Genomic DNA, 72,089 nt, shown 5'->3' with positions numbered 1-72,089 from the left:
CTGAGCTTGGGGATGGTTGGAGTGGTTGCAGGGCGCCGTGGGTAACTTCCAGGTTCCTGGCTGGAACAACAGGAAGGGTGGCAGTGTGACTGCATCAGGTGGGGAGCCTGGAGAGCAGGGGGTTTGCAGGGAAAGACCCCGAGGGTTTAGGAGACCCGTGGAGCCTGAGATGCCTGTCAGGGCTCCGTGGAGAGATGGTGAGTAGGGAATCGGATCTTGCAGGCTGGAGCTTGGGGACAGGTCCTTGGCAGAGGTCAATTTGAGTATCACTGAAAGACATAGGGATTGATGCAATCACCCTGGAGAGGAAGTGTAGCGGGAATGGGGAGTTTCAGAACCAGACTCATGAGGACTCCAATACTGGCTTGGGAAACTGAAAAGGGAAGTGAATTCAAAATGGTAAAAAGTAATAATGGGTAATATTTATTAGCAACTCATTTGTGCTGAGCCCTGTTCCCCGAGCCCTGTTCTAAAGGCTTTACTCTTTTAACTTGACACACAACAACCTTATGGTCATTGGAAATGAAGCCTCTAACCACTTTTTGATTTTGGGCAGCTGAGAGCTTTCAAGCCCCATCCCTCCTTTTTTCCTTTCTGCCCCATATCTGCACCAGTCAGGTGCTCTGTCCTTGGGCATCACCGGGAATTTCCAACCATGAACGGCCCCGCTTCCATGCATGAACCCCCACTCCATCTCCACCCCTCATGACAACAAGCACGCAATGCTGTTGTTCCCCACAAAAGGGAACCTGAGCCCTTCTCCTTGGGGAATCTTTGTGCAGGTTATCATGTGAGTAATCAACTGTACTAGTTTCCTGCAGCTGCTCTAAGAAAGTACCAGAAATTCAGTGATGTAAACAACAGAAATGTCTGTCCTCACAGTTCTGGAGTCTGGAGTCCAGAGTCAGTTTCACTTGTCTGAAATTGTCTGAAATTAAGGTGTCAGCAGGACCACACTGCCTCTGGAGCCTCCAGAGAGCAATCTGTTCTTAGCCCCTTTCCGTCTCTAGCAGTTGCTGGCATTCCTTGGCTGGTGGCCACCTCTCCAATCCTCAAAAATAGCACCTTCAAATCTCTCTCTGGTCCATCTTCATATCACCTCCTCTCTGTGTCCCTCTTATAAGGATACATGTGACAGCAATGAGAGCCCACCTAGATAATCCAGGATAATGTCCTCATCTCAAGATCCTTCACTTCCTCACATCTCTAAAGACATTTTCTTCCAATAAGGCAACACAGGTTCCAGGGATTATGGAGGACCCGATGTCTCAAGGAGCTGTTTTTTCACCCTACCACAACACATGTGAGCGCCTATGTGTCTTTTGTCCCAATGTCCAAAAATTCTTGCATGAGTAAGGACTCCCCAGTATCCAGCAAGGGATGGTAGGCACCCGAAAAACCAGAAATATTATTCCCAACTCACAGATGATGGGACTGAGAGAACCCCTCAGGCTGGGAAAGTGGGGCAAGATATGTTTGGTTATATTTTCTTTCCATGGGACCCCTCCCTCATTTACCTGAAAAATCTCGCAGGTCCTTAACAGAAAACAGGCAGTTAGTGAAAAGGCCATCTGCAGGGCAATGAACTGGTCAGGACATGTTGGAGGAGAAGAAAAAAAAAAGTTGAGGCCCAAAGGAGCCCACGGATCCCTAGGTATAGAATGAGCTGATTGTACTGTTGAAAAGAGCGAATGCCCTGAATGCACACCCTTTGGAGCTAGCCAGTGGCTCCAAAAGCTGTAGTGGATTTTCAGCTCTATTTATATGGAATTAAAGCTACAGTTGTGTTACATCATCCAACGTTCGGTAAGCAGCAGATATTCAATTTACATTAGTAGTGGCCTTGACGGTAGTTACTCTGACCTATTCTTTTCCATAATGATCAGGCTTACTTTGACGTTTTGTTCTCCCCAGTTCCTTATCAGGTCCTCCTCCGGTTTCCCCTGACAGTTTATCTAGCACATATGATTAGCTGCATCCTTCAACATTCCTCAGTGAGGTCTGATTCCCTTCAGTTTTCCCACCAAAGTGAGGAGATCTGGGTTCAAGTCCCAGTTCTACCACTAACAAATCCCTTCTATGTGGATTTCGGATTTCACATCTGAAAAGCACGGGAGGTGTATGGCCCTGTCCAAAAGCACACAGTTCTTTATGGTGGCTGGAGCACCCTGGACCATCCCCAGACAGAACTGAGCTAAAAGGAAACTCTTAAGCCACAGCGTCGCTGCCCCCCACCGGCAGCTGGGGACTCTGCAACGGCTCAAGCTGGCCCTAAATCGACTACGTGGCGTTAGGCAAAGAAAGGCAATCATTCTTCTCTGGAATGACTGTAACAGATTTCATTCTTGGCAATTACTGTAGGTGGGAACGAGAAAATTCTTTCATGATGAACAAAAGCTTTTGTGTCTTTTCCAAGCAGTGGAAAACTGCCTAGACGGATACACCAAACCGCCCTGATGGAAGACTTTGGAATGTCTAATTTGAAAACCAGGCACGTGGCAATACAGTGAAGGCCTCTGCCTGCTTTCTCCTCCATCTCTTTTCCTCTGCCTCGCTGGCACCAAATGTAAACAATCTCTCCTCTGGAAACTCTAAAATTTCACCACAATCATTTTGTATTGGTTTTAAGCAAGTACCAAATTAATTAGCAAAATAGCACAGCCAAATAAGCAGCTTAATGTGTTCCCGGGGTAGACAGCCTTTAAAGAGTCTCTGTATTCCATACTGGCTAAACCATCTCCCTCTAGCATAGGACGCTGGGGAAAGCATGGGCTTTGAGCCTGATAAAGTCAGGCTGGAATCCCAGCGCTAGGATTTCTGAACTGTATGACTTGGGGCAAGTTGTTTGTTAACCTTTCTGGGCCTCCACTTCCTCATCTATAAAATTAGCCTCGTAATAGCTACTCACTATAGCAAGTGCTAGGTACTGTGGAGGTACTCGCCAAACATACGTTGAGCACGTGCCATGTATTTCTTTTAAAAAGTGGAGCAGGCATGGTCAAAGAAGGTACATGACTCAGTTTCTCCATCTTGACTGGTTCTCTTCTGTTTGGAAGGATTTAAGGTGGGTTGAATTAAATTCCCATTCCAGCCAGATGAGCCTCCAGGAGTCATAGGTTTCTCTCCTACATTTCCTTGTTGTCTCCTATAGTCTCCTGAGCTCAAGGCTATAAACTGGGACATAACCTTCTGGGGTGAGGGGGAAGTGTCACCAGCACTGCTAACAAGGCTGGATGTAGACCACCCCAAAGGCAGAAAAGATTTAGAACATTCAATTGGTCTCTGCAAGAGAGGGCAGGGGCTTATACTCCCCTCCTGCAAATCCTTCACAGAATGGCCACCCCCCAAGTTGGCCTTGATCCACTGACTACCCCTCCCATTTCCTCCTCTGTCACACATGCTCCTTGCAGAGCTTGCCAAACTCCCACTCTTTGATCTTCTTGGCATTCATCAGGTTATTCCCTAGGTCTGGCAGAAGACTTATATGCCCACTGAAATGCAACTCATCTTACAAGTTCGAATGGCCCCTCTGGGGACAGTATCAGGACTGAAAGTTGAGGTGCCTTTCTATGGCATATAGTGAAAATAGCAGCTCTTTAAAATGATGAGAGCTGATTAGAGCAGTTTAATCCCTATTAAAGCCATCACAAATGTAAGGTTAATTTTTTAAACAAAAATGAGAGTGATATTTATGTAGTATGCATAAGCCAATTATGAACATAAATCAATTAATAAAAAGTTAGTACTACACACCAGATGTCAGCTTATTGCCAGATGCCAATATTTATAACCGTATCTATCTATATCACAAACATACCCTGCTGCATAGATGAACATATAAACACTTTTGAATTATATGATTACATGTGATTTATAGATTTATATATGACAAAACACAATTAGCCAAGGGAAAAACCATAAAGATGGTTGAGGCACTCAACAGCCTAAACAATAAAGGAATACCAAAAACTAGAATATGGTACCCAAGCAACAATGATTTAAAGTCAGAAATGTAGTATGTAAAGACCTCACGCTCAGGTTTGAGGTTACCATGACTGAAAGGAAACTCTGGTTCTAAACTGTAAACAATAAAATAAAATAAAATAAAATAAAAGTTTTATCCACTTAATTTGACTGAGCCACTCTAGTGGGTTAAATAATGCCCTCCCCCCCCCCACTTATGTCCACCTGGAACCTCAGTCTGTGATCTTATTTGGAAGTAGAGTTTTTGCAGTTGTAATTAGTTAAGGATCTCAAGATGGAATCATTCTGGATTTAGGATAAGTCCTAAATCCAATGACTGGTGTCCTTATGAGGAGAGGAGAGGACACGGAGAGATACACAGGAGAAGGCCATGTGAAGACGGGGGCAGAGCTTGGAGTGATGCAGCTACAAGTCAAGAAATAACAAGCACGAGAAGCCAGGAGAGAGGCAGGGAACAGATTCTCCCTCAGAGCCGCCAGAAGGAACCAACCATACCTATGCCTTCATTTCAGACTTCTGGTCTTCTGAACTGCAAAAGAATACATTCCTGTTGTTTCAAGCACCCAGGTTGGGATTACTTGATACAGCAGCCTCAGGAAACTAATACAGCCACCTCAACTCTGATATCCAAACCTGAAAAAGCACAAAACTGAGAACTAAAAACCCTATCTAATTTGTGAATATAGAAGCATAAATTCTAAATAAAATATTAGCAAAGCAATTCCTGAAGAATAATACATACTAGTTCACTATGACTGGGCACGTTTTTTTGTACGCATACATAGGTGTTTGATTATTAGAAAAAACCTATGAATAGTATTCACATCAGAATAAAAGCTATATGACCATCTTGATAGGTGTTGGGAAGGCAACTTCTAAAATCCACATACATGAGTGCCTAATAACTTTTCTTTTTTCCTTTAAAGATGTTATTTTTTAAGTAATCTCCTCACTCAACGTGGGGCTCAAACTCATGACCCCGACATGAAGAGTTGGCACTCTCCACCAACTGAGCCAGCCAGGTACCCCCTAATAAGTATTCTTAATACAGTATGATTATAAAGATATTTCCTTAGCAAGCAATACAATATACATCTGAATGCATATATGTGTGTATAGATACACACATATACTTCCTAGCTCTAGCCATTGAGAGGCAATGAGCACACCTAGTGCCTAGATCTTGATTTCTAAGTACTATTATCTTTGGAGAAATGGACTGGGGCAGCAAATGTACAAGATGAGCCTAGAGCACCTTATAGTAGCAGAAAGTAGGAAATGCTCAAAGGATAAAAGGATGGGGACGTGCCAACGGGATTCAGGAGGCAACCTGAAAGAGCACTTAATGGCTAAAGTTGAAATGACTTGAGCAACAAAATAAAGTCGTATCAGAGTATAACCCAAAGTATAAAATAAATATCCATGAGTCCGCACCGAGATAAATACATGATTGAATAAATAAATGAGAGGGAAAGGAAAGCTCTTTCAATTCATAACTAGAAGGGATGATGAACATAGAAAATTACCATTTGGCAAACACCACAGTAATAATTACTTCAAGAAAAATCAGCAGATGCTAAAATTAGTGGGTAAAATATGATGAGAAACAGGATATTTACATAGTCTCAAAATATATTACCATAAGATATTTATAATTACTGAGGGAAAAATAGTAACTCCACAATGAAGAAACCTGGCAAACAATGATGAGCAGCATTACCATCATTGGTATTGGGACATAACATCAGGCACCTCTTGACATGGTGCCCTAAGAAGGGTTCTTGCCAAAAATGCAAAATCTGAATTTCACCAAGGAAACCTCAGACAACAAAATTGAGTAATGTTCCACAAAATAATTGGCCAGTTCTCTTCAAAATTTTCAGAATCAGTAAAAGTAAAGCCTAAGAACTGTCCCAATTCATAAAAGACAAAGGAGACATGACAACTACATGCCATGTGTGCTCCAGATTGGATGCTGGAGCAAAAAAAAAAAAAAAATATGTTAGTGGAACAATTAATAAAATTGTTTTTATCAGTTTGGTTTTTAACAATCTGTAGATCTTGGTTTAATAATATTGCATCATTTTAATTTTCTGGTTTTGATATTTGTACTATGATTATATAAGATGTTAACATTTAAGGAAGCTGGATGAAGGCTATATGAGAATTCTTTGGACTATTTTGCAAATTTTTGCAAATCTGGAATCATTTCAAAATCAAGAGTTAAATTAAGAAATAAATTTAAAGAAACTAAAACTTTTTAAATTATAGTGTATCTCATACAGTGGAATTTTATGCAAATATTAAACTTAGGTTTCTCTTAAAGTAATAGGGTGTCAGTGAGGAAACACTCACACTATTTTAAATGGAGATATATATGAAAATTTTCTGTTTTGTATGATCCCAATTTTGTATAAGTATCCATAGCTATATGCATAGCAGAGCAAGAAAAATAAAGGAAATATGTCATCACAGTCTCCTTCTACTTAGGAATGCAAGAGATAAACTCTAAGAACTACCAGGATAATTCAGTTAGGTGGTTGTAAAATAAATGTACAGGATTTATGGTATTCTGTATGCCAGCAATAACAAGCTAGAAAATACAATGTTAAAAGAAAATCCCATTCACAATAAAACCTTTAGAATACTGGGAAGAAGCTTCCACTTTAGTAAAAAGGTTGTGAAATCCAAGTAAGTAAGGAGAGCTGGTAGAATTGGTTAAATGTGAGGGGAAAAAAAGAGTGAATCAGTATCTTGCACTATATGTTATTGAGGGTAGCAGAGTATACCACCCCCAAATATGCCACTTTGGCATAAGGATTATTTTGAGCTAATTATTTTAAGACACTGCAGGCACAGAAGGGGCTCTGAAGACAGAGTAGAAGTGACCCTGTTGTAAAGGAAATTTACATTAGAAAGATGGCCTGTACCAGGAAGAGAGTTATTACCAGAGATCCCTTTTTCATCTTAGAGACTTATCTGCAGGAGACAGGGCAAATTTGGTTTACTAAACATCTTCTCTTCTCACCTTCCTGTGAGTTGCCTCTGCCTCACCCTTTTGAAGCCACAGGCCCCTATCCCCTTCCATAGCTCAGGATGGTTTACTAATCTCAATAGTCTGCCCACCTTTTGGGTCTCATATCTTTGTGGGGCTCCCATATGTGCATGCATGTAATTAAAATTGTTTATTTTCTTCTGTGAATCTGTCTTTTAATATAAGGGGTTCTCAGCCAAGAAGCTAGAAGGGTAGAGGGAAAATTGTTTTTCTTCCTCTACATCATTATAAATACCCCATAACTATGAATTAAACAGTTAAATGTGAAATATTTAACCACTGGGGTAAAATAAGCTGGGCATCATTAAGGTGAATACTTAATCTTAGAGGAAGGAATAATTCTTTAAGCATAAGTAGGTAGAAGCTGTAAAGAAAAAGACTCCTAATTTTGACTACACAAACACTTTAAATTTATTTATTTCAACATGACCATAAATAAGAATAAAATAGAAATGACAAATTTGAGGGGGAAATGTGATATGTGACAGACAAGGGTCAATAACCTTAATATATAAAGAGCTCTTACAAATAAGCAGGAAAAAAAAGACCCCAACACAAGAAAAAAAATTGGCAAGAGACATGGACAGAAAAACTACAAATGGCAAAAGAAAGAGTGGGAGAGAGAGACAGCAGGAGAAAGAGAGGGAGAGGGTGGGAGCGGGGAGAGAAAGGGAGGGAAGGTTGGAGGAAAGAACAGAGGGAAGGAAAGCAGAGAAAGAATGTATGACTTCACTAGTAAACAAAGAAATGTAAACAAAATATATTTTCACCTACAAAATTGGCAAAAAGTAAAAAGACTTACGTGAGTTTGGTGAGGATGCAGAGATAAGTACACTCCCATAATGTAGTGTGAATGATGATATAAATTAGTGCAACTTTTCTGAAGTGCACTTTGGCAATATAACAAGAGCCTTAAAAGAAATTCATTCACTTTGATCTAGAACATCCAAGTATTCAATGGATATATCAGAACTGTTCCCAAGAAAGTATGCATAATACACAGCGGTATTTATAGGAGCAAAATATTGAACACAGTATAAATAGGCAACACTAAGGACATGGTAAAGGAATCTTGGTCCACTTATCTTTAAGAAAAAATAGCACGCAGCCATCAAAAATTATCTGACAAAAATATGAGAATTATAAGAGAAATACTTTTGAAATACAATATATTGTTAAGTAAGATACAATATAGGGTGAAGTGAGAAAAAGCATGCTACAAAATAGTACTAAAATATAATCTCAATTTAAATATATATATATATATATGTTTAAAATATATAAACACCTCCACCATTTGGCTTATTTCAAATGTAACAAGAAAGTCTGTTTTGAATATATTGGGAAATTCTAAAAGCAAAAAATTTTAAAACATAGTTGAAATTGAAATGCTGTGATATTTTAATAGAAGAAAGTTCAATTATATGATTTGAAATCATATATGCATATATATATATAATTCATTTCTTCAATAAATATTTATCAGGCACTGATTATGTGGCAAGTACTCTAGTAAGCTCTGGGGACACAACTGTGAGCAAGAACACAAACCTGTGCTCCTGGCATTTACATTCTGGTGCAGCAGTTGTATTCAACATATAAACACACAAATAAATATATATCTATGGATTTCAATAAGTGCCTTGAAGAAATATTACAAGTTTCTGCCACCACACATAAAGGGGGCCGATTTGTTAGGAGGGTGAGCATGGTGTGCAGAGCATACCAAAAGAACTATAAGTTGTTTTCTGTAATGCTGAAGTGATTCTTATTTTAATGGGCTCATTAGCAATTATTAGTGATTTTGCCTTTTTATCACTTTTGCTATATTTTCCTAAATTTCAGCAATGAATATGTATTACTTTTATAATAAAAAATAGTAAAATACTTAGCAATACACTTAACCAAGGAGGTAAAAGACTTGTACACTAAAAACTATAAGACACTGATGACAAAAATTAAAACAGACACAAAGAAATGGAAAGACATCTCCTGTTCATTGAGTAGAAGAATTAATATTGTTATAATGGCCATACTACCCAAAGCAATGTACAAATTCAGTGTAAGCCCTATCAAGATCCCAGTGACATCTTTTACAGAAACAGGAAAAACAACCCTAAAATATATTTGGAACTACAGAACACTCCACACAGCCGAAACAATTTTGAGCAAGAACAAAGCTGGAAGCATCACACTTCCTGATTTCATAATATATTACAAGCTACAGTAATCAACACAGTACGATACTGGCACAAAAACAGACACATAAACCAATGGAACAGAACAGAGAGCCCAGAAATAAACCCACACACATACAGTCAACTGATGTTCCACAGGGTGCCAAGAATGCGCAATGGGGAACTCATAGTGTCTTTGATAAATGGCATTGGGAAAACTCGATATCCACGTGCAAAAGAGTAAAAGTAGATCCTTATCTTACACCACATGCAGAAGTAAAATCAAAATGGTTTAAAGCCTTAAAACGTAAGACCTGAAACTGTGAAACTCATAGAAGAAAACTGAGGGCAAGAGCTTCTTGACATTGGTTTCAGCACTGATTTCTTGGATGTGATAACCAAACTCACAGGCAACAAAAGCAAAACTAAACAAGTGGGAGCACATCAAACTAAAAAGCTTCAGCACACAAAGGAAACAATCAACGAAATTAAAGGACATTTTCGACCTACAGAATGGGAGAAAATATTTGTAATCCATATATTTGATAAAGAGTTAATACCCAAAATATGTAAGGAACCCTTAAAACTCAATAGCAAAAAAGCAAATAATTAAAAAACTGGGCAAAGGACTTAAATAGACATTTCTTCAAAGAAGACATACAAATGGTCAACAGGTATATGAAGAGGTGCTCAATGTCACTGATCATAGAGAAACACAAATCAAAAATCACAGTGAGATATGTCACTTCAGACCTATTAGGATGGCTACTATTTAAAAAAAACACAAAAGATAGCAACTCTTTTTGAGGATATGGAGAAAAGGGAACCATTGTATACTGTTGGTGGGAATGTAAGTTGGCGCGGCCACTCTGGAAAACAGTATGGAGGGTCCTCAGTAAGTTAAATAGAACTATCAGCTATATACCCAACTACCAGCTATCCCATTTCTAGGTATATATCCAAAGGAATTGAAATCAGGATCTCAAAGAGATACCTGTGTTCCCATGTTCATTGCAGCATTATTCTCAAGAGCCAAGGTATGGAAACAACCTAAATGTCCATCATTGGATGAATGGATAAAGAAAATACGGTTGTCTTCGTTAATTGGGAATGCTCTGACAAAGTACCACAGACTGGGGGGCTTAAACAATTTATTTCTCACAGTCCTGGGGGCTGGAAGTCTGCGATCAGGGTGCCAGTGTAGTTGAATTCTGGTGTGGGCCCTCTTCCAGGTCACAGTCAACTCCTATCCTCACATGTCAAAAAGAGAGCAAGAGAACTCCCTGGGGTCCCTTTTATAAGGGCACAGACCCCATTCATGAGGGCTCTGCCCTCATGACCTGATTAGCTCCCCAAGGCCTCACCTTCTAACACCATCACATTAGGAGTTAAGATTTCAAAGTATGAATTTGGGGGGAGACACAAACTTTCAGTTCATAACAGTGATATATACATAGGGTGGAATATTATTCAGCCCCCAAAAAGAAAAAAAATCCTGCCATTTGTAACAACATGGATGAACCTGGAGGATATTATGCTAAGTGAAAGAAGCCAGGCACAAAAAGACAAACACTATAGGATATCACTTGTAATGAGGAATCTAAAATATCAAACTCATAGGAGCAAAGGGTAGATGGTGGTTGCCAGGGGCCGAGGGGAGGGGAAACAGGGAGTTATTAGTTAAAGGGTATAAAGTTTTAGTTCTGCAAGATGAATAGGTCCTAGAGATCTGCTGTACAGCATAGGGCCTATAGTTAACAATACTGGATTACATACTTAAAAATTTGTGAAGAGAGTAGATCTTGGGCTCCCTGCTCGGTGGGAAGCCTGCTTCTTCCTCTCCCACTCCCCCTGCTTGTGTTCCCTCTCTCGCTGTCTCTCTCTGTCAAATAAATAAATAAAATCTTTTAAAAAAAAAAAAAGACTGAAGAGAGTAGATCTTGTATTAAGTGTTCGTGTCATAAAAAATAATAAACAAAGAGATAGTGGAAAACTTTTGGAGGTAATGGATATGTCCGTGGTATAGATTATGGTGATGGTTTCACTGGTGTATACTTGTCTCCAAACTCATCAAGCTTTTTACATTTAATGAGTACAGCTTTTTTGTATGTCAATTAGAACTCAAAATAAAGTGGTTTTTTTAAGAAGTAAACAGTAAGTGTAAAAGAAAAACATACCAAAAATAGAATAAAATAGTTTAAATATTACTCCTTAGTTTGCCAATCCTCCAAAAGTCATATTGTCTAACAAAGGCAAGCTGACTTGTCTAAGAAGGGTCCCTGTATATGCCTCATTCCTGTGTCCTGATGAACACATAGCCTGTCCAAAGTGCCTCTCAAGTCATCTTTTAAACTTTGTCATGATGTAAATACCCCTACCGTCAGCTTACCACAAATACAAAAAGGAAGTCTACTTTGAATATACTGGAAACATCCTAACAGCAAAAATTTTAACATACTTGAAATTGAAAGTTGCATTGAGTGGGCTACAATAGGATACTAACAAAAGAAAAAGGAAATTCAATTACAGTTGACCCTTGCAAAACACGGGTTTGAACTTGAACTACGCCATTCACTTATTTGTGGATTTTTTTTATGAGTACAGTACTGTAAATGTATTTTCTCTTCCCTATGATTTTCTTAATAACATTTTCTTTTCTCCAGCTTACTTTATTGTAAGAATATAATGTATAATACATGTAACATACAAAATATGTGTTAATCGACCATTTATGTTATTGGTAAGGCTTCCAGTCAACAGTAGGCTATTAGTAGTTAAGTTTTGCAGGAATCAAAAGTTACATGGATTTTTGACTGCTCAGGGGCAGGGGGTGCTGTCGGCACCCCAATCCCTTGCATTGTTCAAGGGTCAACTGTATATGATTCAAAATCATCTTTGGAGTAAATCCAAATTATACAAAAAAGATACTGGGATGGTTTGTGTATAGCAGTATCCTCTGACATTTATAGAATGTAGATGCAGAAGATAAATCTGATAGTGAATAGAAAAGAGGCTGGTTCAGACAAGGTGTGATTCTAAAGAACAATTAATTACATCAGAACAGCAACAACAAGGCAATGGGAATATATTGCAGCCCACTCAATGCAAAGGTATGTTTTAGGACCATTTATTGTAATCTCAAACAGAATGGGAGAAAATATTTGTAATCCATATGTTTGATAGAGTTAATACCCAAAATATGTAAGGAACCCTTAAAACTCAATAGCAAAAAAGCAAATAATTAAAAACTGGGCAAAGGACTTAAACAGACATTTCTCCAGCAATGCTCACTGAGCAAAGGGCCAGAAATCAGTAGGCTTTCAATCAACTACTGTAAGTTGCTTCAGTGGTTAACTAGAGCTAGTTCCAAATATTTCGGCGTTCCTCCTTCTGGTCACACACGTGGTAGGATTGAAATTCCTCAACCCATTTGGAGAATTTAACTTGTATCTTCCCGTTTGGGCTGGCTAAGTTCTTGCCTGAGCCAATGAAATGTGCAAGGAAGTAAGGAGGGGCTGGTGCCATTGTGGTCATTGAAGTCTGTATCGGAATGGAAGCTCCAGCAGTGCAAGTGATTATAATGAGCAGAATTCCTGTGAGCTGTCAGGCATGTAGCATGGACAATAAATATGTTTCTCTGCTAAGCCACTGAGATTTGAGGGTTATTTGTAACTATATCAAAACCTAACCCATGCTGACCCATACTGTTATTAATCCAGACCATCAGCTGTCCTGGATCAAATTTATCTAAACCTTTACTTCTAGTAATAGAAAGTTTAGTTGTTGGTATCCAGCTGGTAAAAAAAAAAAAAAAAGGGATATTGGTCTAACTTGCACAGGACAGTGAGAGAGAATAGCTCATAAATAGCTATTGTACAGGCTTTGGGGTCTAAAAAAATTAAGAACAGTCTGCTCAAGTTCTGGCTGCTATGAGCTCTGTGCCATGGGCCAGTCATTGACCTCTCTGAGCACGAATTCTTTTTTTTTTAAGATTTATTTATTTATCTGGGTGGGGGGAGAGAGAGAAAGTGTGCATGCACACTCAAGTGGGGGGAGGGGCAGGGTGGGAGAATCTCAAGCAGACTCCTGCCTGAGCACAGAGCCCAGTGTGGGGCTCCATCTCACGACCCTGAGATCATGACCTGAGCCAATACCAAGAGTCGGATGGATGCTCAACCAACTGAGCCACCCAGGCACTCCAGAGTACCAATTCTTTTTAATCTGTAAATCACACAGTAACTATTCCTCAGAGTTATTGTAAGGAGAAAATAAGACAATGGATGTAAAGCACTTGGCACAATGGCCAGAAGACAGCAAGTGTTCAGTAAATGACCATCAACATCATCATCATTATTATTACTTCTCAGTATGTCTTTACAATCTTCCTTTTGAAATACCATAAGAAAAATAACTTGTCAACCTCTGGCTCCCCACATATCAGAGATAAGCATTTTTTTTGCATGCAAATATGCCATATTTATTGATTCCTCTGTCTCTGCTCAACGGAAGAAAGTACTGTTGGTAGAAATAAAATATCAACCTCAACTTGTACATATAACCAAGATCTTGTAAGTCATTACAATGTGTTTTTGAGAGTTGCCACTTCACTGCTCTATAAAAAGCTTCCTGGAAAAAGTATTAACAGATGGCCTCTTACTCTCTGAGACTGTTAGTAGCACACCAGATGGCAACCCAAATGAGAAGATTCAACTTAAATTCTCCAAACTGAAGGAAATGTGACACTAGCTTTTTAATAGGTGTGCAGCCTTAGAGGTAGCAAAGAAATGATCAGTTAAGATAAAAACTCATTTTCTCTCCGTATTTCAATGTGGAATATAGTCCCCATTGTTTCGCCAGCTTGCCAGATAGTTCATATAAAATGCTGGAAATGGTTTGCCCAACACAAACAGAAATTTTATTTGAAATGACTGACAGATTTATGAGGTGTAAGGCCAGTCCAAAGAATGAAAATACAAGGCAGTGCCCCAGGGACGAGCGCTCTGTGCCACGGACACTCCTTTCTCTCCAGGATCAGTCATTAGTTTGCAACATTTTGCTCTTATTGTTAGAAATATTAGGCTTTTGACAGGGCGGTAATAACTATTCCAAGAAACTTATCATCTTTCCAGATGCCCAGGCATCACTACTATCCAAATTCTCCCAGGTGCCTTTGCATTCCAAAACAACCCTGTCCCATGAAGGTTCAGGAAAAGCCAACAGAGTCTTCATATTGGCTTAGGAAGGTGTCCTTCTACTATCTTAGGTTACATGAATCAATGAGGATGTCTTTCGATATCAGAGAATCCCCAAATATCAATGTTTGAAGAGGCCATGGACCCCAGCCCTAAAGTTGGTACTCAACTATACCATTCTGCAGGCCACTGTGGATCTTCACATATGGAAGTCAGTTAGGCACATTGTACAGATGGATTTTCAGCAGAGTACCTGAAAATATGGTCTGCAGCATGAACACACAACATTAAAACATGCATATATACTCTCTGAATCAGTCATTTGGGGGAATTGGTAAATCACAGCCTCCCTGACTACACAAGGTCCTCAAGGGGTTAAACCTGGAGATGGTTTAGCCTTGACCACTGCAGCTGTCGTGCAGGGCTGGGGTAGACACAAAGGAAACATGACTTCCACAAACCGCATCAAATTTCCAGGAGCTCCTTCCAGTTTTCTTGTGAACTCTTAGGCCTTCTGGAGATGGTGAAACCCAAGGATTGGATCCACCCCCTGCTCTCATGGACCCTCCATACCTGTGAACTACAAGCTAAGGCTATGGGCACCCTACAATTGGCAGAGACCACATGGCTCCTGGGCTCTAGGGAACAGGAACAATCTAAAGAAAGAGTGTGTCCAGCAAGGGAACTGACCAGCATAGGAAACCAAGTTCAAAGAAGTACAAATTGTCATGTATACTCAGCACCATCTAAGAGAGAGAAATCCTGAATCTGGGGTCATTAAAGAGGCGATCTTTGCTGGGAGACAGAGACAGATCACTGAGCTCCCTCAGTGCTGGAGTAAAAAACCTACCCCCTGGCCACCTACCTCTCCGAGTGATATTTGGATCCATGATTCTGCTTCCCAGGTCTGTGGATACAGAGAAGGAGACACGAAAGCATTGTGGCTCCTGGAAAGAAGGAAGGCCAGTTATAAACCCTTTCACTTTTTGCTTTCTACATCACTGTCTGGTGTTTCAGTTACCTGACCGTATGCGCATTTCTGATACCCTGACGCAGTTCAAGACTGAGAACCAGACTGTAGAACTGGAATTCTTAACCTGGGGGCCATGATCTTTTAGAATAGGTCTGTAGGAGTTCAATGAACTCCATGGAACCGTATGTATAAATGTATACATATGTGCACATAAGCATGCGAGGATATGAAGTAAACCATAGGTTCTTGAGATTCCCAAAGTGGTCCATGACTCAAAAAAGGTTAAAAGCCACTTTGCTACCTCCCTCATTGGTGAACTGGGAGGGTGGCATGCCTGGAGCAGGCCTGGGAGCTCCGTGCTGCCCCCCACTCCTGTCATACCTTGCCCTGTGCCTCTCTTCCGTCTGCCTGCTCCTGAGTTGTATCCTTTATAATAAACCAGTAATAAGGGGTGCCTGAGTGGCTCAGATGGTTAAGCGTCTGCCTTCAGCTCAGGGCGTGATCTCAGGGTCCTGGGATCAAGCCCCATATCAGGCTCCTGGCTCAGCGAGGAGTCTGCTTCTCCCTCTCCCTCCGCCTCTCTCCCCTGCTCATATTCCCTCTCTCTCTCTCTGTCACATGAATGAATGAATGAATGAATGAATGAATAAATAAACAAACCAGTAATAAGTGTTTTAAAAACACTTCTCTAGAATATGGTGACCCAACCAAGAAGCTGCTCTTGAGAAGCCCCGCCCGCCACTCTCCATCCCGCTTAAATGGCACCCAGGTACCTAGAGGGCACCATCATACCCCCCTAAATGACAACAGCACAATGCCTAAACCACAGCAGGAGTGCTGTTTCTGCTCTACTCCTACAGATTGGCAGCAGAGCTTTTGCCACCTCTCTCAGTTATAATCCACACAACTGTCCTCAAAGTAAAATAACTCTTCTATTGTTTGCTAACCAATTCCTTGCCCCACAGATCAGTTTGTCTTTTCCGTCCTGCTAAGTCAGTCTAATTGGCTCATCTTCCAGGAATTAGAAGAGAGAGCCCGTAGAAGGCTAGTTTTTCTCGATCCTAAAAACGTCTGGATTTTCTTTACCATGTGATGTGTTAGGGCTCAAAAAGAGGCTACATTAATCTCATAATTAAATGAAAACATGATTGCCAATTAATGGCAGAGGACAATGCATAAACCTGCAAACCACACAGCTCTCCTCTCAGACAAAGAAAGCATTGATATACAAGCAAATATACTGATAATAACCTCGCATATTTATCATGGTGGTGGATATAGGCAAATCCCACAGAGAAAGCCTTCCTTTTGGCTTTGGCGTTGGCCGCCATCCAAAATTCACAGACTATAAACAATGAAAGCCTTTCCATGAAGAAAGTTCAGAGTGGAACTCACTTGGGGTCCCCAACTTTCTGAGGAAGTGCTCAAGCCATAAGTCAAAGGACCATTTTCATCAGCCCGGGGTGGCAGGCAGGATAAATGGCCTGGCCGTGAATGCGCGCCTTGAGAAGGAGCTGAGAGGCGCTGAGGGAAGGCCGGCGGGACGCTGCCGCCTGTCTCCGCGGGCCTGCGCCACGGAGGAAGGCCCCGGCAAGGTGTTAGGCCGCAGGGGAAAGCCCGGCTCCTCCAGGCCTGGCTCACTCCGGTGACACACAACGGCTTCATTGTTGACTCTCTGTTGAAACGGGTCTGCGGTTTTACTAGCAGCCTCGTTCAGGGGAACGAGCCGGCTGGGCTTTTCTGTTCTAGAAAGCTCCGAAAGTGGAAGATGGCCCCGGGTCAGGTCATGGGCGCTGAAGCCCGCTGACAGCCTCGTCCGGAACATTCGAAGTTGGGTGCTTACACCGTATTTTCCTGAGGTGTTGACGGGTTGCAGCTTTTGAAGATGTAAATTTGTGATGTGTGAAATGAAAAGTACAGTACCAGGTCCTTTGAAAACCAAAAAGAAAAAAGTGATTTAGAAAAAGATCTTTCCCTTTGAGGTCACTGGGTTGATTTCAGCTTGGGTGGGCCGTTACCAAACCTCATCATGAAGACTTTCTTTCTAAATGTCGAAGTTGGGGATACTGAGGGGGAGGAAGTCACCTCCTCCTGCCCACTGAATCACAGTTGAGCCCCGCACCTCCTCTGGGCCGGGGTCTCTTGCTTGGGGAGAATGGAAAGTTGGAGATAATGATGGACGCCTATGCCTTCCAGAATACTTGCAACCAGACGTAGGGTTCAGAGAGGACTCTTACACGTAGATCCCCCACAAAAAGGAGTATGGTTGAGGAACTTGGGGATCCTCAATTAGAGCTTTTCTGTGGGCAGACACTGGGTGCTGGGCTAGACTCCTTCCCACACACCAACCTTCTAGGGCCTCCATCAGCATTACAAATGGCTCCGTGTTGTAGAATAGTCTACATAGAATAAACACACATGCAAAGGCCAAATACATACTTTACATATACTGAATAGGTAAAGTGTCGGCACAGCTGAGAGGGCTCAACACATCATAGATATTGAGTGTGATTATCACATGATCCAAACTGTGACCAGGTTCTACCACTGGACCGAATTCCCTGAGGTCAGACAATGCAGTCAGGGTTCAGTAGATGTCTTTTCAGTGAATGGATGAATAAAAGAAAGAAAGAATGAGTGAATGAATGAAAGGAAAAGCACGACATAGACATTGCAGGAAAGAAAAGAACTTTCTCTCATCCTCAGTGTCAAATCAGTACTGCTGATCTTACCTCCTAACATCCTTAAAGCCATCCCCTCACTTCTGTCATCACTGCCCCCACAAAGCCTCCTAGCTGGTCTCTCCTCCACGTATATCAATTCCCTTTCCAATTTATGCTCCACTCTGCAGTCACCGGAATCGATCTAAAATTCATAACTGATCATCATGTCACCCTTCTTCTTAAAACATTACAATGGATCCTTTGCCCTTGGGATAAAGACCAAACTCCCTACCACGGTGTGGCAGGTGCAGGCTGAGGCTGAGCTGTTGGAGAGTAGAAGATCTGCGTGCCCACAGTCACGGGACTCTTACAAGCAGGGCACAAGAGAGACGAATTCAACTTCCAGGTAAGAATACCCACACCTGGGGAGGGCAGCCCAGGCAGCAGCTGCAGAAGAAAGCCCCACTCCACCCAGATACCGAGGACAACGTGTGGTGGAGGCTGAGCGGAATAAGAAATTTGAGAGAATCAACTTTGGATTTTAATTTCTTTGGAGTTAAGAATTCTGAGCTATGGACTTCACTTACAAGGAGAAGGGATTTCAATTTGGGACCTTAACTTACAAAAACAAGAAGATTTAATTTATCTTTGTTTTCCAACATGTTAATATTATATGCAAAAAGTAACCTAACGCAGCATCTATTCTAATCGGAACTAAGCTTTCAAATATAGATATGTATATATTTTGCAACTCATCTTACGTTTCCTATCCTTGATTCCATTTTCATAATAAAAGGAGTATAATATTTTCTTTTTTTCAGTTTTAAAGTAAATGCTTTCCCTGGGAAATCTTCTGATTTGTTTATTTTTCTGATGTTTTATTGTGCTAAAATACATATAACATAAAACTATCTTGACAATTGTTAAATCTTTTAATTCATTTTTATTTTAATTCCAGTAAACAGTCTTATATTAGTTTCAGGTGTAGAATATTCCATACATCACCCAGTGCTCATCACAAGTGTGCTCCTTAATCCCCATCACCTCTTTCACCCATTCCCCCCAACCTCCTCTCTGGCAAGCATCATGTTCTCTATAGTTTAAGAGTCTGATTCTTGGCTTGTCTCTCTGTTTTTTCCTTTGCTCGTTTGTTTTGTTTCTTAAATTCCAAACATATGAATGAAATCATGCGGTATTTGTCTTTCTCTGACTGACTTATTTCGCTTAGCATAATGCACTCCAGCTCCATCCACGTGGTTGCAAATGGCAAGATTTCATTCTTTGTGATGGCTGAGTAATATTCCATTGTATATATGTACCACATCTTCTTTATCCATTCGTCTATTGATGGACTGCCTCCATAATCTGGCTACTGTAGATAATGCTGCTATAAACATCAGGGTGCATGTATCCCTTTGAATTAGTGTTTTTGTATTTTGGGGGTAAATACCCAGTAGGGGGATTACTGGGTCATTGGGTAGTTCCATTTTTAACTTTTTGAGGACCCTCCATACTGTTTTCCACAGGGGCTGCACCAGTTTGCACTCCCACCAACAGTGCAAAAGGGTTCCTTTTTCTCCACATTCTCACCAACACTTGTTTCTTGTGTTGTTGATTCTAGCCATTGACAGGTGTGGGGTGATAGCTCATTGTGGTTTTGATTTGCATTTCCCTGATGATGAGTGATGATGAGCATCTTTTCATGTGTCTGTTGGCCATCTGCATGTCTTCTTTGGAGAAATGTCTGCTCATGTCTTCTGCCCATTTAATTGGATTATTTGTTTTTTGGGTGTTGAGTTGTTATCTTGACCATTTTTAAGGACACATTTCAGTGATATTCAGTACATTCAGATTGTTGTGAAATCTTTACCACCATGTATCTCCAGAACTCTTTCTTCCTGTAAAACTGAAAGGCTATACTCGCTAACTAACTCCCCACCACCCCCTCCCTTCGGCTCCTGGAAAAGACCGTCCTACTTTCTTTTTTATTTTTTTAATCTCCCCTTTCCCCCCTTGCCCTAACCGCTGGTAACAACCATCCTACTCTCTGTTACTCTGAGTTTGGCTTTTTTTTAAATTCCACATTTCAGTGATATCACGCAATATTTGTCTTTCTGGGTCTGGCCTATTTCACTCAGCATAGTGTCCTACAGTTTCATCCATGCTGGTACAAATGGCAGGATTTCCTTCTTTTGTAAGGCTGAATAATATTCTGTGTGTGTGTGTATGTGTGTGTGTTGTGTTCTTTATTCATTCATTCATTTTCTTTATCCACTCATTCACTGACAAACATTTAGGTTGTTTCCATATCTTGGCTATTGTGAATAATACTGCAATGAACGTGGGGGTGCAGATACCTCTTGGAAACAGGGATTTCACTTCCTTGAATATACACTCAGAAGCAGGATTGCTGAATCATATGATAGTTCTATTTTTAATTTCTTGAGGAATCTCCATGCTGCTTTCTATAATGGCTCTACCAATTTACATGCCCACCAACAGTTTAAAAGGGTTCCCTTTGTTGCCACATCCTCGCTAACACTTGTTATCTTTTTCTTTTTTTTTTTTTAAAGATTTTCATTCATTTTTTGACAGAGAGAGAGAGAGAGACAGCGAGAGAGGGAACACAAGCAGGGGGAGTGGGAGAGGGAGAAGCAGGCTCCCCGCTGAGCAGGGAGCCCAACGCGGGGCTGGATCCCAGGACCCCGGGATCATGACCTGAGCCGAAGGCAGACGCTAAACGACTGAGCCACCCAGGCACCCCAACACTTGTTATCTTTTGACTTTTTGGTAATGGCCATTCTAACAGGTGTGAGGTGATAGCTCGTTGAGGTTTCAGTGTGCATTCCCTGGTGATTAGCAGTGTTGAGCTCCTTTTCATATACCTATTGGCCACTTGTATGTCTTCAGTAAAGTGTCTGTCAGGTCCTTTGCCCATTCTTAATTGGGTTATTTATTAAGTTGCTGTGTAGTTGTATGAATTGTTTATGTCTTTCAGATACTAACGCCTTATCAGATATATAACCACGTCACTTTTGGTGGACGCTGGAAGAGCCAGGGCATGATGCTCGGTGTTCCTGGCTGCCACCATGGTGACGATGAAAGCAGGGGTGGACAAGGGAGCTTCCACCAGCCTGCATTCCAGCAACTATGAAGAGCAAAGCCCCCTGCTGATCTGCATTGGAAAATTCATGTGAATGAGAAACTGAACTTAGTTGTGTTACCCAATGAGATGTGTGGGGTTGTTTGTTACCACAGCATAACCCAGCCCATGTGGACTGACACAGACTACCTTTGATGAAAGAGTTTTCCCAGGAAATTAGTAGTGTAAACATAATTTCAGGGGTCAATCTATGTAAGGGTGTAACTTCCCTCCAGTACTTGAAGAGTGCCCATTTACTTAACACATTGATAAAAGTGCTATTGCCTCCTCATTAAAGCAGGTTCCCAAAGATCCTTTCTGATCCCAGTTTGAGTTATATGAATTTATTTTATAGCATTCATCAATTGGTAATGAATTCCAGTAAAGGTTTTCTGCCACATCTCCTTCATCTTTTTGGTCAAATGTTTACTGAGCACCTGCTATGTTTCAGGTACTTGTTATCGGTATTGGGGTATCAAGAGTAAACAAGAAAGACATGGCTCCTTCCTTCAGGGAGCTGGGAAATGTTCTAAAGGAAAAAAATAGGGTGCTTGGAGACCTACCTGGCCAGAGGGGATGAAGAAGGCCTCCTGGAAAATATCACATTCTCACTGAGACTGGAAAGATGAACAGGAATTAGCCTGAGACGGCATCCATCGGTACAATCTGGATCAAATGGAATATTCAAGAAATAGGGTATTTAGGTTAAAGTTCTAACTTTTTAATTAAATAATTAATTATACCTCCTTTATAAAGATAAAAGTTCCAGTACTCTCATAGCTATTTTCTCGTCTTACTGTTACAAACTCTCAATGAGGTGGGGGATTGAGAATGTACTATTTATTCTCCCCGGTTTTATAGACATCTTCGGTGCCCCCCATGTCCCTCAGCCCTGTTTCCATGCATACTGGCCCGACTTCCCGCTGCCAGCACCTGAGTCCCTTTGTCTGACCACTAGTGTCTGCCCCCTGCCCACGTGGCAGCCCGGAAGGGTGAGGAATTAGCCACAGCTCTGAGCGTATGACTGATGGGGGTTCGTGTATGAGTGACCCAGCTCCTTCACCCCTTGGGCAGGACAACTCAGAGGCACGTGCTCTACTCTGGTACCTAGAGATCGCCAGGATTAAACCCCTCTTGCCCTCAGTGGTAGCTGGCTTGGTAACATGTCCTTTATTGGCTAGTTTCCTGTATCATCTCTTCATTCCTCTGCAGGTGTTTCCTGAGAGCACCTCTGTGATGGTTAATTTTGTGTCTCAACCTGACTAGGGCCTGGTGCCCAGTTGTCTGGTCAAGCACTAGTCTACATGTTTTATGAAGGTATTTTTTTTAATGTGATTAACATTCAAATCAGTAGACTTTGAGGAAAGCGGATTACAAAGCAGATGACCCTCCATATAGGGGAGGGCCTCATCCACTCAGTTGAAGGCCCTAAGAGAAAAAGACTGAGGTCTCCCAGAGAGGAAGGACTTCCGCTCCAGACGGCCCTCAGACTTGAGTTGCAAGAGCAGCTCTTCAAGGCCCCCAGCCTGCTGGCCTGCCCTGCAGATTTCAGACTTGCCAGCCCTTGAGTCCTTAAAATGAATCATAAATCTCTCTCTTTTTCTGTGTCCCTCGCTCTCTCTTTCCCTCCCTCTCTTTCTATATATATATATGAGTATATATTCATACAAATATATATACATACACCCAAACGTATAGCCAAGTGACTTGCTGAAGTCACAAAACTACTGTGATATAGCGCTCAGCCCGAGGCCCTATCTCCTCGATGGCACCATTTCCACCCATGAAGACTGGGCAAACACTTGCCTCGAACGCCCTTCCGGTGTCCATGGCAGACACCATGAGTTGATCTTTCTTTTCCTCAGAAACTTTCTCAAGACGCACCCTAGGCAGCCTTCCACAGTCAGTAGGGCTTGGTGGGCCAGAAGGCACCTGTTGGCCGCCCCTTTCTGAAACGCATCACCGTGCTTTCGGAATCTGGTAGCAGCTCAAGGTGTCTGCCTCTTTTTCCCACCTCTGGTGTCTTACCAGCCCCTTGAAGCTGGAGCCAACTGTGCCTCCCAGCCCCACCGGCCCCTGCCCGCCCCCCTACCACCACTCGGGTGCTGATTCAAGCCTGCTCTGTTTCCTGCCGGGCTGCAGAGACCGCCCCTCCCTGCAAAACCTCACACCCGGGGGACTGGAGCTGGAAATGAAGCGTCACTCCTAGAGCCCAGATCTGCAGGGCCACTCACAGCTGAGTCTAGTGCGGGCCCAGCCAGGAGTGGACCGGACCCTGTGTTGATGGGCTGAGAAAGGGGTCACGTGGGTGAGTGGACACCTCCAGGCACAGTGAGTTAGTGCAAAGTCTCTCCCTCCAGGGGCCTTTAGAGGAGCTGGCTGAGAAAAGAACAGAGTCACAGAGCTAGTCCTGTTATTCTCGAGGCTCCACATGCGAGCCTAGAACTCATTCGCCTGTCCACCAAAGTGCTTCCAGAACCCACCAGCTCCGGAGACCACGCTCTGTTGACACTGGGCCGGGCAGCCCCTGGAAGATGGAGCCCCCATGAGCTCTGCTTGTGGTCATGGAAAGGCGGGCCCTCCCGAGGCCGACAGCAGGGCCGCAGCATGCACAGCCACAGGCGAGTGGGACACGGTGACGGAGACGGACACAGCCAGAGCCTTCCACGGAGGCAAAATAGCAACACAGACCCCGTGTAGAGAAGAGTTGGCCTTTCACAGGACTCTGGAGTATGACAGCTGGGAAGGATAGCCCCTGGTTGGGGAGACCCAGATCCAGGAAGGAGATTTGTCCCAGGTCACCCCATGGGGCACTGTCAGGGTCAGGGTCAGGGCTCGAATTTCAGTACTGAGAGGGCAGAGATGGAAACACAATCCCTAACCTGCAGGTCCTCACGACCTCGGCAAACAATGAAGAAATATTCCAAATAATTGCCCCGGACCTTGACACTTGCCAAGTAATAATTCGATGAACTAGCTGTTTGTTTGTTTTCAGAAGTACCCCCTAACTAGAGACCTGCTTCCCTCTTTTTTTTTTTTTAAATTTTATTTATTTATTTGAGAGAGAGAAAGCACATGAGAGGGGGGAGGGTCAGAGGGAGAAGCAGACTCCCCGCCGAGCAGGGAGCCCGACGCGGGACTCGATCCTGGGACTCCAGGATCATGACCTGAGCCGAAGGCAGTCGCTTAACCAGCTGAGCCACCCAGGCGCCCAGACCCGCTTCCCTCTTAATTGTTTCCACTCCGGCAGTGGTGGCCTGGGATGTGCAGAGTCATCACTTTCAAGAGGGTCCCACCTTCTCCTCCACCTCATGGAGTTTGGGAAAAGAGGAGAAGATGCCAGATGCAGCCCGGGCGTGGTATGGTCTCAGCTCACCGAGGGCTCCCAACACCCAGCACGAGGAGCTCTGCCTCCCCCTTTCCCCCCCCACCCTGGGGGGAAACAGGCCCAGAGAGGGTAAGTGGTTTGTGCAAGGTCATCCAGCTCTCACGTGGCAGAATGGGGTCAACCGAGGCTCAGGTTTTCCCCGAGCCACCTGACGTTCCAAGCAGACCCAAAAGAGGGGACCAGAGGACCAGAGACTGGGGGCTCCTCAGGAAATCTGGTTTATTTGCCAAACCAGAAAATAGAAATTTGGGGACCGCATATCTCCACTGAGTCCTGGAGACCTCCAGTCAGATGGGAGGGCCTCGTGAGGAGTCAGAGGCGGGAAGCATTAATGCATTGGGACCTCAGGAGCCCCACATTCAAAAGGCCTGATGCGCCACCTTCTCTGGCAGCTCAGAGTTAAATCTACTGCTGGTCTTACCTGCAGCCCCAGGCCCTCCGTGGGGCCTGGGGGGACCACACCAGGGGCAGGACCCGTATCAGCGCAGCCCGTGTGCACAGGGCCTCCCAGAGCCAGGACATGGTGACCACTGGATGCACTCAGTGGGGCTTGGCGTCAAGTCCCCCAAAGGCAGTGCGCCCGTGTAGGTGTTACAGCGAGGTCGGTAACCAAATAGAGAAAAGGAGAACCTTACCTCCGGTTGCTGCTCCTAAGTGAGCAAATCCCTTCGTCTGAGACCTCTAACCACTAGGCAGGTCTGAGAGCCTATTGTTCTCTGTCTGAACATGTGGCATTTATTACGGCGCACCTTGCATTAGGATTATTGTGCCCAGCTTCAGCCCTGGCCACGCCAGTCTCCGAGTTCCCTCAGGGCAGCTCGTTGCTACCCAGCCCGAGTCACCCTTCCTGCGCCGGGTGCCCAGAGTTGGCCAATCAAAACCCAAGACGCCCAGTTAAGTCGGGATTTCTGATAAACAACAAATCTTTGTTTAAGTATGACCCGCGCGATATCTGGGACATACTTATAGAAAGCAATTATTCATTGTTCATCTGAAATTCGTATTTAATTGCGCGTCCTAGATTTTACCTGCAGCCCCCTTGGTGGCTGGTACCTGCTGCCGATACCGGGTGATGGAGAAAACACGGTAATATTCTGTTTCACCAAAGTATTTGGGGCTCAATACTACAGGCTGCCGCCGCGACATTTCTTCCTCTTGTGTCATTTTTGGAGGACGTTTTCGCCGTATCGAAAGCCTGCCTCGTGTGGGATGCAAATGAAACCCAGTCCCAGAGGGGGGAAAATGAGTTAGAAAACAACCCCAGGGGATCCGAGACCCGCGCTTCATCTGCCGAGTCTTTTATTCTCGTTAATTCCTAACAGTGTCTTTTAAATCCTGGACTAGAATTCGAGAACAGTCCGGCGTGTGAGTGTGACAGTCATTACTCCTAGGACACACCCCGTCCGCCAGCTGGGCGCCCTCCGCGCGTTCTTGGTGCCACAGCGGCCTCCAGTGGTCACCCGGGGAACCGCACGCTGTCGGCACCACCCGGCGAGGGACCAGAGCCTGGCCCCTGGGCTGCGGAAGACACGGCGTCCCTTGGCCGCCCAGGGGCCCGGGCTGGGTGGAAGGATCTCCGCCCAAAGACACAAATCCAAGTGCGCCACGTGGAGACAAAGCTGTGCTCTGCTGCTGTGAAGCTCCGACCAGACCAGGGTTATATTTCATCTTGCATGCCAGTGTACCATTGCTGACCCAATTTCACAGATGTTCTCTTCAAACCGGACTGGGCTTTGTGAATAGTTTTAACTATCAAGCTGCGGTGATGGAAACGTCAAAAAAAAAAAAAAATCCTTTAAATAGATGAGAGGCGGCTGGGCTCAGAATTGATTCTTATTCTGCCAGTTCGTTACACTCAAATGGAGAGCTGGGGGATGTGGGCAAGGCAAAAGGAGTGGAATTAAGACCCCCCACTCGTACCCGTTGCTTCTTACCTCCAACTAGCAACAGTCTTGCTTCATTTCCGAGAAAAGGAGGCACTACTGATCAGTTATTGAAAACACACACGACTCCCATAACCTTGTTCATTTTCATATATGTAGCTCGGAGCAAGGGGCTCTCTGCCTTTGATTTGAAAGGAATACAAAGAATAAAGGGAAATGAAAAATATGACCACAGAGAGGCGGGCGCTTGATCCTTCCGCACACTCATACACACACACCTTGGTGCCTTCCAGGTACACACAAAGGCAATTTTTCACAGCTTTCGGCTGGCTCATTTGCACATCATTTCAGCTGAAATCTCCCTCCTTGGTGGGGACACCCACGGAGAGGAATGTTGCCCGGGGAAGCAGCCCTTGCCCGGGGGGCCGTGCAAAACTGGACAGGGAGGTAACCACAGAGTAGACTTGGTAGGTTGGGTCTGAGGTCTGCTCCTCTAGGCTAGCTGTGAATTCTTGGCTGAGTGGCTTCCCTCCTCTGGGCTTCAGCTCCCTTCCTGGAATGAGGAGCTGCATGGTTGGCCTCCCGACTCTGAGTCTGTAATTCTAGCTATGAGGCCTCTGGTCAAACTCTTAAAAAGAATTATTTTCCTTCCTTCCTTCCTTCCTTCCTTCCTTCCTTCCTTCCTTCCTTCATCCATTCAGCAAACACGAGTGCCTAAAATGTGCCACACACTGGGTTAGAGGCTCAGCATAGAGAAATTAATAAGGAATGCCCCCTTCTAGAATGAGGTCATTGCAAAGCGACAGAAGTATCAGAGGAGGGGTATAAACCCAGGTGCCAGATGCCTGCTGATGGCAGTGTAAATTCGTGCAACCTCTCTGGAGGCCAGTTTGGCCCCAGCTCCCAGATTGCCAAATGCACACACTACATGAATCGGGAGCCCCAGTCGCCTGACCGACTCTAGTTACCTAAAGCAGAAAACGGGTTTGTTTGTTTTTTAAAGCTATTGAGTCCCAGGGAACCCAAGGGAAGGCTGAAGGCTGCAGTCTTAGGCCCAGGTAGGGACACAGGTGACCAGGCAGCCGCCGTGACCACAGTTGAAATCACACTGTAAAAACTGGCGACGCCAGGGCCATTACCGTGGAGCCTGGCACAAAGCTGGAGTCGCCACAGTTCCCGCTTTACACACTCTGGGAGGAAGGCGTCTGCTTAGCTAGGTCAAGGTCACATGCCCACATTCGAGCCACAAGGGTGCCACAGGGAAAGCGGGCACCCAGCATTTTGGACCTCTACAGTAGCAAGTGGACTCTGCCTCCCCCCCAAAGTAATAGCACGGCCAATTTCCCATGCAGACGAAGACACTTACGATCCCGGTGGCCGAAATTGTGACAAGTGTCCTCTACACACACCTGTGACCTGGAATTTCCAGTTCTACAATTTCCACGTCTGCAGAGAAACGTTAATGCTTACACAAGGGCACACGGATGATTGCACAGCGGTGTTCTCTGCGGAGAAACGAAATTGTAACGGCTGAAGAGTCGGCAGTAGAGGCTTCGGGGGGTTCTGGACAACAATGCTGCCATTATAAAGATTGTCCTCATTCATTCCCCAAATATTTGTTACGGGTGTCTTCGGGAAGACAGGGTAGGAGTTGGGACAAGGAGTTGTGGCCAGTTGGCAGGGGCCAGACCCTGGAGGGACTGCACACACAAAGGCCAGGTGAAAGTGTTTTTCTGCTTGTCCTCATTTCAGTGGGGAGCCATTGAAATATTTGAGGGTGGGGGAGATGCAAACAGTGGGCAGTAATACCATCAGATTTGCGTTTTTCCAAGATCATCTTTTCAAAGAACCCTGCGAACTGGAAGTGGTCGCATGTCCCAGTGAGAGGGGATGGGGACACAAAATGGTACCGGTAGAGATAGAGACCTGGACGGGTTCAGGATATACTCACAGGGGTAAAATCCACACGGTCTGCGGGTGGATGTCTACACCCCATGGCGCTGTGACGGCCAAGGCTGGGCAAAGCAGCAGTCTCAGTCTTAACCTTGGTAGAAATATTCATGTTTACTAGCTGAAGGGGAAGAGGAAGGAAACTCTCTGGTTTCTGCTTTTGTCTTCCAGGAAACTGTCACATGCTCACAAGGAAAGGCTTCAGATTTGGGTGTCATAGAAAGTTGGAGTTGAGAAAGCCCTTAGAAATTATGCAGCATGAAAAACAGGTTGTAAAATAGAAAAACAAACAGGATGTAGAATAGGGTCCAATGGTTTAATATATTCTGCCTAGGAAGGGCTACGCCGAGTAACTGTGCTGGTGGATTATTGCCTTTGCTTTTGTACATTTTTCTAATTTTTCTGTGATGAATATGTAAAACACTTTTGCAATAACGGAGAATCCAATATAGTTTTTGAAAAGAAATTACCTAGTATATAGAACTCCTCTTCTCTAGGGGGAGCAAACTGAGACGGGAGAGTCTCTCTGGACAGGGAGAAAGGAGAAATCCAACCATTACTAGAGAAGTGTTTTGTTGTTGTTGTTGTTTTAAATTCTTCATCTTGATTTGAAAGCTCCTTGCCCTCTTTAAAGATTTTCAAGGGGCGCCTCAGTGGCTCAGTCGGTTAAGTGTCAGACTCCTGGTTTCGGCTCAGGTCATGATCTCAGGGTCATGGGATCGAGCCCCATGTCAGGCTCCGCACTCAATGCAGAGTCTGCTTGGGATTCTCTCTCTCCCTCTCCCTCTGCCCCTCCCCCTGCTCACTCACTATCGCGGGCACTCTGTCTCCCTCTGAAATGAATAAATAAAATTCTTTTTTTTTTTTAAAGATTTTATTTATTTATTCATGAGAGACAGAGAGAGAGACAGAGGCAGAGGGAGAAGCAGGCTCCCCACGGAGCAGGGAGCCCGATGCGGGACTCGATCCCAGGACCCTGGAATCATGACCTGAGCCGAAGGCAGATGCTTAACTGACTGAGCCACCCAGGCGTCCCGAATAAATAAAATTCTTTAAAAAAGATGTTCAAGTCTACATGCAAAGGGCCACTCACCTTGTGTAGTCAGCAAGTTATTTTAATAATTGAGTGTGTACTCTCCAAATCATAAACGTCTCAGAGACAGAAGGGGTCTTAGTAGTTAGTTCTCTGGCAAACGATTGCCTGTGTCAGGATCAGGGTTTCTGGACCTTGGCACTACGGCCACGTGGGGCCAGTCAGCTCTCTGTCGTGGGGGCTGCCCTGGGCGTGCCTGTTGTCATTTCTGGCCTCTCCCCTACTTGACTCCAGTAGCTGCCCCCTCTCAGTTATGACAACCCAAGATGAGTCCGGAAGTTGCCGAATGTGCCCTGAGGGCAGAATGGCCCCCCACTCCCACAGAGAACCACCAGCCCAGGCGAAGCTGGCGTACCTTAGGTGACAGAGTTCTCCAGGTGTAGGACCAGGCTCTCCCCACCACGAGCTGCTGTCCAAAAGCGCACCCCTGCAGCATCCAGTGCTGGTTTTTCCCTGGGGGCCGTGAGAGCTGCTCCGATCTCTCTGGCCCAGGGTGGTTCTGCAGAGATTTCAAGACCATGCCATGCTCTGCCCCTCATGCCTCATCACCCCCTGCCCTACTCCCAAGTCTTCTTTCCTCCAAGTTGAACATTCCTCCTTCAACTGTTGCTCACCTGACACGTCGGGGCTCCCGTGGGTCCGAATTTCCACAACAGCTCCAGGTCCTCAGCTAAACGCAATTCTCTAGGTGCTGGCAGAGCAACCAACAGCCTCCCTCCTCCCGGATTCCCGGATGGAGCCAGACATCGCTTTCACTCCTGGCACCTACATTGCATGAAGTCCCGCACTGAGCCGCTGACCAAAATGTTGAAGGTTCATTCGGACACGTGACACTGCTCCCTTGGGTCATCCCTCCTTAGCACCTTGGTCCTGGGGCCCAGTTGTTAGGCCCACATTTATCCTTCTCAAACTTCACCAGTTCACAAGAAATGGGTACCCATGCTTGCCTCTGAGGACAGAGAGCTGGCCGGGCGTGGGATGAAATAGAAAATGACTTGTTGTTGCATACCTGTGTGTGCCTGTTAAACTGCGGACCAATAAACTTGGTGTATTGCCTCATCACAATGAATAAGTCAGCAAATAAATCCACTGGACATACTTCACCTGCTTAGACTGACCCAATCCTCCCCGCCTGTCCTGACCCATTCAGAAGTTTATGACGTCTTCCGGTGTTCTCACTTTCTTCCCCAAATATGATAGGCATGCCTTCCCAATCTTCACTCAAAGCCATCGATAAGGAAAGGTGGAAATGACAAGCCAGGGTTTGTTAAAGCCCTTTTAAGTCAAAAGCACTAAGTGGGCTCTTTTCCAGTTGGCACCCCACGAACCCACCCTTTTCCCTCAAGAAGACAAGTCAGCCTTCCTTTAAGTGGTTTCCCTAAATGGAGGCCTACCCGATTGGTGACCCCCCCTTCCTCCTTCTCTCTGGGGAGTCTCTAACTGCAGGGCAAGCTGAGAGAAATCAGCTGCCACCAATAACTCGGCTCCTTCGGAACAAGCCCCTCCCCCGCCCCCCATGCCTGGCCTGGCCTCCCACGGGTGGGAGCAGGTCGGGTACTGTAAGGGGGCGAAACTGCACGTCAGGAGGGAGGTCTGTTAACCGGCTTCACGGATTTTCAGGCGGCATCAAGCAGTCCCAAAACAGCAGCAAGAACTGCACACACAATGATAATGGCAAATTTAATATGATTTATTCATACAATAACTCATGCTGCACTTAACACAAATACAAGGATACCTTTTTCAATAGTGTGGAAGAGATGAATTCATAAAACCTGTTAAGTAAATAATGAGTTTTGAATATAAATCACCTGCAAAGGTTCTTTCCAAAGCACACCCGAAACGACAATAAATTAGGGCAAGGGTTTTGTAAATGTCAGCCTCAGTCCTGCTTTAAACCGTCTTACCCGCATAAATCACAGTCCCCGACTTTTACAGACAGGAAAACACAAAAGCTGCTCCTCTCTCTGCCCACGTCCTAAGTCTGGCTTCCTTGCAGGTGCCAAATACACTGGACAGCAAGGCTTTGTTCCCCACCGCCGGCGGGGCTCGGCTCCTTCCGCCTGGGCTGTGCCACACCGCCCCCTGCGTGCACCTGCAAGTGGCCTCCCAGACACCAGAGCCAACCCAAGCCACGTTTGTTTTCTCCAGCCTGGAATCACCCCCATCAGAGGCCTAGGACCGTTGTCCAGAATCCAGAGATCCCCACCAGTGGCTGCCAGCGATCCCGGGTGGGACATGGAATAACAGCCCCCAAGCAAAGCCCTTGAGGATGGGCTCTCCACCACATCAGACTGCCTGGACTTCAGCAAACACTCGAGAGGAAAACAGCATCTGCCCTACCAGGTAGGTAAGTGGACGGGATATCAGCAGGAGCTTCAGGAGCACATGGGAGGCAGGTGCCAAGAGCAGTGGGGACTCTTACCCATCACGGCAACATTGTAGGCGATCTGAGGGCACCGACTAGTGACAACCCTCTCAGCTTCAAGTTCTCGTGTCTCAAGTCTCCCAGGAGAGACTGCCCGGGCAAGGTAAGGGGACACCGAGTGCACTGGGGCGGGAGGGGGCTGGGCTGACAGCAGGCTCAACCACGATGGACTATACCTCCGGCCAAAAGAGATACTGGGCGGAGCCAAAGGGGGCAGCTGGGTTCTAGTTCAACGCGCCATCCCAGGCCAGAATTCAAGAGACTCCTCAAAGGAGCTGTAGTGTGAAGGCTGGACTTGGGCAAAGAGAAGGGATGCCCAAAGCCCCTCACACAGTGAGGCCTGACACTGTCCCCATTAAACACTAACTCCCCATGTCCCCCTCTCCCCGGCCCCTGGTAACCACCGTTCTACTTTCTGTTCCTATGAATTTGGCCACTCTAGGAACCTTACAGAAGTGGAGTCATACAGTATTCATCAGTTTGTGTCTGCTTTCTTTGATTTAGAGCAGTATCTTCAAGGGCCATCCACGTAGTGGCCTAAGTCAGAGTTTCCTTCCTTTTGAAGATGGAATAATGCTCCATTGTCCAGATAGACCACATGTTGTTGTCTCTCCATTCGCCTCCTGATGGACACCTGGGTTGTTTCCACCTTTTGGCTATTGTGAATAATGCTGCTGTGAACATAGCTGCACAGTTATCTGTTCCAATCTCTGCTTTTAATTATTTTTGAGTATATACCCAGTCTTAATCAGTTAAAAATGTTGGGGGTGTGTGCTGCGAGATGAGCGAGGTGGCTGGAGGAGCCTCACCCTGGCTACAGAGGGCAAGATTTCTCTGAATGATGGCAAGGGGTGACCTCACTGACGCCTCCTGGGCAGGGTGGAGGAGGGAGGAGCAGAGGGAGAGGGACAAGCAGACTGTGCTGGGCATAGAGCTCGACCCGGGCTCCATCTCACGACCCCAAGATGATGACCTGAGCCAAAATCAAGAGTCAGACGCTCCACCGAGTGGGCCACCCAGGTGCCTCGCTAACATTATTTTAGATCACAGAAGCAGGATACAGGATTGGATGTGATAGATTTCATCTATGTAAAGACACAAATGTCCTTATGTGTGCATATGTATGTGGGCAGGAAAAAGAGCGGGGAGAAATGCAAGAATGTCGCAATGGCTGTATTCTGGAGGGGGCTCTTCCTCTCATCCTCACCATTTTCCACCTCTTCCACATTTTATACAATGAGCATACGTGACTCTGATAATCAGTGAAGAGACGGGGTAGATGAAGTATAAAACCGAACCACAAAAACAGCAAAGGAAAATGAATATTTGTTCAATCTCCAGATTGGGAAGGGTCTCCATGTTTAACAGGAAAAAAAAAAAATCAGACAGGAAAAGAGCAATTTGTTTATTTTAAAAAGTGAAATCCATAACCAAAATTTAAAGGCAAATTCACATGACTGGAAATACACACACCCAACAATTTTACAAAGAGAACAATGATCAAGGTCACTGATAAGCAGAGAGTTACAAGGTCAAACAGGATACCACTTTCACCTATTATCATTAGGGGTGGGGGCTTTTTGGTTTTATGGTTTTTATTATTTGTATGCTTGCTTTATTTTTAGTTTTACTACCCTAAGGTAGCAGAAGAGTGGGGAGAGGGGCCAAACAGAGAAGCTTTTGACAATTTGGCACAGAGAGACAAGCCTAAGGGAATAATTTGAAATACATAAAAATATTTTATTCGCAAAGTTGTTCATCACAGCATTATTTACAATACCAAAAATCTGGAAATAAGCTGAATTTTCAATCATTGAAAGAAGGTTAATTATGAAAAAAGCTACACAATAAAATATATTACCATCAGTATAAAGCATCTTTGCAGAAATTTGTAGTAACCACATATAATATTTAGTGAGAAAAAGAAAAATATAAAACTATAAGATAAAACACATAGGATGACCACAGCAATGTAAAAAATTCATAGCCCAAAGAAGGCAAGATATTAAGTGACCATCTTGGGGCAAAATACTGATGCATTTTCTTGCCTTTAACTACATTTCTGTTTTCCAGTTTTTCTACAATTAACACTTTAACTTTGTGCTCAGAAAAAGATACCTTTTTTCCAAAGTGGCCACAAGACTCATTAGCGATGTTCCTGTTCATTTCATGCCACGACGGGGTCTAGAGTCACAGAGTGCCAGCCTCATGGAGATGGTGGGGGCGGGGGAGTGAGTGTGAAGAATGGTCATGAACGGCGAGGGAAGGGGACAAGCTAGGGCGGGCAGGGAGGCAGGGATCGGCAAGGGAGAGCCAGGGACCAGCGTGCACACTGGTCGGCCAAGGAAAGGGGCTTTGTGGAGCCAGGGAAGACTCTGACTGCTCAGCGAAGGTCTGTGTGGACCCCGTAGTAGGCACTGACGGTGTTCGCAGAGGGTGGGGTCAAAGAGGGAGTTCAGGAAGACACGTGGATTCTTCAGGAGCAAGGGAGGAAAGAGGAGGGGAGGTAAGCTACGTGGGAAGTAGGCGAGAGGGCTGGTGATGGTGATGGCGATGGCACTAGCCCTGGGGGAGGTGAGCGCCGAGGGCCAGAGGGCACTCCCCGTGCCGCGCTTCAACCAAACAGCCTTGGCGCGCCTCTGGACAAGCCTTTGTGCACGCAAACACCGGGTGGACAATCAGCCCCCAGGCGGAACTTGCCAGCCGCTGGGTGGACCCGGCTCGCGTTCAGAGTTAGTCTAGGGCAGCTCCGTTCCACTTTCTGCCACGATGGAAAGGTTCTAGATCTGTGCTCTCCAATAAGGCAGCCACTAACCGCGTCAGGCTGATGAGCACTTGAGATGTGGCAAGCCTAACCCAGATTCTGCTTTGGAAATGTTTATTTCATTTTAATTCATTTAAACAGTCGCGTGTGCCTAGTGGCCACTGGACAGCACACACCGAGGAGCGGTGATTCTCAAAGTCTACTCTCGGGGGGAGCAGCGTAGTTTGTAGGAAATGCACATTCTCAGGCCCCACCCCAGCCGCGATGGCGCAGAAGCTCTGTGGGCGGGGGCCCGCACGCTGAATTTTAGCAAGGCTTCAGGTGGCTCTGACGCACCCTCCCGTTTGTGAGCCACTGAAACGGGGCCACTCAAATTTTCTGGGCTCGCTAGTTCTGGTTTCACCTGCACTGTATGCAAGAAGCCCCGCTCGAGTGAAATGGGGCTTTCTACAAACCATGAAGAAAACGTGCCCAGCTCAGGGGTACGAGAAGGGCTGTGTGGAGCCACAGAGTTGTGCTCACTCTGGGCCGAGTCAGGATAAGGAATGTGGTCAGCGCTGACGTCTGAAAACCAGAACGTGGCTGTTCATCCCAGCGTGTGCGGGAGACGTGCAAAAGGAAAGAAAATGTGGCTCTACGTTGGGTTCAGTGTCAAAAACAGTAACCACCCATAACCTGTGAGACGATTTGGAAGAGCGTGCCACTGAACGGGAAATGCAGGCTTTGCTTCTAACAGGAGAGAGGTTGTAAAGGGAGGCCGAGAGAAACCAAAAGCAAAGGCAGAGCTGAAGCACTCGGCCAGTGTCCTCGCATAGAAGAGAGGAGATAGAAGCACTTCCAGTAGAGACAGATCGACACACAAAAGCGCCCCGTGTAGACCCAGCCCCAGATGTGGCTTTGGTCACATGGGTGAATTACTGCCAGAAAGGCAGCCGCACCCCCGACCTATCTGTCACTTTACTCTTCTCTGGCACAGTTCAGCTTTCAACTTCAGCAAGGGCAGAACTGGGAGATTTTTGATACTACAACTGTGTTTCAAGAAATAAAGCGAGGGGCGCCTGGGTGGCTCAGTTGTTAAGCATCTGCCTTCAGCTCAGGTCATGATCCCAGGGTCCTGGGATCGAGCCCCGCATCGGGCTCCCTGCTCCGCGGGAAGCCTGCTTCTCCCTCTCCCACTCCCCCTGCTTGTGTTCCCTCTCTCGCTGTATCTCTGTCAAATAAATAAAATCTTTTAAAAAATAAAAAGAAAGCGAGAAAAAATGATGGAGTGTACACACTGCGGCCAACAGGAGCAACAAACGGATGTGAAATAAAAGCCCGTGTTAAAACTTATCATTATAACTGGGGAGTAGGAGATAAAGCTAAATACACTGAAAATATGTCACGAGGAATTTACAGACTAGATTGTAAAAATCTTAGTGGAAGTGATGAGAGCGATAAAGAGGATGAAGAAGGAGAAATAAAGGGCCCAGGGAACCCATCTACTAGTAAAGCTGAGGCTTCCAGAAGAAAGATGAGCCTCAGGATCGGGAGAGATGAATAGGGCCCTTCACTCTTCAGCTAGAAACTGCTGTTGCCAGGACACTAAGTCACTTAATCACTTCGAAGATTGCTGTGTTACCATATATACCTCTGCTGTAGGCTAATTAATAAAAAAAAAAAAAAAACTTCCTGAAAGTACTGATTTGAAGTCATCTTTTACTATAATATCTTGCCTTTTTTGTTACAATTTAATACACTTAAGTAACTTAACCTAATTTGCTGAAGAATTTTCTTTCACAAGCATTTACCTTTAAACACTGAAGCACTTGTAAAGAGAGAATTACTAGAAATAACTCACTTCGATACAGGACTACGTAAGATGTTTATTTAGAATGTGGTTGACTCCTCTGATGACTACTGGTAACTGACCAGCTTCCCCGTGTTATAAATATGAGTTGTGACTACCCCGTCCTTTTTAAGATGATGTAGGCTAAGCTTATTATAACTACCACCTGCCTTTCTGGTTACTTTCATATTTAGGGAATACAGAACTATGTTCTGGGGGATTAGAAATTACCTAATATTATACTAAATGAAGTTTTCCCAATGCTCAAAATAATTCAGAATTTAATAAAATTAGTGTTGTCTTTAATTAGCAATTAAAAGTAGAATATTTCCTGCCTCCTGGATAAATGGATACCTGCAACCAACCATTCCTGAAGAAGGAGAACACTAACAGTTTTGAGTGACTCAATTCATGGATACAGTTATGCCTTTAAATGTCTTCCACTGTGAATAACAGTGCCTTTCAATAGGTGATCTTTGAGATCAAGGGTCATATTACTTGCTAACAAATTATTATTTGGGCCAGAAGTTCCTGAACATTTCTAACTGAACTTCCCAAATATCTCATGCCCCTAGTTTACTGAGCATTATTTATTATTTGATGTAGAAATTCCACATAATCACTTCATGCACATTATATCTCTGGATTTTGAAAATTTGCAATCTTATTAACAAAAGTTGAAGGTAAGACTTTAAGGCCTTAGCATCTAGCATTATTTAACTGCACATTTTACAAACCTGAAACCTGAAATATTGACATAATATTTTGAATATATTGGGCTAAATAATTAAATTATAAACAAAAGAACCAGGGACTTCATGTGAAACCTAATGTGACCAATGGCTACTTTTTGAAATGCACTAAATTCCAGAGATAATTACAGTATTTCTTGAGTACAGTGTTATGTTTGGTTATTATGGTCTTGATGGCTAAAAGTATGACAATTTTCCAGTTGCTCCCTTTACGCTTATCCACTCAATAAATAAGCTGTGATTGTCCAAAAAAGGAAAAAATAGTTCAGCCTAGCCCCAGTCCGATTACCAAGTAGAAATTAATAAAGACCCTAATTAATAAAGAATCAAAAGGTTAGGCTATTACATAGTCTTAGGTCAAACTGTTGACGCATGCTTTGATTGCCTACCCCTCAGGTTGCTTCCATTATGGGTGATCACCAAATGACCAGCCCTAACTCCCCCTCTCCCCAGGTGGAAGGGAGCACGTGATACCCACCCTCCTCGCTAGTTGGCAGGAGTCAAGGCATCAGTGATCGGAGGAGGTCTCTGCCCTGGGAGTCATTATACATGTTGTGGTCCTGCAAAGGGTCAGAATCAACAAAATACAGTTCCCCTGCGTGGACGTCAGAAAAGTTAGCCAGAAATTCATGGGGATTGAAGCCAACCCACACAGTGTACCGATAGTCTATCGTGCGTATGGAATAGCCCATGACTTTTATATCTTTTAAGCTCGGCTTGTCAGAATTCCACTGGGGAGAATCTGCAGGCCGGGGGTACTGGCTATAGGCAATAGACTCACGGGGATTACCATGAAAGTACGGGTCCTCTTCCAGGTCTTGGAATCGGAAATGCTTCACAAGGCTCTGGCCTTCTCGGCACCGCTCGACATGAAATGAGGGAATGGGACAGCGAGGTGGCACATGCAGTCCCGCAAGTCCCACGAGTGTGGGGGAGAGAGAGAGAAGTTCCACGAGGTCTGTGACTTGCCGGCCTGAAACGGGAAGCAATCCAGCTGAACAGACTACTTTACAGAAGCCTGCACAGCTCACAGGATGAAGAAGGGAGCATGTCTGGGCTCCACAGGTTGTCTTTTGTTCTCTTGCATTTATTTTGGGCCCACGAGTTTAGGAACAACGCCAACTTGGCACCTCATCCCACAAGAGGATGCAAAATGAAGGTGCCCACAGCCGGTTGGCACTTGTAAAAATCTGTGACTTTTGGAACCACCCGTGTAATCACTGATTCAGGCAAGGATCATCAACAGAAGCCCTAACCATTGGGTAAAAATCTGTTGGGGGACAGGATATTCGGAGTCTCAGTAGTACCACCCTGCAGATCACTCCCTCCTGGACATCAGCACATGCCCTTTAGACTGTGGCAGACTACAAACAACATCACGTTTACCATCTTGATGTTCTGTAGTGTCCCGTTCAGGGGCATTAAAAACATCCACCCTGTTGTGCAGCCGTCCCCACCATCCATATCCAGAACGCTTCTCACCTTCCTGAACAGTCATCTGTCCTCACTGAACACTCCCTTCCCATCTCCTCCCACCAGCCCCTGGCACCCACTATCCTACTTTCTTGTCTCTATGAACTGGACTCCTCGCGGGACCTCGTGTAAGTGCAATCACATGGTATTTGTCCCTTTAGGACTGCTTCCTTCAATGACCACAATGTCCTCGAGGTTCCCCCATGTTGTAGGTGTCAGAATGCCCTGCCTTTTTTAAGGCTGAGCAACATGCCACTACACGGAGAGACCACGTGTGGCTTCTCCATTCATCTGGCAATGGACACGGGTTGCTTCCACCTTCTGGCTATTGTGAAGGATGCTCTGAACATTCACGTACAAGTTTTTGCTTGAATACCTATGTTTAATTCTGTGGGATATCTACCTAGGAGTGGAACTGTGGAGTCACATGGTAACTCTACGTGTAACTTTGTGAGGAACCACTAAGCCATTTTCCACAGTGGCTGTGCCATTTTACCTCCCCACCAGCAATGTGAGGGTTCCACTTTCTCCACGCCATGCCAGTGCCGTAGGTTTCTATTTATTTTGAGAATGGGTATGAAACGACATCTCATTGTGGTTGATCCATCTTTAAAGTCTCAATCCTATACTTTATATTGATTCCTGTTAAAACTGATCTGGGCTTTGAGCCATCATTCTGGCCTTTCTGGATCTTTAAGAGTTAGCTTTATACAGCCCAATTTTATTTCCTACACATTTGGTAAGTAAAAGAAAAAGAAAAAAAGTAAAGCAGCTTAAAAAAGATACTTTCTACAATGGCAAGACCTGGCTGGCATGACTACCTTCATCAGGTGATCAAATCTGGCACCACTAACAACAGCGAAGGCCACCATGAAGTGCCCCCACTGTGACCCCACCTCACGTGCAGTGCACGTGTCAAAAATGTTTACCCTGAATCTAGTCATGAGGAAGCAATGAGATAAATCCAGACTGTGGGCTGTTGCAAAGACAGCTACCTGGAATGCTTGTAAAAAGATGAGGGCAAGGAGAAATGGGGGCCCAGATCACGTCAGGCCTTGTTGGCCATCATAAGGGCTTTCACTCAGTGAGACAGGAGCACAGAAGGCTCCAGAACAGGGCTGTGACACCCCCTGACTCGGGTTTTGACAGGATCACTTTGGCTACTGTGAGGAGGAAGAACTCCAACGGGCCAAGGGCACAAGCAGGACGACTTCAGGAAGCTGTTGCAGGAATCCAGCAGGACATGTGGCACTGTGATCCAAGGTGGCAGCATGAGGCGGTGAGAAGCAGTATGGCCAGACTGAATGGAGAGCGATAGGCTTGCGGACAGACTACATATCACATATGTAGGGAGGATGGGAGACAGGCAGGGGTCAGGAGGACTCCACAGTTTTTTGGCCTGAGTAAGCACGGCCATTCCCTGAGAGGGGAAAGACGGTCAAAAGAAAGGCTTACAGTGAAAGGCCAGAAGCCCAGCTTGGGCGTGTTAGACTGGCCAAGTGGAACAGGCTGTTGGAAATCCCAGTCCAAAGTTCAGAGAGGAGACAGAGGCTAGAGATAAAATTGGGGAATAAACTGGGAACAGTGCAGTTACATGAATTTACAACTTGCTGAACACCTCCCCAAAAAAGTTTCAAAAAACATTCTCAACCTGTCAGATTTCTCCAAGCAAACAGAGGGCTATAATCATGCCCTGATGGTTTAAGCTTTTTATCAATGACTTGAAAGAAGACAGAGTATGCAGCATACAAAAATCAAATGTAGAGAAAATAAAATCGGGCCATATGAAGCAAACTTGGAAACATCCAGAAAGGCCGGAATGATGGGCCAGAACAACAACAACAACAAATCAACAAAAATCAATATAAAGGACAAGATTTAGATGTTAAGTGGATTTAGATGGATTAAATGCAGAAGTCCAGAAAGGGGGCAACCTGGTTTTGCAGAGTTCATGGAAAAAGTACTCTAACTCATACACAACTCGTCTCTGTGCTGAGCAGATCAACTCAAGAAAGAACTGGCAAAGAACCTACACGGGTCGCCCCATGCGGCAGCAAAGGGTATCTTGTTCCAGGGACACTTCTGGAAATGTTTTCTTTAAACTGGAGCTTTGGGGAAAGCAGAGACCAGGATAACCATGGGTCTATCACTACTGTGAAGGAACTGCAGGCCTGGGGGTTTCCACCTAGAGAGGAGAGGTATCAGTGTCGTTTGCAAGGCCGGGACGGACTGACACGTGGAAGTCCAAGTAAACGTGCCCTTCACTGCTGGGGAGGGCAGGGCAGAAGCAGAGTCACCTGGCAGACTTTATAGGTCTAGTGGCTCACTAGACTGCTGAGCTGCCAATGTGGCAAATGCCTCCCTCACGAAGGGCTGCGTCCCTGCCCGAAGGGTGCGGGTAACGGAGTTCTGCTCATCTGTCGGGGGCAGGCTCCTGCCCTGGAGGAGTCTGCCGCCCCCTTCCTCTGAGCCTCGGAGCACACGGTCATCTCCACCACGACAGTCCTCCTCATCCTGGGGATGCTGCCTACTCCTTCGTCCCACCCCCTCTCCAGGCTCCTCGTGGACCGGGGCCGTACGTGTTGGCTCCGGCCCTGCCACTCCTCCCAGACCCAGAGGTACTCAGGAATGCCAACCCTGGACAGGAAGACAGGGCTGGGTAAGGCCCGGGCTATGAATCGGTGAGATGGTTTGCATATAAAGTAGAGGGAGTTTACTATCAAGCAATATCACTTCAGCATATTTTATACCTGGCTCCATCAATTCCAAGACAGAATCGAAAGGGTCGATGTAAGGGAAAAGCTTCTCGCCTGCCTCTGGAAGTGGAGCTGTCCTCCCGGGAACATAGAACATCAAGGGCACGCGAGTAGTGACGTCAAAATTGCTGTATTTGGCCCACTCTCCATGTTCACCTAGAGCCCACCCTGGTTCACAAAAAGCACAGAGTAAGAGAAAACAAATAATGACATCACAGCTCAGCTTGTTCATTTAAGATACCATTTCACTCCCTGCTGTAGAAACCAGAGGAAGCAAAAACTCATCACACAGAAGAAATTCCTCTGTAATTACCACAAACAAGGTGATCTTCCCTAAATACTGCTTTATTTGAAGTTAGACATTTGTCTTGAATGAGGAAACCTCTAAAAGGAAAAAAAACATACTAAATTCCCAAACAAAACTATCTTCTTTTAGCAAGCAACTAACACTTGCACCCAGCTTGGGCTCCGAGGGCCCAGCGCCCCCATCCCCCGCACCCTGCACGCAGGCCAGGCCTCCCCTCCTGAGAGGGGCTCGTCCTGACTGGGCGGGGATGCTGTCCTGTCCTGTGCTGCCCTCTCGGGACACAAGTCCCGTGGGTTCCACTTTCCACTTGAGGGGGTGCACCACCAAACCACGAACTGTGATGCTGCCACATCGCTCACCTTTTAAAAAGGCAGAGATATCTTGTTCAATTGTTAAAATAAAGCACAGACCAAAAAAATAGAACTTGATTGCAGACCCTTAACCTTCATGAAAAACACAACCCTCTTAACCCTGATTGAAAAGCTTCCTTGCAAAAGACAGCTTGACCACTCGAGCTGGAAATTTCTAATGCTGTTTCTAAGCACCCTTTTTGATATAAAAAAAAATATAAAAAACAGAGATTGCACCTTGAGTATTTCATGTTACAAAATAACCAAAGCCACATAAAGCTGCCATGTATGGATTCGAGAGGCTTTTGTGGTTTGGAGGCAGGGAATCTCAGGAGGGCCATTTGAGAAGAGCCATTTGTAATCAATGCAGCGGCCTTAGAGCAAAGAGAGCTTCTGAGTGGGCCTTGCCTTCTTCCCGGGCACAGCGGATTGTGTTAGCGCTGGGACAGGAAACTAAGCACTGACGAGAGGGGTCAGAAGTGGATGGCAAACCATTAGGGAGAGAGCGAAACATTATGACACCTCCCTATATAACAAAATAATGTGGGTCTTTACAAGGCTTAAGGTAAGCCCGAGAGAAATCACATGGAGAACTGTCCGTGACATTAAGTGGAAAAAGCAAACCAGGGAACAAAAGAGTTGATAAGCACAATCGATCCTGCCTCGTCCCATGACTATATATTACATACATCCCCACACCCGCACACACCACAGCCACCTGTCGCTGCACAACCAAAGGTCTGTCAGCACCAGGTCGGCCTGGGCAGGTGGGATAAGAGGGAAGGGCAGGGTGGTCTGGCCCTACATTGTATGCTCTCTATGCTTTTTTCTTTTTACAACGACTATACGTTGATATCGTCCCATTACATAGTTGACGATACTAAAGAACTGTTTTCTTATCTCTAAATATGATAATGGTAGTATGATTATATTTTAAAAGAGCTAAATTTTTTAGAGATACTGTTCAGAAACCTAAACCACCTGGGATTTGCTTCAGAATAATTTGGGGGGAGGGGAGGGGTGAGGATGAGCCAAACAAGACCACCGGGAGTGGGTAACTGGGGAGCACAGTGATGGGGACTGGGGGTTGTTGTTTATCCTCTATTCCTGGACATGTTAAAAATTTTCCAATTAAGAAGAATCTTTTTAAATAAATTGTTTCCATTTTTGGAAAAAGTGGGAAACTGCCTTAAAAGAGAGAAAGCATTGCAAGCCCCAGGCTCTTGGCAGAAAGAATATAGGGACTGGGGGTGGAGGAGTGAAGTCAGGTCCGAGGGCCTTGTTGGGCCGTGCCAGGATTGTTCCGGATCCTCCTAAGAAAAACTAAAAGTCCTCCAACCCTCTAGATTGGAAGCATGGGTTAAAAGGGCTCCCCATACAAATGGAGGGTTCCTGCTGAGTTCATCCAGAAAAAAAAGGTTCCACGAGGTCCCCACCCAAGCATCCAAGATGCTCCTTGGACCGAAAAGGGGCCCCACCTCTACGGAGAGAGGTCCCAGGACTAACAGGCCATCATAAAAGCACCTCAAGACCCCAGACTTGGGGCACTGCTGATTCCCAAAAGAGAACACGCCTGTGTTTAAGGCAATCTAGAAAAGCATGTTTTGCAGAGAAGTCCAGGTGCTCTGAGTGACTCCCCAGGGGACCGGAAAATGCTTACCATGATCGGAGACAAATGCAATGATGGTGCTGTTAGCCAGCTGGAGATCATCCAAAGCATTCAGAAGGCGGCCAACCTGCGCGTCCAAGTACGAAACGGAGGCAAAGTAGCTCTGGCGGATTTTCCGCTGCACGTTAAAGGAGGAGAGTGAGTGCCACTTTAACCGTGTGCACAGAGCCGTGTCACCTCTGCTGATGCCCTTGACTCGCTCAGCCAAAACATAAAGCACATTTCCCCCCCATCTGTGTCCCTGGGCCCACATGCTCCTGGCGAAATCCAGGGTCCACAGCAGATCCAAAAGGAAGATTCTTTTCTAAGCAAATCAGATTTCACTTTAGGGCACAGGTCACAGCGGACGGATGTGCCACTTACTGTCCCTTTCTGTCTCCTTCACCTATTCTTATGGGTCCCAGGAGGTGACCATGTAAACTAAAACGCACCCCTCCCCCCCAGTTACTCCAAACTCTGCTGAGGGTGGCACCAAAGACCCAACGAAGTTCTATTCCTTCCCCAAGGACCAGAAACCGGGGGGCTTAGAACAAGAGACAGCTACTGAGATGCAGGGGTGGGCAGAGCCACGCTCTCCCCCAGGGCTCTGATGGAGGGGCTCGTCTCGTGCAGCTGCTGCTGGTGGCTGGCAGCCTTGGTGTTCCTGGGCTTGTGGCCGCATCACCCCAGTCTCTCCCTCCATCCCCACATGGCCTTCTTCCCGGGTGTGTCTCTCTCCTCTTCTTATGGGGACACCCGTCATACTAACTCGAGTATGACCTCATCTTAACTAATGACATCTGCAAATGACCCTAGTTCCAAGCAAGGCCCCATTCTGAGGGGGTCAGGACTTTAAGTTTTCGAGGAACACAACTGAGCCCATAACAATGGCCATGGCTGGGTCTTTCCTCTGACTACCTTTTAACCCAGCAGGACGGCAACTGCTTGTCCTCACAGACTGTGGCTTGCATGTGAGGCTCATGTCTAACAACCTCCCAGCAGGCAGAAGAGCAATGGAGGGACCCAGGCTGGAGGCCAAGGGAGGCACTGAGGCGATTCAAGGTGAGTTGATGCGATCTGGGCTTCACGTGCGTGAGTCTGACAACAGCCCAGAGCACCTGTCAGGGGATGAATGGCGCTAGATCAGTGCTGGGCCCGTAGGAGGAGCTTGACAGACACTTGTTGAATGAACAAATCGAACCCAGACCGACTGCAGTGGTCATGAAAGACGTGACAGAGCAAGAGGGCAGTACGGATCTGAAGGGAATGCAGGGAGATCCAGTAGGAGTGCGGGCAGTGGAGGAAGCCAGCGGGGAAGGAGATGAGGATTCCCAGGCTGACTCCAGGTTTCTTGTTCAGCTGGTGGCACCATTCAATGGCATGGGGAGCACAAGAAGAGGAGGAGGGGGAGGAAGGAGAAGAGGAAGAACAGGAGTGGTGGCGTGGCCCCATGGGTCCTAGGAAGCAGAGGTCTCCACAGGCAATTGCGTGGCAATGACCCTCACAGGCAAGTGGACAGACATGTCTGAAATCAGGAGCAAGACTGGGATAGGAGGAGAGAAGGGGCAGGAAGGTTCCAGTGGGGGCCCTGGGGCTGACCCAGTGGAGCAGCACCTCCTAAGCAGCAGACACAGAAAGAGGAAGGGGGCAGAGAGGGCCCAGGAGGACCGGTGAGGGGGCCAAGGAGGAGTGGCACCAGCCAACAGTGAGAAAGCAGCAAGGACTTTGGGAAGGTTAGGTCCCACAAGGATGAATTTTATTCGCCAAGGTCAGTGCCGACCTAGGTAAGAGCGCTGAGTGGGCTGGGGAGGCAGGAGGCTGCGCAGAAGCGAATGAAGAACGAACGGACACTAAGGCCACATTTCCCTCCTTCTCCCTTGAAGGGCAGGTGAGGGCATGGTGTCATCTGCTGAGAGATGGTGAAGAGGGGTGTAAAGGACAGGAGGTGTGCAGCCGCACGGGGCAAGAGAGTCCTGAGCAGAGAGCCCTCGTGGGTGGGCTGCTGGGGCTGGAGGCTGGGCCTGTGTGTCTCCACCTCAGGGCTGCACGGATTCAGTCCAGCAGTCTCAGGACCTTGGGCTTAAGAGCAGAGTGGTGGCTGGACCGTCCTGTGATCGGGGCACAAGTATTTCGAGGGGCTGGCGAGAACAGTAAGCCACCTGCCCAGGAGCGAAGCCCAGGGGGAGAGGAGAAGTCCCCACTCACAATCGCCAGGAGGCGTGTGGGGAACGAGTATGTGGAGTGAAAGAGCTGTGAGAAGAGACTGTGGTCAGGGTGGTGACTGAGGAGGAGCCGGCCTAGGAGGTGACACACCCCCGAGGGTGGGCCCTGAGGTCCCTCCCTCCCGTGGAGCAGAGCGAGAGGCCTGGAGGCTGAAGAGGGCAGAACTGAGAGGCTCAAGAGTGCAGGGAGATGCGGCCTGGGCGCAGACACCCAAAGCTGCCAGAGAGCAGTGAGCAGGGCCCAAGTTAAGGAGAATGTGGGGCAGGGAGCAGCACGCAAGCACACCAGGGAGGTCCTCTGGGCGGCGACAGCACCAGTGGGCGGGGGGGTGGGGAGAGGGCATCTGAAGGAGCCCTCACATGCGGCTGGCACCATCCTAGATGTTTTCTCAGGTTCGCTGTGCTCCCTGCTGGAAACCTTTCTCCACCTCGTTTCCGTTTTACAGATAAGGAAACAGGCTCAGAGAGGTAAAGGGACTTGCCAGGGGCTGCGCAGCTGGTATGGGGGAGAACGGGAATTCGAACCCAGGCTGTTAAGAACTGACAAGACAAAGCACGAGGCTCTGGCATTCCGTGTCTCCAGTGGGGAATTTGGACTCCCCATGGCACTAACTCTGTGATCTGGGGCAAGTCACCACACCGCCCTGCCTGTAGTTTCCCCACCTGGACAACAGGGAGGGCATGTACCCCAGTTGGTTTCCATGGGGACCAGAGGAGATGACACACAGAAAACACTAAGCACCCTCCTTGGGACACAGTCCATTTTAAAGGGACATTTTAAGTGACCGGCACTAACAAGGCATCCGGGTGCAGGCTCGGAGATGCCATTCGAACAACCCTGCTCTCAGAACCCCTGTGACGGGAAGTCAGGGACAGAGCCACGTGATGAAGCCGCTCCCTTCCCAACTCTCACCACTGCCAGGTGAACCTCAGGAGTCCCACGGACACGAGGGGCGCACACCCCTCACCACCCAAACCCTCACTGTCCAAACAGCTCTGACTAGCAAGAGACACCTGGATATTTTGTTTTGTTCTGAACTATACCCTATGGCAGTATTTGCAGGCTTCTGCGTGCATCAAAATTGCCAGGGGTGCTTTTGCAAATGCCAGTTCTCAGGCCCCTCCTCCAGCTCCCAATCCCCCAAGTCTGAGTTGGGCCAGGATGCTGCACTTCCAACAAGCCCTCATGGGGATTCTGATGCAGGTGGTCCAGGAAGCACCCTTTAAAACCATTGCCCTCTACCTTTCACTGCAGGCTGCCTGTGGAATATTCCAGAAAGAGCACTGGTCAGCATGTTTTCTGCACTCCAGGGAGAGGGTGACTGATGAGTCAGCTGAGGAGTCTAACTCTGTGGCTACTCCGCCTCCACACAATGGCAAAGGGACATCAGATGTTGCAGCTGGATGGCACTGGCCACGTCGGCGCCCTGGCTCCCTCTGCATCAAGGCCCTACTCAGCGCACCACCAGCCGAGAGTGACAGGTGCCTGCGTAGGCCTTCCCACAGAGGGGCCGTGCAAGTGCCAGCAAACTGAACATTCGGGTAGCCACCCGCCACTCTACAGCTGATGAACTGTCACATGAATTAAACAGCATCCCCCATGAGTCAGTGAATGGGTCATCCAGACCTCCTCCCTACCCCAGTGCCAACATCCAGTCAATCACCACATCTCCAGATGCCCTCCCCCCACCGCTTCTTTGCAAGTGGAGACACGGCTTGGGAGACGATAACCACCCAGCACTTCCCATATCCTAAATTCCTTCAGACCACCCCCAGCCCCAGCGCCTCAGAAGACACCTAGCACAGAGAAGATTCTGAGTAAGACACGATGGGTGGGGTGCTGTCACCGATGACATCATGTCATACATAAGAGCCCAGTAATTCCCCCAAATATGTCCCTGGTACCTGAAAATCCACAGGAATTGGGCCATAGGGCACACTGAGGTTCAAGGCCTGGACGTCCTCCCGCTTCCTGATGTCCATCCAGGGGTTGTAGGCCACGGGAGGGAGGCCAGCAGGGACCTGGGGGTCAGGAGCCAGGGTGATGTTCTCCAAGGGATACAGCTTCTGAAACTCCTTGGGGGAAAAGCACACAAAGACACCAGGTTGTCATTCTTTCAGCAAAGGCACAAGGCTGGGAATCTCCGGGTCTTTCTATTGCCTTTTCTCTAAGCCCAGGATGTGTTTACACGGTGACTCACTGACACTCCCCAGGTAGCTTCCCCTACCTGAAGGTCAGGCCTAAGGTCACTGTCACAAGATGCCCATGGTAATGAAATCATGCCACTTGTTTCCTATAAACCAAGCAGCAACAGCTCTTTTTTCATACAAATCAACGTCATCCTATTTCTGTCCCCACTTCCTACTTCCCCTCCAGCTGGAAAAGGGGTAGGGGCTATTTCCAGTTCCCAAAACCTCCCTCAGGTTTGGCAACTCCTCAGGAGTGCTCACAAAACTTAGAACAGTCCTACCTGCGGCTGCCAAACACAATCAGCAAAGGGCAAAGCCACGTGAGTGAAGCCCAGGGAAAACCAGGCACAAGCTTCCAGAATCCTCTCCCAGTGAAGTCATACAGGATGTGCTTAATTCCCCCAGCAATGAGTTGTGTAACAACGTGTGTGAGATGCTGTTGCCATGGAAGCTCATTAGAGCCTCAGCACGCGGGCTGTTTACTGGGGCTGCCCACCCAGGCCCCCTCTGCCTGCACATATCGACGCCACAGACTTTAGGCGGGAGAGCAGGGGTATGCGTAAACAGTGTGGGCACAGGGAGCCACTCCTCGCTTGGGGAGCGGTGCGAACTCTCCCAGGGTCCAGGTTCCCAGAGCCCGGCCAAAGGCCAGCCTTGCAAGCAGGCCTTGCTAAGGAGAGCAGCTAGGCCGGCTAGGTGAGCTCCTGTCTGCACAAGAGGCAGAAGTGAGTCTCCCTCCGTCAAAGGGGGACAGATCCCGCTAGGAAGGTGAGATCCCCTGGGCCAATCGAAGCATCAAAGAGCACACCTTTGGCTCTCCACTCCCAACACAAATGAGGGGCATTCTTTACAAAGTCAAAAGAATGCGCTGCTCAGGCCCAGGGAAGACACAACAGGGAAAAACTGAAAAAGATTTTTAAAAAGAAGAGATTATACGCTCTAAATGATGGACAGGCGAGCACAGCACTCAGGTTGCAACGAGCAATGCAGCACCCTGTGTGGAAGGGGTCTCACGTGCCAGGCTCAGGGGGAATGCCAATTACTGAAGAGGGCTTCACGGCCCTTGGAATTGTGCCCCAAGGACTGTCCCTTACCACGGGCATCAGCGGCCAGCTCTGACTTCTCCATGTTGATGTTACCGTCCAACCCAACACGTGCTCCCCGAGTTCAAGGAAAAGAAATAAAACCCTCCAGTGGAGAGGGAGGAAGCCGAGCATTCCCAACAAGATTCTTACATGCCCTAAGCCTACTTCTTAGCCTTGACCTCTGAATCCCATCTTCACGCCACTAAGTACGATAGCACCATCAGGCACCCCTGGTGACCAGGGATGGCAGGACATGGCCCCACTACACCAACCCTTCCTTCAGCAAATGACACAGCTGTCACAGAGGTGTGGGGTCAGCTGTCAGGCAGCTCTTCACCTTGGGGTATCTGAAAGGGATGTGCGGCTTATGATACCCAACAGCCAGGAAGAAAGGGCGGGCCGATGTTTTCGTCTTTTCCAACAAGCGGATGGCTTGCTCAGTGCTCTGTTTGTCAGGCAAGGTGCCCTCTGGCACATCCGCCACATCCACAGGGCAAAGCAGGTTGGCATGGAGTTCTCCATCCGGCCCCCTACATGTCTTTCAAGACAAAACATATCAAGTCAGCTCTTTAAATGCAAGAAAGAGAAGTCACGAAGGTTGGTGTGCACACACAATGGATTTAGCATTCACAGCAGCTGCCCTCTAAGTCCGCCTCATGTACCCTGGCCGGGCACACACGAAGGAGAACTGAAACAGAGAAGCATCTCCTCTTCTCCAGGCAGAGGCCAGAAATCCCCAGCACTTAGCTTCTTGCTGTTAATCTTCTGTCTCCAGGTCATAATTAATTAAAGGAAACCCATGGAAACTAATGATCAAAACAAATCTGTCTCCAGCTCAATAATTTAAAAAAAAGCCAATTAAAAAATGGGCAAAGGACTTGAATAGATGTCTCTCCAGACAAGACAGATAAATGGCCAATAAGCACATGTAAAGATGTTCATGTCATTATTCATCATAGAAATGTCAGTCAAAACCACAGTGAGCTACCGCCCCACACGTGCTAGGATGGCTAGAAATTTTAGAACTGGACAATGACAAGTGCTGGCGAGGATGGGAAGAAACTGGCACCCTCATCCATAGCCACTGGGGGTGTGAAACAGGGCAGCTGCTGTGGAAAAACACGCCGGCGGTTCCTCAAACAGTTAAACAGAGCGTCATTACATAACCCAGCAATTCCACACCTAGGGAGACACCAAGAAAAATGAAAACCTAAGTCCACACAAATACCTGACCTAGCAATTCTACCCAAGAGAACAGAAAACTTAAGCCACACAAAAATGTGTCCGTGAATGTTTGTAGCAGTATTGTTAGCAGTAGCCACAGAGTGGAACCAACCCAAATGTCCACCAACTGGTGAATGGATAAATAACATGTGTTCTACCCACACAATAGAATACTATTTGGCTATAAAAAGTAACGAAGTTTTGGGGCACCTGGCTGGCTTGGTCGGTAGAGCATGCAACTCTTGATTTCAAGGTTGGGTTTTTTGTTTTTTTTTTAAAGATTTTTTATTTATTTATTTGACAGAGAGAGACACAGCGAGAGAGGGAACACAAGCAGGGGGAGTGGGAGAGGGAGAAGCAGGCTTCCCACTGAGCAGGGAGCCCGATGTGGGGCTCGATCCCAGGACTCCGGGATCATGACCTGAGCCGAAGGCAGACGCTTAATGACTGAGCCACCCAGGCGCCCAAGGTTGGGGGTTTGAGCCCCACTTTGGGTGTAGAGATTACTTAATAAAATCTTTAAAAAGAAAGTAATGAAGTTCTGGGGTGCCTGGGTGGCTCAGTTGGTGAAGCGTCTGCCTTCGGCTCAAATCATGATCCTGGGGTCCTGGGATGGAGCCCCACATCGGGCTCCCCTGCTTCTCCCTCTCCCTCTGCCTGCCACTTCCCCCTACTTGTGCTCTCTCTCTCTCTCTCTCTCTGTCAAATAAATAAATAAAATCTTTAAAAAAAAGATCGTAACACCCGTCTCTGTCAAGTCATGATCACAGACAAAACCCACAAACTTCACTGTATAACCAGCTTGAAAGAACGTGAGGTATACGCAACAATTAAGCTTAATCCCGCTACACAGGGAAAAAGCAGTTCCTCTTCAGAACAGTACCCCTTTCACATCCTTACCTTGGTGTTTTCATACTTTTCAGAGGAGGGATGATAAGGTGGAATAGACCAACTATACGGAGAATCATCACTATAATTGGAAGATATTCCTTAAGGGGGGGAAAAAGAAAGTCATTAAATAAAACCTGAAGGGTCCTTCAATGCCCTCCCCACTCCAAATCAAAACTTTGTGAACAGCTATAGAAGTATCATCTCCCTTCTTTGGGACTTTTTCCTCATCTATAAAATCAAGAGCTTAGGCAGATGATGAGAAGTCCCCATTAAAGCCAACTCTCTAGGTTTCTATTTGAGTACTAGGCATCTGACCTCCCGGTCCCTTAAGCCCTGGCAATTCATGCTAGGCTCTGAGGAAGAAACCCAAAAGGGTAGGATCGGCCAGCCTGCTACAGCAACGCGGCCCTACAGAGCCCTTGCTGGAGCCTCTCCCAGACCCTACAAAGAGGCAGCAGTACCACCATGCGCCAGGTGCAGAAGGGGAGGCTCAGGGAAGGCCAGTGCCTAGACTGATACCAACCACAAATTAGATAAGCGAGCTGGGACTCAAACCCAGGCCTTAGGACCCCAGGTTCAGTGCTCATTCATGAAGCAGAAACCCGGCCCTAAGTGCAGCAGTTTGTAGTCCATTTGGGAAGAGAAAAGAACAGTGAAACTACAGAAGGCTGGCCAGCCATCTAGAGAGCAGAAGTGCCGTGTAAGTGGGGGGGCCACAGAGGTGATGGGTCAGCGAGGGCTGTGAGGAGTCGGTGAGGCTTGTGTGGGATCTGAAGGGAAGCGTCGCCTAGGGGGATGAGACAGGAGGAGCCGAGACGGTAGTGTAGGTAGAAAGAACCACAGGAGAAAGCGTCACCAGCATAGTGACCGTCAGGCTCCAACAGGCAGCACCAGGCAAGGTGGGGCTGGAGGGACAGGGGGCGGTGGGTGCAGGGCTTATCAACACAGCAAGCACAGTGGAAAGAGCAGCGCGGGCCAACAGAACTGGGTTCAAATCTCAGCACCGCCCCGTATTACCCGCGCAACCTTGCACAAGCTCCTTGACTTCCGTAAGCCTCAAGTTCCTCCTCAAGCAATGATGCTGATGCTAAAACCTCCCCCAGCCTGCTGCTGAGGAGAGGACTGCGGGAGCGGCCAGCACAGGAACTGGCACGTCCCTGGCAGTCGATCAATGGTAGCTGCTGTCTTCCTTGAACAGGTCCCTGCCTCGCAGGCAAGGTCGTGAGAACAGAGACCCAGCTGAAAAACATGTTTCCACAAGGACTGCAGCCTAAGCTCTCGTTCTCTGGGTAAGACGTGCTGCTTACAGCCTGACTCCACAATCTAATAATCAACACCACTCGGGCCTTCCTTAGCCTCCCTTCCTGAAGCACGGCCTTCCCTCTGCCCTACTTCCTCTTCTCCCCAAACGTGTCTCTCCCCTCCTGCTGTGCTCAGTCAGGCAAAGGCTGTCAGGGTGTAAGCGCCAACTGCGGAAAGTTCTGATGGTGGGCTTTTGGCGACACATGATTCCTGACAGAAACACTTTCCAAAACTGGGCCCCACTTAGCCCAGCCAAATGCTGTCCTCAACCTGGACTGGCCAGCTGGGTTCCAGAAGGCTGCTGAGCCTGCTGATATCACCAGTGAGCAAAGGCAAAGCTACTGAAAACGTTCAAGTCATCGTCCTTAGCAATAAGCACTACTGTCGTATAAAGTGGGCTTTCAACCCACTTTCACACCCTTGAACTACCGGAACTGGGACGCTACCCTGGGAGGTAATCCAAGCAGCTATGACTCATTTGCCAGGGAAGGAATCTGAGGCTGAGAGAGGAAGAACGATTTGCCCAAGGTGAACTGCACAGCTAAGAAGTGGCAGAGCTGGGACTGGAACCCGAGAGCCTGAATCCCTGGTACCACTGTCCATCGGTTCCCTCTACAGAGACATTCATCCCAGCAGTACGTGTGACAGTGGAGACCTGAAATCAACTTGAGACTAAAGTACAGTGGATTTGTATGTGAGACGACTGTGCTGTTGTTAAAAAGTGACATGCATGAAGGGCAGCCATATGGCGAAAAGTTTGTTTAAAACGTTCACAACGTAAAACTGTATACACAGGAAAATCTCAAATCAGAAAAAGAATACGCCTGGAATGAGGGAACATCAAACTTCAGCCCTCCTCAGTGTGGTGCAATTACAAGTAATTCATATCCTTTAGTTTATACTTTCCTTTTTTTACCCCCAACTTTTTGTCAAATAACCATGCATTACTTCAATAGGTTTTTAAAAAGTTTTATTAAAGTTTGTGTTTCAGCACTCTCATTTTGGCATTAAAAAGAGCCAGTTTATCAGGCCGTGTTGGAAGTCAGCACTGGTGGCCCCTGGCACCCTTCAGGCCTTGGGCACCAGCTTACACTCCTCTTGCTGACCTAACTCACAGAGGATGGGCAGCCGTGCCCAAGTGCGGGCCTCTTCACTGGCAAATCCTCATAGCCACCCTGCTCTCCCTTTACTGACAGGGATCCCGGGGCACAGAGGGTCAGTCAGGTGCAGAGCTGGACTCGCACCCAACACTGCCACCTCCCCCAGCCAGTGCCCTTCCTTCCGGCTGAGAAGCCAAAGGAACCAAACAGCACCACGACTAGTTGCCGAAAGAAAAAAGTCCTACTACCCTTTTTCACTTTCGGTGAGAACATGAAGCTAAGGTGAGAAGTAGTATTTTGTACAAAGACAGCAGTGACTAAGGAGGTGTCCACCCAGCCCAAACAGGCCTCTGCAAACACAGCCCCAGCCCCCAGAGGGGGATTCCAGCCCTTGGGCACAAAACAGAAAAGAACCCAGATTTTGGACAGCAAACAGTACCAGGGTGAAAGACTTTTCCAACCGACATGGTCACGTAGCCATTCTCCTTGAAGTACTGGGGGATGGTAGAGAAGTTTCCAGCATGTACCCTCCAGTAGGAATTGAAGTCATACAGGCGGGTGGTGTCTGGTCTCCTCCCAGTGAGGAAGGACACACGGCTCGGGGCACACACTGCTTGCTGTTAGGGAGCAGAAGCAGAGGGAAATGTCCTCAGAGGCAAACAGAGTCTGGATGCTAAAAGGTAACCAGGCAACCTCAAGAGTCCTCAGCAAAACAGCTTGGCAGCTGAGTCATGCAGATCAAAGCCAACCAGTGGGACAAGGGCCTCACTCAGACACCAGGAATAAGTCTTCCCACAAAGAGGCAGGAAAAGACTCAGCCCCTCAAACAAGCAGATGTTTGTGTCCTGTGTGATGGTGTCCCACAGGTGAACTGAAGCAAGGGTCTTAAAGGCTGCCCCGTGAGGGCAAGCTGCATGGTGCTTGCCCAAGGTCAGTCAGCAGACCTGAGAGTGCCATTCTGCAACACCCCTTCCTTCTCAGCACCAGGCAATCCCCTTTGGGGAAGAAAGCTGGGCAGGACCATCCTGAGCATGTTAGGGTCAAGGGACAACCTCTGCCCAAGCTTGAAGGCACAAGCTTCCTTGCCGGTACACAACCAGGTTTTCTCTACCACCATTTTCCAGAGATGTCTGGCCCAATCGGTGCCATCTAACCGTAGCTGAAAGGACCCCATCCCCTAACCCACTGCACAAAGCACACACCCACACCTAGAGGTCCCCAGACATACCTGGGCAAAGGCATTCTGGAAGAGGAGGCTGTGGGATGCCAGCTGGTCGATGTTTGGGGACCTTACGAGCTTGTCCCCGTAACAGCCCAGGGAAGGGCGCAGGTCATCCACGATGATTAGAAGGACATTCAGAGGAGCTGTATGGGAGGGAGGAGCTTCAGTGAGATCACCTGCACTGACAATGAACCCCCAGCCATGGTTGGTGCTAGGGTACTGAGTGGCCCTAGGCTGGCCCCTGCACCCTGGACAGCCCCGCCAACCAAGCCAGGGAGGGGGAGACTAGGGTTGTGCCTCAGGGAGGGTGGGAGTGGGTGCACAGAAGCTCCAGTCCCGGGTGGCAGAATTAGGCTCTGAGCATGGCCTCAAGCCTGGATGAGGGAGGGAGGGAAGGATAGAGGAAAGGAAAGAAGAATTTAGGGAGGGAGAGAAGGATAGGGGGAAGAAAAGATCGTGGGAGGGAGGAAAGGAAGGATGGATGTTATACGGAATAGTAGATGGGACAGAGACAGGAAGTTAAGGATGGACGTAGGCAGAGGAGGAGGTAGGGAGACCGCAATCTGAGCGAGGGCTAGGGCTGCACCTATGGTCCAGTTGCCAGGCGCCGCAGACTCAAGGGAGGCGCAGACCGAGGCCAGGACTAAGCCAAGCCAAAGCAGGCACCAGCCGGCCAGCAGCATTTCTGCCCCGGCGCGGTCACTCCGGGGCGACGGTGACAGGCTGCGGCGGACGGGCCGGACGCGGGCCCCACGTCGCCGACGCCGTCTGCGCGAAGCGGCCGCCGCCGGCCCCACAGGCCCGGGCACCGGGGCCCGAATGCTAGTGCGCCTGCGTGCCTCATACCCGCCCCGCCCCCTCGGGGGGCGGGGCCTGCTGGCCCGCGAGGCCCCTGCGCGTGATCCCGGCCACAGAGGGCGGGGCCGGGGTTCGAGCGCCGAGCCTGGAGCTCGGACCCGGCACCGCCCAGCTGAGCCGTCCGCCTCGCAGGCCCGCCAGCCCGCCGGCAACTACCGCCTTGGGGAGCTGCCCTGAGAATCTTTCCGGGTGTTTCCAAAGATTTGCGATGCAACCACTGTCCTTAACCAGCAGTTTTCTGCCTCTTTGCCTTTGCTTGTGTTATGCTTTCCACCTGGAAGCCCTTCCCTTCACCGTAAATGTCACACTTCCTCGCAGACCAGCCCAAATGCCATTCTCTCCTCCATCTAAAAGGAACCCCCTTTTTTTGAAGATTTTTTTTCATTTATTTGACAGAGAGGGGGGGAGGGAACACAAGCAGGGGGAGTGGGAGAGGGAGAAGCAAGCTCCCCGCTGAGCAAGGAGCCTGATGTGGGGCTCCATCCCAGGACCCTGGGACCATGACCTGAGCGAAGGCAGACATTTAAACGACTGAGCCACCCAGGCACCCCGAAAAGGACCCCCTTTTAATGCATTTGTTCAACAAGTACTTATTAAGTACTGCAGATACGTATACCAAGCTCTGCTGGTGGCTCAGGAATTCTAAGTCCCTGCCCTGGTGGAACTTGCCGACAATAAATAACTAAATAAAAAACGGCAGTGGGCATGCCCAGTCTGGACAAAAATAAGGCAAGGAGGAGTTGCTTGTTATTGTCTGTAGGGTGGCCAGGCAAAGCCTCATTAGTAAAGTGACATTTGAACAGAAACTTGAAGGAGGTAAGGGAGCAAGCCACACGGATGTCTGCAAGAAGGGTGCTCCAGGCAGAGCGAGCAGCCATTGTGGAGAGCCCATGTGATGGTGTTAGGGGACAGCACAGAGGCTGGGGTGGTTGGCAGTGAACTGGAGATGGGGAAGGCATAGGAGATGGGAGGAGTGAGGGTCCTAACTCCTTCCATGGCAAGAAACCTAAATTCACCGTCTGCCTGGGACTGAAGGTTGAGAAGGACATCACAGTCCCTCTCTTCCCGTCTCTGACTCACCCCCCACCTCCCAGTGAAATTACCTAACACAATGCCAGGAAGATTGCAGATCTCTCTCTCTCTCTCTCTCTTTTTGCATACAGGAATGCATAAATACTAGTATTGTTATTGGGGGCTTCCTATAACCCAGGCAACATGCTTGTTTTCTTCTCACAGCAACACTGTGAGCTAGATGCTACTACTATCATTCCTATTTTGTAGCTCCAGAAATTAAAACTCAAAGAGGCTACATCACTTAACGAAGCACACACAGGCAGGAGGTGGAGGAGCAGGGCGGTTCTCCATGAGAGGCCTGCTTCCTCAGGAGGGAACCAGAGCCCGGTCATCCCAGGCAGCCTGCTGCCAATTGCTGCCCCACCTGCTTTGCTCTTTCCTCAGGGACCCGCGTGGGCGGCTGTTCACACCAGAGCCTGGAAGCCACGCTGCAGCGTCTGCCTGCACTCCCCACACCAGAGCATGCCGAGTCCCTCAGGGTAGGCCAGCTCCAGCCAAGGACCCAAGTTGTCAAGCCTCAGGTGGCACCTCAGCTGCCCCTCCTCATCCTGACACTTCCCTTGTATCAGTGGCTGCTCAGGGTCTTACCCTTTCCCTCTCAAAAGTATGGCCTTAATGTTTCAGGAAACTCTGAGCCTGGTGTCAACAAAGACTCCGGTGGATGTTTAGAAAATTTCTCTTACCCTTATTTCCTTTCCTTGGCATCTGCAATACTTTGTCATAGCAACAGATGTCTCCCGTGAGCTTGTGAACTGAGGACCTTTTAATATCATCCTTGTCTTTATTGAAAAGCCATTAATAAATAATTATTCACTAAGCCCCAGGGTTAACCAAAGAAGGGAATGAGGCAAGTCACACACAGTTCCTGCCTCCAAAAAACATCTGTTCTTTTGTGGACTCCTTTCAAGTTGGCAAACATTTCCTGAGCCACCCCATCCAGGCCCGTGGGCATGGGGCGGGGATGTATGAGGAAGAAGGAGGCAGACTGGCCCTCACCTGCTCCCCACCCTCCACCCCCCGGGAGTGCACAATCTGTGGGGAGGAGGACAGCAGCATAACCAGATCGCTGTCATACAGGTGGACTTCCGATTTGTCAGAAAGAAAAGTTTCTCCAGAGGAAGCAGTTGGATGTGAAGACAAGTTCATGCACTCCAACATTGATTCAAGCGCCCTCTGACATACTGTTGAGTTGTTGGAGTACATCAAGCTGGAAAGCCTGTTCTGTTGAACAGCTGGGCCTCTACTGGCAGATATGAGGGACCAGATATGGGGATATATGATGCATTTGAGATGGAGGCTCATCTGGATCTTTCTGGGAGAGTTTAGATTTGAATAAGGGTGAACAGCTAGCATTCATGGGCAGCTGTGGTGGACATACCTGAAAGTAACCCCCAAGGAGTCACACCCTTGTATAATCCCCTCCCTTTGGGTGTGGGTAGAACCTGAGCTTCTAACCAATAGAATATGGCAAAGGTGAGACAGTATTTCACATCTGTGACTACATTTTGATGTACGTATAAGTCCATCTTGCTAGCACATACGAGACTTCTCCTGCTGGTCTTGGAAAAGCCATATTGTAACTGCCCCTGGAGAGGGCCACACGGCAGGGAACTTTGGAGGGTCTTTATGACTGGAGGGTGGCCTCCAGCCAACAGCCAGTAGGAAGCTGAGAACTTGGTCCTAGAACCACAAAGAAATGGATTCGGCCAACAACCGCATGAGCTTGACAGAGGACTCTGGACTCCAGAAGGGAATGCAGCCAGGGTATGTGACGCTACCCAATTCTGGGCAGAATGGATGGCCTCTCTGTCCTCAATCTAGCTATGGCCATAATCAAAGAAAAGACTGAGGGAAAAGGGGATGTCTTCCATGTTTCAACAAAGCCCAGGAGGCCACAGACACAGCTGAGATTGAACTTGCAGGGCAACTGGAGAGGCTTGGAGGAGGAAATGCTGAAGTAGAGGGACATACGATGCAGAAGACCTGAAAGCGAAAGCTGAAGACTCACTCTGTTGGCCACGAAGTCCCATGTAAGGAAAAAAAAAAGCAGATTTTTTTTTTCCCAAGTAGTTACTTATCCCAACAGACCAAAATATGAAACACCCTCCTAAATATCAAGGCCATCCACATGGTAGCTTCAACTCACTGAGAAGTTTTTAAGGGAGCAGATTGGTTTCCCTAAAAATGAAAATATCTTGTCTCCCATGTCTCCAGATTGGCACCACTTTGTAACTCTGTGCCTACATGAGATTTAATAGGGGCATCCAAAGAAAACAGCCCCAGTCTTTCTATACCGAATATGTACAAGCAAGTAGTAAATACGTTTCTGGAATATTAAAGAAATAATTATTGGTTCCACCCTCCAGTTCGAGTTAGTGAACCAGACATAGGCATTTATTGTCTTGTATGGTCTGCGTTCCTCAGAAAGCTGACTAACATACAGTTAAGTGTGCGGGATGTCTGTCGGCAAGTGCCTTTGGGAGAAATCCGTGTAGAAAGGATGAGAAGGGAGCAAGAGTGGGAAGAAGCGGCAGTTGAGCTGTGATACGGGCCCTGGCTAACCCCGTGGGCCAGTCTAGAACTAGAGCAGCCCTTCAGAGTCGTCTCAAGTTAGGCCAATATGGCCAGATATTTATACATCACCTTCATAAGTCATTGGACGCAGCTACCCTGGGAGGGGTCCAAGCTTGGGCAAGGTGGCTCTCTGCAGCTGCGGCAAGCCCTAAAGGGGTGGACAGCCTTGAAGGAGGTGCCCTCTCAGCAACTGGAGCAAGAAGGCCTTCGCCGGAAGGGGGTTTAGGTGGCACATCCCTCTGCCCACCACACCTCTTCCTCCTTTTAAAATAATCATGAAGGAACAAAAACAGTATAACCTGACAGCAAGAAAGAATGGGAAAAGATGCTCAAGTTCATCAGTTCTTAGGGAAATGTAAATCAAAACCACAAAGAAGTAGCACTTCATACCCACTAGGATGACTGTTATCAAAAACTCTTACAATAACAAGTGCTGGTGAGGATGTGGAGAAAAACCGAACTCTCATACATTTGCTGGTGGGAATGTAAAATGACTCAGCTGTGGCAGAAATAGTTTTGCAGTTCCACAAGAAGTTAAACATAGAATTATCATAGGCTCAGCAGTTCTGCGCTTAGATATATACCCAAAGGGTTGGAAAACTGGTACTCAAATTTGTGTACATGCCTGTTCATAACAGCACTATTGACAACAGCCAAAGCTAGAACCAGCCAAAATGTCCATCACCAGATAAATGAATTGCGGTCTAGCCACACGGTGGAATATGACACAGCCATGAAGAAGGCATGGAGCCCTGGTGCGTGCTGCAATATGGAGGACTCTGGAAGGCATCATGCTAATGGAAAGAATCCAGACACAAAAGGTCACATATTGTATAATTCCATTTACATACAATATTCTGAGTAGGTAAATCTATAGAGAGAACACACATTGATGGTTGCCAGGTGTTGGAAAAGGGGTTGGGGAGCAACTGCTGAACATGTACGAGGTCTCCTTTGGGGCTGACAGAAATGTTCTGGAACTAGATAGAGGCACCAATTGTACAACATTGTGAATGCACTAAATGTCACTGAATTGTTCACTTTAAAATGGGTAATTTTGTCTTACATGAATTTTATCTCAATTTAAAGAAAGGAAAAGATGGAAGGGAGCCTGCAATGGCTTAAGAATTCCACCAAATTCCTTGAAGCTGCCACAGTGGAGACCAATGAAGCCACAGCTTAGAATACCTACAAAGGGACTTCAGCTAAGGAGGGGGCAAACTCAGCCTAGCCAGTCCCCCAACTCACAGAGAACAGGTATCAGAGGGTAGAAGTAAGGAATGGGATTAAGACCAGAGAGATTAATTGAAGGTTTCTTTTTTTTTAAGATTTCATTTATTTATTTGAGATAGAGTGAGAGAGAGAGAGAGAGCCGGGGGAGAGAGGCAGAGGGAGAAGCAGGCTCCCCACTGAGCAGGGAGCCCAATGTGAGGCTCGATTCCAGGAACCTGGGATCATGACCTGAGCCGAAGGCAGACGCTTAACAGATGAGCCACCCAGGCGCCCCTAATTGAAGGTTTCTATGTGGATGCTAATCTCGCACCATTAGGCCCAAAAGCCAGTATTTAACCCAAGAATGGAAAAAAGAAGGGTTCTTCTCTAAATAAATTGAATAAAGTGTCTGGGGAAGACTAGGAAAGCTGAGTGGGTATTGAAACCACCAGAAAAATCCCCACCTCTCCATATTATTACATTTTGGTGGGCCCCCACAAAACTGTCGGCTTACTGCCTCTTCATCTTACAACAAGGCCTGCAAATCAATAAGTCCCATGGCCACAGAGCTGCCAGTCTCATTCATAAGCATAATCAGACAACAAAGAAAGGCTAAATATTTGAGGATGGTATACAGGATGACAGAGAAATATCAAGAAGTAGAAATAGCAAAGCTGGCCCTAGAGGAAAGAGATGATTAAGGGACAGAAAAGAACAATTTAAAAAGGACAAACAAAAATACCTTTTATTGGGGTGCCTGGCAGGCTCAGTATCCAAAATCTATAAAGAACTTCTTAAACTCAACACCGCCCCCCCCCCAGAAAAACAAATAATCCAGTCAAGAAATGGGCAGAAGGCATGAACAGACATTTCTCCAGAGAAGACATACAAATGGCCAACAGGCACATGAAAAAATGTTCAACATCACTCATTATCAGGGAAATACAAGTCAAAACCACAATGAAATACCACCTTACATGGTCAGAATGGCTAAAATGAACAACTCAGGAAACAGCAGATGTTGGCGAGGATGTGGAGAAAGGGGAACCCTTCTACACTATTGGTGGGAACGCAAACTGGTACAGCCACTCTGGAAAACAGTATGGAGGTTCCTCAAAAAGTGAAAAATAGAACTACCCTGCAACCCAGCAATTGTCCTACTAGGTATTTATCCAAAGGATACAAACATAGTGACTCAAAGGGGCACATGCAGCCAAATGTTTATAGCGGCAATGTCCGCAATAGCTAAACTACAGAAAGAGCCCAGATGTCCACTGATGGATGAATGGATAAAGAAGATGTGGTGTGTGTGTGTGTGTGTGTGTGTGTGTGTGTGTGTGTGTGTGAGATGGAATATTACTCAGCCATCAAAAAGAATGAAATCTTGCCATTTGCAACAACATGGATGGAACTAGAGTGTATCATGCTAAGTGAAATAAGTCAAACACCATATGATTTCACTTATATGTGGAATTTAAGAAACAAAACAGATGAACATAGAGGAAGGGAAGGAAAAAGAAAACAAGACAAAATCAGAGAGGGAGGCAAACCATAAGAGACTCTTAACTATAAGGAACAAACTGAGGGTTGCTGGAGGGGAGGTGGAGGGATGGGGTAATTGGGGGATGAGCATTAAGGAGAGCACTTGATGATTTGTGCACTGGGTGTTGTAAGCAACTGATGAATCAGTAAATTCTACCCCTGAAACTAATAATACACTACATGTTAACCAACTTGAATTTAAATAAAATCTTTTAAAAAATACTTTTTCTTTTATTAATATCCTCAGAAAGATTTGAGAAGATATGGAATATATAAAACAAAAACAGATTGCTGGGCCCCTGGGTGGCTCAGTTTGTTAATCGTCTGCATTTGGCTCAGGTCATGATCCCAGGGTCCTGGGATTGAGCCCTGCATCAGGCTCCCTGCTCAGTGGGGAGCCTGCTTCTCCCTCTCCCTCTGTGTGCTTTCTCTCTCTCTCTCAAATAAATAAATCTAAAAAAAATTTAAAAAACAAAAACAGATAGCTATGAAAAAAATACCATAGAACAGGAAAGATCACTTGAAATTAAAACCATAATTGCAAAATTAAAAATTCAATAAAAGAATTAAAAAACCAAGTTGAGAGGAACTTCAAAAACGTACAACAGAAATCCAGGAAAGGACACTACCACAAAGTGCTGACAAGAATGCGGTGTACTTCAAACTCTCCTACTTGCTTGCGGCAGTGTGAATGGATACAACCACTCTGGAAAACGTTGTGGCAGTATTTACTAAAGCTAGAGCTGAACGTGCGCCTACCCTATGAGCCAGCAATGCTACTCCAATGAATATACCCAAAACACATGAGTACTCATGGCCACCAAAAGACACATACAATTCAAAGTAGCATTATTCATAGTAGCCCCAGACTGGAAGCAACTCAAAGGTCCCTCAACAGTATCCAATGATTTGGATAGACCGACTGTGGTATGATCACAAAATGGAATACGATACAGCAATAAAACAGAATAAACTACCCATATGTGCAACAATATAGTTGAATTCCACAAATATGCTGACTGAAAGTAGCCAAACATAAAAAAAGTACCTAGTGTGCAATTACATATATATGAGGTTCTAGAACAGCAAAATTGATCTATGGTGATAAGGTCAGAATAGTGGTTACCTTTGGGAAAGGTACTGACCAGGAGTGGGGCATGAGGACATCCATAGGGGTGCTGGAGATGTTCTAATATTTTATCTGATTAGTGATTACATGAGTGAGTACATATGAAAAAAAATATGCTCTATACCTAAGATTTATACACTTTACTGTACATCATGCCTCAATACAATATGGTAAAATACAGTCTAGGAAATATGAAACAAAATATGAGTCATTTAGGAAGACCAACATCTTCCTAAGTTATAGAGGTGGAAAAGAAAAAATGGACAGGAGGAAATTATTAAAGACATATTAGAAAAACAACTTCAGAGCTGAAGAAAAAACTGAATTCAGACTGTAATGACTTCTTTGAGTTCCTAGCACAATGAATGAAAGCATACCCAAGGTCATGCATAGTTTTGTGAAAGTTCAGAACACCAAGGATAAAAAAAGATTCTAAAAGCTTTCAGAGATTAAAAAATTATATAAAATTTCAGTGTAAGTTCTTATATATAGCCAAACTGTCAAACAGGGAAGAGAATGAAGACTTTTCCAGACATGCAAGAATTCAAAAACTTACCCCCTACTTGACCCTTTCTTACAAGGCTTCTTGAAGATGCACTCTAGCAACTGAAGGAAGTGTGGAAGAACACCATCATTACTACCACCACCATAGCTAATATATATGTATATAAAATTAGGAAATTATAGATACTAATTACATTAAATATAATTAGGTTAAGTTATTAATCATACATATTTGTTTAGGAAATTCTCCAGTATGACAACTGTGCAGCAGACCTAGAGAGTAACCAGTCCCGACTGAAACAGAAGGTTAGAGACTCTGGGAGGAAGATCTCCAGGAAATAAAGGAATTGCATCCAATAGATAATGTAACTAAGACACTAGAAGAAAAATATATGCTAAAAGCATAGAGTGCCTAAAGCAAAACAAAACACCAAAAGTCTCTAAAAGTCTCTGTCCAAATATTAAGCAACCAGTTCAAATTGAAACAGAAGTCAGTGACCTTCAAGAAGAAGAATAGGAGGGATTTCAGGACATACACAGAAAAAGAAGCTAAAAGATATTAGGGCTATGGCTAGAAGAAGGCTTTTGTTCTTTCTCCCATCTACAAATAAAAATTCAGTTAGCAATTCCAGAAAAAACAAAAACTATAAAAGAAAGTCATGGTTTAATATAACACAAAGGAGAATGTGGTAAGATTTGGAACAAAAAGTAAAAGGTACAAAAGAGGAGACTCCATTTGAACATTGTCATTTGAGCAGCAAGGGGGTCATGACTAACTATAGAAATGGAATCAGAAACAAAACCAATGAACAAACAAACAAAATAAAAACAGAAGCAGACTCATAAATACAGAGAACTACCTAGAGGGGAGAGGTGGGGGGATGGGCGAAATAGGTGAAGGGGATGAAAAGGTACAAACTTCCGGTTATAAAATAAATAAGTCATGGAGATGAAAAGTACAGCATAGGGAATACAGTCAATAATATTGTAATAACCTTGCATGGTGACAGATGGGGACTACGCTTCTCGTGGTGAGCACTGAGTAATGTATAGCAATGTCCAATCCCTGCGTTATACACCTGAAACTAATATAACATTGCTTGTCAAATGTCCTTCAATTAAAAAAAGAAATGGGAATAGTATCCTAACCCTACACTGAACTGTAATGAATAATATGACCACAGTCAAAATACTGCACTGCTGTTTGCTTTTCAACTTTGAGAATCAAGCTGCAACAAAGCCCAGAAGACTTAATTACAGTTAACGAGAAATGAACAATGGAAAAGTACAAACACATCTGTGGTGGTGCTGTGATGCACTGCTCAGAACTCCCTTGAGACCAAAATTCTTATTTCCCTAGCTGGCTTGAGTGCTGTCAGCTGCTGTCAGCCCTCCTCAGGAATTGCGCTGGATAAACAGCCACCTCGACTAAGTCACACCAGTCCTCAGGAAGCCCACCTGCACATCGTTGCAAGGCCACCCCAGCTTCAGAGCTCCCCAGGGGATGGGCCAGAGCATGTTTTGAGACTGCATCACAGCCCACCTTCTCCATCCGTACAATCTCTTCCCTTCCCTTCAACAGGTGTTGAGCCTGAGACAACTCCCTACAAAACTCCTGCACATTCATCTCCATCTTAGAGCCAGCGCCCCTGGGAACCTGACCTGCACCAATTGTCAGGGAGTTGGGAGGAGGAAAGGAAGAAGAGAAGTGGAGGGAAGAGCTGGCACAGTAATATCATCCTTGCAAAGTAGAAAACCAGTAGTTATTGTCCCCGGTTGATGGGAAGAAAAATCGAGGTATAGAGATATTATTTAAAGATACAAAGGAGCCAACAGAAAACCTGGAAATAGTGATCTATCTATATATTAAGAGAAGGGAGAATGTAGGGAGAGAGGAAATTGGTCATGAGTCAATAACTGGTAAATTTCAGTGATGAGCACTGGGCTTTAGTATACTACTTTATGTACTTCCGTATATGTTGGCTCAATTACTGCAGTCAAAAGTTTAAAATGTAAGAGGGAACAATGACTGAACTATAATCTCCTCTGTCACCACAGGAAGTCAGCTGAGAATGTCTAAAGTTAACATAAAAAGTTAAAATAAATGTAAGCATAGTGTTTTACCCAGAGGCAAACTACCAGAAGAACTGAAACTAGAAATATTCAAAATGAGACTAGAGATGCTGAGGGGTATGGCACGGGCCCTTTGCTTTGTATTATATGCTTTTTGTTCTCTTTGACTTCTGTTATGGGTTGAATTGTGTACCCCTACTCCCACCCCCCAAAAAAAATATTTGTTGGAGTCCTAACCTCCCAAATCTCAGCATCTGACCCAATTTGGAAATAGGATCTTGACGAGGTCATCAAGTTAAAATGAGGTCGTTAGGTGGGACTTCATCGGACGGCGATCCCTATAAAAAGGGGAAATTTGGATACAAACACAAGCACACACAGAAGGCAGATGTTCACGTGAATGTGGAGGATTGGAGTGGTGCATCTCCAAGCCAAGGAATGGCAAAACTTGGCAGTAAGCCACCAGAGGCTGGAAGAGGCAAGAAAGGATCCTTCCCCTAGCAGTTTCAGAGGAAGCATGGCTCAGCCAACACCTTAATGTCAGACTTCTTGCCTCCAGAATTGTAAGACAATACATTTCTGTTGTTCTAAGCCACTTAGTTTGTGGTACTCAGTCACAGCAGCCCAAAACACTAATACGACTTAAAAACATTTCGAACATGATGAGATGGATGGGCTGTGCAGAAGGTCGGCAGAGGTAGAAAATTACATGCAACAGTTGGCACAACACGGGCCACGCGTGTGTGTGTTTTGTTGGGCAGGAAGAAGCAGCAGCAGGACCAGAGTGACAGCAAGTGGAGAGGGCCAGTGAGAGCAGTTTGGGCGACAATGGTTAAGACTCAGGGTGTAAGAGAACTGGTTTTGGTCAGTGGGCTCCTGAAGTTTAAGACATGTGAGGTGGAGCAGATCCCAATGACGAAAAGGTCTAGGCTATGGCCTTGAATGGGGGAGGCCAAGGTGGAGAGGAAGAGAGGTTGTCAGAGGTGAGGAAGAAATCAAGGGGCTGCCCAGGTAGACGCTGAAGTTGCCCAGGATAATGGCAGGGCAACAAATCACCCCAATCTTAGTGGCTGGAAACAACACCCATTTCGTACCTCATAGTTTCTATAGGTTAGAAGTCTGGGGGCAGCTTAGCAGGGCCTTTTGCCCAGCTCAGTTTCACATGGCTGTAATCAATATGCCGGCCGGGGCTGTGTTGTCATCAGAAGCTCTGGGTTCCCTTCCAGGCTCATGCTGTTGGCAGAATTCAGTTCCTTGTGGATGGAGGGCGGAGGTCCCCTTTGCCAGCTGGCCATCGGCCCAGGGCCACTCTCAGGTCCTAGAGACTGCTCACAGTTCCTTGCCAGACGACCCTCTCATTGGTGCTCTCACAGCCCAGGGGTTTACTTCTTCAAGGCCAGCCAGGGGATTGCTCTAACTTTGGCCTCTTTTGAAAGGCTCATCTGATTAGGTCAGACCCACCCAGGATAATCTCCCTTCTGATTAACTCACAGTTAACTGATTAGGGGCTTTAATTATATCTGCAAAATCCCTTCACCTTTGCTATGTTCTATTCCTTTTAAGCAATAAGGGAGGGGATTATACAAGGACATGTACACTATGGGAATAGGATGCTTGAGGGCTATATAGACTTCTGCCTACCACAGATGAACCCCATCTTGAGCCTTAATTCCATCAGATAACAGACAATTTAATCTAGTCCATTCCGTATTTTTCCAGTTACCTCAGGGTTTTCTTACTAATTTCCAATTATCATTATCAAGCAATTCAGAATTTTCTCCTTCTTGACCTCAGGCTATCACCTAAATTCTGTGAGGCAGAGTTTCATGGCATTTGGAGAGAGAGCGAGCAAGCACATTTGATCCTTGTCCTTGGTAATTGTCCGTGCCAGCATCCACCGCAGCGTGCAATCCCACCCCGCCCTGAGGTAGCACCCCTTCATGCTGGCTTCCAATGAGGGGTCAGCCTAACCTGGTATGCAGTCCACACTACTTTCTACTGTGACATTCTTTGGAGGGTGACTCTCTCTCTCTCTCTCTCTCTCTCACACACACACACACACACACACACACACACACATACAATTTCAATGCCCTTCTTGGGGAACAGGTAAATCCAGCCACTTTCCCGTGCCACTTTAGTACCACAAGAAGGTCGGGGGGGCTGCCTTGGGCACGTCTGCAGCTGAGCCCTGGTGATCCGGTGTGAGGAGAATTTTAGGGCTCTGTGCACTTTCCAGGGGACGGTCCAGCAAGGGAGCACAAGTCCCTTGCCCTTGGACTTCTACTGCACTCCCACCTTTGACCCTAACTCCAGGGGCTGAGGGCAGCACACATCAGTACGTTGGTAAATACTACACAATACCTTGCCACAGCAGAACGGTGAGGATTCAGGGGAGAGCTCGAGGCTTCTCTCTCATTCCAGATCCAGGGTCTTCAGGTGGGCCCTCCTTGAGGGCAGGCTCTGTGCCTTCGACTCACTGTTGTGTCCCCGGGGCTAGCACTGTCATTGGGTTCCCAAGGATCATGGGATGAGAAGCGTGATCAGAATTATCTGGATGAGAAGACAGAGCGGCCCAGGCTGTACACAGCCTGCTGCCAAGAAGGGCTCTCTCACCCTGCAGAGAGAGGCAGGCAGGGCCCTGGTCTCTGTGAGTGTGTGAAATGGTTCTGAGGAGCCTGATGTGGGCTGTGACTGCCACCAAATATGCCAGGCACCAAGGGCCCTGGTCCTAGAAGTGGCCGTGTCAGGGTGTGTGAGGCAGTTCTGGGAATCTGTTCTCCAACCGCCTGAGGAGGACCAGATGGACAGGGCTGGGTCTGGGCTGCCCCCAGGTTTGTGATGCAGCAGGAACAGCCTGGCCCCTAGCTGGGAGCCCAAGGGGGTGAACTTGAATCGGATCACAACCAGCATCTGATTCTGTTGAAGTAGAAGCCCCGTGGAGCATGCCCCATGGAGCATGAGGAGCAGCCTTAAGAGTTGCTGAGCTTCTACCCTGGGTCACACACTGAGCCAAGGACTTTATAAGGCAAGATGATGTTCTCAAATGGAAGGGGTTAGTCATAGTCCCATTTGCCTCTGGACATCTTGCATTATCCTGTAAGCAATCTTTCCCTTCCCTCCCCCTCCTCTCTCTTTCTTTTCAAGCCCAGACTCTTCCATCTTGCTATCCGTGGATTCCGCCAGCACAGCCCAGGTTGGGTGGACAGGCAGGGCTTGGAGTGAGCAACCCTCCTGCTGTTGGAGCAGGAAGCAGAGCATTTCTAAAAAGCCTCCACCAGGGGTTGCCTAAGCCGGGGTTTGAAAGCGCAGCTTCCTAGGTGATTCATTTGCTCAAAAATACGCATTTTGTGTAAAGCATAAGCTTAAAACAAAATGAGTACAACGGAGATGCCTAATCAGATATTTGTAGGCATCGCCCTGTCACTCAGTGAGGTATGACTGGTTCTTTTCCCATTTGCGTTGCATTCATTTGGATGAGGAGTTTACATTTGGTCACTCCCTCTCTTCCTGGCTTCCCGTTCCTCTTGGATTCAGGGAGAATTTCTGCGTATTCCCCCAGGTCCAGCTTTACAAAGAACCTCAGGGAAGGGAAACAATGACAGCTCTTTGGGAATAAAAAAGGACTCTCATCATGGAAGGCTTCCTGTGCGCGGGGAGGGGCTTCTGGTCCCTGGGTCTGCAGGGAGTTCACCAGGCATTGCCAGCCTGCACTCTCAGGCTCTGACAAACAGATGCTTCTTGCAAAGGGGAGCCCACAGCTGGATGGCCAAAGTGACCCCCACTGCCTCCTGCACTTCTGAAGTAAAAGCCAGAGGACAAGTCAGACTGGGAAACACTGCAAGGCTTTGGTGATGTTCCTCCAGGGGCCCTTCTCCTGGTGTCCTATGAAACACACCTCAGGCATGAATCCATCTGTTGATAGAAGGGACAGCTAAAGACAGCCTGAACTCTGACACCACCAAGGGATAAAAACCAGAAGCACAGAAGAAATCTTCAGAGGTGCACCAAATTACCATGTGCCTTGTGTGACAGATGACTTCATGAAGCTAATAGTTGACACCAAAAAGGTGGTAGGAGAGCAACTTTGCCAGCTGGATGAGGAAAATCAGCCCTAATCTGCTATGACATGAGGTTAATTACTGACAGGGATGACATGTTTTGCCAAGAATTTCAATTCTGTCTTTACCAAGACATGACGTCTCTATTTACCACATGCAGTCACCTGCTTTTTACTTGAAGAAGTGTGGCATTTGGGAAGCAGGGGGCGTTACTCTTCATGGAACTGGCGGGACGTGATTTTTCTGTGACATTGTTAAAAAGTCTGTCAATATGGGAGATGTCTCTAAGGGTCTCTAAGGGACGACTAAAAGCACTCAGGGGTGGCAGGCATACCAAAGGGGGTTCTTGCTAAAGTGCATACGTTGTTCACATGTAAAGTTTTCAAAAGTCCTCAAAGTGGGGATTTCTCTCCATTGAATCTTGGGGCCCAAGTGCTGTCTTTGAATCCTGGGCAGGAGCAAAGCCTTGTACCTCCCGGTCCTAGCCTTGAGTGGCAAGACGCTGAGGGGCCACATGATGATGGCGCAGCTGAAGGAGCATGGGCTCAGCCATCAGACAGAGCTGATTTCAACCCTAGCTCCACAGTGGACTTCGCCCACTGCTAAACTTCTCTGGACTTCACCTGCAAAGGTGAATGCCACAAAGAGACCACCTAGGGGCCCCTTCCCAGTCTCGAGCAGGCACTTAATAAACAGGAGCCATGCGTCGCAGGCTCTCCTTGCCTGGCTGGACTCTGGTGGCCCATGGAGACCCAGATCCCAGCCTACCCAGCCTACCCCAGCTCCAGCCCCACAGGGGCACAGCTGCAGTGATCGCTGGCTCACTTGAGCCCACACCATGGCTTGTGAACCTCAGAGAGACGCCGGCTGCGCCAGCAAAACGTGGCCAGTTATAAAGCCACAGTCTGTGGCATGGGGGGCTCAGCCTTCACTCAAGTGGATGCTGGCCCAGATGCCAGGCAGGCTCCAGGGGGCACAGGTGGCATGTTCTGGGTGCCCCTTTCATGGTACTAAGATTGGGGGGGGAATTCTGGTTGTCCGTTTCCTGTGTCACTTGTCACAAGCTGTTTGAAGACTAAGTCCCCAGAGACACAGGCTGGTGGTGGGGTGGTATCAGCACTTCTGTGCCATCGTCAGCTGGTGCTGGGGAGGCAAGTAAGACAAAAGACCCCAACACCACGGTCTCACTTCTCTTCCCAATAACATCTTTGTGCACCAAATCCATTCCAGCCTTTTCAGCTCATTGAGTCCTCACGGCGGCCCCAGGGACTGGGCACTGCTATGGGCCCCAGCACACAGATGTTCAGACTAAGGCTTGGAGAAGGGGCATCACCGGCTCAAGGCCGCACAGCCAACAGAGCTGGAACCTAAAGCCTGACCCTCTAGCCACGATGTCCTTCAGGCTGCCACAGACAGACCCAGGCCGGGGCCCTGGTCTGGGTGGCTCAGCCTTGTGCCATGAGGGTGATCACTGTGTATCTTCACAGGCAACCAGGGTAACATGGAGGGTCACGGAGGCAGGGTGGGCAGGCAAGAGAGGGCTTCCAGATCTTGGGCTGGCACAAAATCCTAATTTTGCTTAGGGAAAACGTGTGCTTGGCAATTCAGGGCCCACATTAATTCTAATGAGAATATTATTAGCCACCAAGGATGCGGTGAGTGAGAACTGGATGCCGCTGCCTGAAGTTTATGTCCCAACAGCACTACTATCCTCTTGTCACATGAGGAGAAGAGGGAGGCAAGCTAAGGTCTCGCAGCTTGTCAGTGACCAAGACTGACCGAGCTAGGACTCCAGCCCTGCTCCCTCACTTAGCCTCCGTGCTCAGCACTGCTTTGCTGAAGAGAGAGACAATGAACAAAGCCACGTGGGACCGCGACACGCTACCCCGCGGTGGGCACTCGCCACGTGCCAGGCCCCGTGCTGCCTGCAGTGGCCTCACCTCACCTCGCCACCCCACCTCCTTAATGTTCACCCGTGTTGGCTGCAAGACATGAGCTCTCCAGGCAAGATGCCTCGAGG

At 46.9% G+C, this 72,089-nt stretch overlaps 1 protein-coding gene and 1 long non-coding RNA gene across 2 annotated transcripts; both read right to left on the bottom strand.

The window, feature by feature from the left end:
• Positions 1–33,319: 33,319 nt before the first annotated feature.
• IDS (iduronate 2-sulfatase) lies at positions 33,320–55,852 on the bottom strand. The gene is made up of 9 exons (XM_006744553.3): positions 55,629–55,852; positions 55,049–55,185; positions 54,260–54,437; positions 51,428–51,516; positions 49,641–49,841; positions 47,934–48,104; positions 43,819–43,945; positions 41,496–41,669; positions 33,320–38,245 (listed from the first exon to the last, which is right to left on the bottom strand). Exons 1-9 carry the CDS (start codon positions 55,723–55,725, stop codon positions 37,773–37,775), a joined length of 1,647 nt encoding a protein of 548 aa, XP_006744616.2. The 5' UTR covers positions 55,726–55,852; the 3' UTR covers positions 33,320–37,772.
• Positions 38,992–41,487, bottom strand: LOC145717768 (uncharacterized). The gene is made up of 2 exons (XR_014141173.1): positions 41,113–41,487; positions 38,992–41,012 (listed from the first exon to the last, which is right to left on the bottom strand). It is a non-coding gene; the product is annotated as an uncharacterized LOC145717768 (long non-coding RNA).
• Positions 55,853–72,089: the final 16,237 nt, after the last annotated feature.

Source organism: Leptonychotes weddellii, chromosome X (assembly GCF_054177405.1).
Source record: "Leptonychotes weddellii isolate Sample4059 chromosome X, ASM5417740v2, whole genome shotgun sequence".
NCBI lineage: Eukaryota > Metazoa > Chordata > Mammalia > Carnivora > Phocidae > Leptonychotes > Leptonychotes weddellii.
This window is presented reverse-complemented; position numbering and strand designations above follow the sequence as displayed.

Coding starts and splice junctions, on each gene's coding strand:
- IDS (XM_006744553.3), bottom strand. CDS start 55,725: ATGCTGCTGGCCGGCTGGTGCCTGCTTTGGCTTGGCTTAGTCCTGGCC. Junction 51,517..54,259: donor TGGAAAAGTCTTTCACCCTG/GTACTGTTTGCT, acceptor CCCCCCCTTAAG/GAATATCTTCCAATTATAGT. Junction 43,946..47,933: donor CAATTCCTGTGGATTTTCAG/GTACCAGGGACA, acceptor TTTAACGTGCAG/CGGAAAATCCGCCAGAGCTA.